This window comes from Sinocyclocheilus rhinocerous, unplaced genomic scaffold (assembly GCF_001515625.1).
Source record: "Sinocyclocheilus rhinocerous isolate Xijiao unplaced genomic scaffold, SAMN03320098_v1.1 scaffold1537, whole genome shotgun sequence".
Lineage (NCBI taxonomy): Eukaryota > Metazoa > Chordata > Actinopteri > Cypriniformes > Cyprinidae > Sinocyclocheilus > Sinocyclocheilus rhinocerous.
Window position 1 is genome coordinate 65,703 of NW_015659384.1, and position 61,469 is coordinate 127,171.

Consider the following 61,469-nt stretch of genomic DNA (forward strand, 5'->3'; position numbering starts at 1 on the left):
GCAAAAAGGGGCATGGATGAGATGGGAAGATGCAATGGAACGGAGGCTCACATGGTCTGACATCTGGCAAGCAGAGCTGCAGTGCAAGAAATTCTTAATCCAAGCTGTCTTTGATGATTTACCAATCCCAGCGAACCTCCAGGTCTGGGGCAAGGCTGATACTCCTTCCTGCTCCCTCTCTAATGTCACTAGAACACATCCTGAGCTGCAGCCCAAAGGCCCTTGACCAGGTTCTAACGGCAGTAGCGGAGAGTGTCACCTTGACCATTGCAAACAGCAAGTACCATCACTGAGCTAGGAAGGAGATACGGTTTGTGAAAGCAGGAGAGCAGCCAACACTGCAGCAACAAGCTCCAGCAGGCCTTCTTCATTCAGCATGGGACTGGCAGCTTTTAGTTGACCTGGAGAAGCAGCTGAAATTTCCAGCACACATTGCAGTGTTGAGAGAGTGGTTGGAGAGCTCGTGGTTACCCTGTGGAGGTTGGATGCAGGGGCTTTGCTGGCCGCTCCTTCTTCAGAGCATTCACTGTGCTGGGGTTGAGTGGGCCCAAGAGGAGAGCAGCCATTAGACTTGCAACAGAGGCTGCAGAAAAAGCTTCAAGTTGGCTGTGGATAAAAAGGGGTGATCTGTGGCTTAAACGCTGCTGGGACGCAGGTCGGGGCTTGATCAACCCCAACTGGGTCACCTGGGTGAGGGTGCATGATGTTGAAAGACCCGAAACACTGGATGAATCCAGGAAACATCACTGATGTTGCGAATCAGCGCATCTGTAGGATGTATATTTCACCACATATATATTCAATAATATATTCAAATTCACATTTTTAAATATTTTACTGTATTTTTGATCAACAAAAATGCAACCTTGATGAGCATAAGAGACATCTTTTAAATACATTTAAAAAGCTTACCAACCCCAAACTTCTGAATAATAGTGCTTTTTTTGCTTTAAATAATATACATAGTTAAATCTTCCAAAATGACACCAGGGATATTTATTAAGAAAATAAGATTTTTTGATTTCAGTTATTTGTCTTTTTTTTTTTTTTAGCTTTCTTCCATTCATATTACATGTGCACTGTTTTATAAGGTTTCCTGTTTGTGTTTTGTACCATATCTTTCAGAAGCAGTTAAAGGAGTCAGGAAAACCCTGGGTGCACTTGAGGGACTGAGAGAGAGCAGACGTACCTACTGTACAGAATATGTCTCTATCCCCCACTTTCCTTAAGTATAGAGTACTGCATGTTTCCAAGGCAACTACAGACACTGGCCGCTGTTCAACACTAGTTCCTTGATTCCTCAGTACAAGTGCACAGGGTCTCATATTTGTACAGTGCCTCAGGTGTCTTATGACATCATGAATTTTGAAATAGTACATGCATGTATATGAAGACCTATAAGGTGTTTATATATATATAATGTATCATATTTATATGTATTTACTGGCATGAACCATTCCTGTCACCGACGCCTTACTCCTAAAATTGTCCATACTGGGCCATATAAATTTAACAATGGTAAAATTCTCTGACCAAATCCTCTGCTCGCTTTTCTCTGTCATGGATGGACTTAACAAATTAATTAATAACTGATATTGAACTGACATAAATATTGAAATGCTCACTCATGCCAGTATATTGTTGCAGTTTGTTAATTGCTTTTATTATTTTCTGACCAAAAAAAAAATGTTTAAAAAAAAAAAAAAAAATGGGAACTATCCGTCCTTCTTATGTTGCTCGGGACATTCCATGTCAGGAATATAGAAAAGCTCTTAGTCTCAGCCCCTCACCTCAGTAATGAGTAACATAGTGGCCTTAATCATTGTGTACTACCTCCCCTCTGCCAGTCTGCCAACAGTGCCGAGATAGTTCACATTGGCCTTGAATTCTCCTCTTTATCGTTCTTATATCTTTCATATGCATACTTTCTCTCTCAGAACATTTAAGAAGAACATAATGCGAAAGTCATAGTAATTGAACCATATTTAAATATAGAATTTGTGTTTTGTGTACATTTTGGATCTTGGACTACATGTCACACACTAGTACTTGTAGTGCTTGTCATGACCCGTAAAGGAATTAATTAATGCAATCATTTTTCCTATTAAAGTTAATTATATTGTCTTCAATGATTCCCTAGTTGCAAAAAAAATGCAGTTTTAAGATTGCAATACATTACTTCCATTATTGTTGATTGGTTCATTTGAATAAGTGTGAAGGTTGCCATTGGAATCTTGGTGTGCACACAAAAGTGGCTCGAGAACCCATGAAAAGTGGGTCTTGGTCCGCTTATAAAAAAACTCATACGGTTCGACTGATATATGAACCCAATAAGAACCAAAGACATCTAAATGAAGCAAAAACAGGATATGATGTCACAAGGTACGCCCCTAAAAAAGACCGAATGCTTAAGCGTTCTTGCTGGTAGCTATGATGCTCTTTAACACAACTTAAATAAATGCATGGTTGCAAGTTAAAAATGGTAATTTATTGATTTAATTAAACCTTTGCAAACATTATTTTGTTGAGTTCAGTTTACATAATGTTGATCATTACATTAACTTGATATTGTGTGTAATTTAAACTCAAAGTTCTGTGTTAATTGAGTTTCTTTAATGATTATGTTGTAGTAAATTAATGAAATTGTATTGTTAAATTTGGGAATTGCATGCGTTAGGACTGGATAAGTAGAGTAAATTATGTTCTGTGTTTTTTAGTAAAGGGAAAGCCCTTATAGTGTTTAATGCTGTTATGTTTATGTTTCTGTAATGTACCATTGTGCTGGAGTAGACCACATGAAGGTAAACACTACACTGATGCTAAGCAATGATTGTGCTAATGCCAGTGACAAGTAATCTTACTTGTTCATTAAATATACACGCTAAATAAGTTACATTTAGTATGTGCTATGATAGCTGTGAATTTTAACAGAAATAGATAAGATTAATTGATTCCAGAGCTACTACTCGAGTAGGCTGGAAAATAATTTAATTCCAAGTTGTCATAACTCAAAATATTGATGCAAACTTTTATTATTATTAGAAAATTAGAGAACACACGCTTAAAACTGTGGTTTTGTGGATAAAAAGGGTCACGTTGCATGCCCGGTTAGAAACAGGATATTGGCGAAACCGTTTGTGTTTGCGCTCAGGAGAGCGTCAGCGTGTTTTTGCAGCGTTGAGCAATGTAACCAATCAGAGACATATCTGTTGATTTCTTGAACGCAATGGCCAATCAGAAGTGTTTAAGTTAGTCAGAATTCACTCACCCGATGGTGTTTTGTTCAGCGCTGAGCCCGAGTTGTGCAGGGCGCGAATCCTCTCATCATAAGTGTAGACACGATGTTAGAAGTAATAGATTCATTGATTTTTTTTTTTTTATAACTTTGTGAAATGAAACTGAAATGAGTCTTAGTGATTATAAATAAGGGAGCGCGCGTGCTTTCTTGGCTAGCAGGATATAAACTATTCAGAATTTGAATAAAATTTTGCTTTTCATGCTACTAAGAGGACCAACAGCCACGTATAGGCCGCAAAGTTTTAGGAAATTGCAATGACTGACACATGGCCATAACAATGGACAGGACAAAAATATCTAGTCAAAATAGATGTGCATTAAGGGTAGAGCGCCCTCTCTAATTTTAGAAGCACCCTCGGTGATTTGATTCTGTAATCGGGTCTGTCACATTGGCTGCCTTCACATTGTCAGTGTTTAATAACAGGTGTGACTCTCAAATTGACCTCTGCATACAGCAAGGAACCAATTGAGTAATATCTGCATGAACAGAGTAGATGCAGACATGAGGATCAGATGATTGTGATCAGGTAGATTGAACCCTTTATTTAGCTGCGTGCCAATGCCACACAGTATTTTTATTTGTATGCTATGCGTTATTTTAATAATCTGTTGTCAAAAGTGTTGTTATCTGCATTATATATTAATATAAATGAGGCTACACATAGCATAATATATCAGCAAAACAATCAGTAAAGAGTCAATCTTATATTAAAAAGCAAAATCATGAGACTGTTTTGTTCTTCAAATATATAATCTTAGTTCAGTCATACAGATATATACATTGTGTAATAAATAATATTTATAAAAACATAACATTTTCAGATTATAAAATAAAAAGGGAATTATGAACTTTTAAAGGCTTTGTACAAAACTTTGGATATAGCGGAAGGAGAAATGGAAAAGGGAGCGTAGATGTGACTGGTGAGAGGGCTCCTTGGGGATCATGTGAGTGTGAAACTAGCATTGCGTAATTAAACTTAATTAATGGGAAGCGTATGGGACTGTCAGAACATGTCCTATGGAAACCTCCGCTAGTCTGTTGCAGCTTTGTGAAGCTGGTCTTTCTTTCACACACTCGAACCCACAGCAGTCCTCCACATGCAACACACTCTCATGACAATTCGCAAATTGGTGGCAACTTCGTATAAATTTGTAAGATCTTCGTACGATTTCATACAATCTGCTTATGCCACAATGACGGTTAGGTTTAGGGATGGACCCTCATTCTTTCTTTTTTCTAAAAATCGAACGTTTTCCTACGCATCAAATCGTACGAATTAATACAAAATCGCCACCTCGCAAAATTGTTGCGTTTTAAAAAAAAATGAAATTGGGTTGCCACTTCCCTCCTTTATTACCGTCCTATTTCTTTCCTTAACTATCCTCCTCCTGCTCACTTGTTCTCCTTCCTCTACGCAAACTTCTCATCAGGGAAGTGTTGAAACGGAGCCTTCACAGTCATATACGAGGAGCTTTATCAAAAAGATTATGTTAAAAAATAATCATCGTAATCTCTAGAATTAGTATACTCATTAGTAGTTTTGTAAGTGCAAATTTTACTGGTCGGGTGCACGTGAGCCCAGTGTGTGTCGTTGCATTCTGCTGTCATGCATTTCACCAGCTGTCCTGCACTCATCCAGGAGAGTTACCCATGGCTTTGCATGTACATGTTCTGCAAAAAAAAACAAAAAAAACTTTTGAAATTCAGAAGGTAGGCTACCCATGATGCCTTTTCCTGTTTGTACCGCCCACAGCATTCTACGCTAATATATCAATTGCATCCCTCCAAACTGCTGTATAAAGCAAATTACCAGAGTTTTTACGTAGAAAACAGCAATATGTCCCATGATTTGAACATGTATGATTATAGGGAATATGGTAGGAGTGAACAATATGTCCTTGGATTGGGAAACCTCGGGAGATCATGAGGGAAAACATGGGCATTGCATTGGATTCAGTAGTATAGCAGGGCATATTTCGAGACCCAGCGTTCAGTAGTTAACCGAGAGTTTCTCGTCATCCTCTCCCCCCTCCTCTTGTTCTTTAATGCGTGCCTAGTGTCATTGGTTGTATTTGAACATATCCTGTTTCGGCCCCTGGGCAGTAGTGCGAGATGATCAGAGAGATGGTGTTACAGATAAAGGAGACTGAATGATAACAAGGAATTTTTTTCTTTTGCAGAAATAATGCGTGCCACAAAAAAAGAGTGAGAGGAATGGCAGTAGTAACCATGATGCTCACAATGGGCATCTTTTGGGACGTGTAGATCAAAAAGGGCACATTAGTAAAGGGTTCTACCACAGAAGTGCCACTATCTTGTGTGTGTTCTCAGTCTCTCCCTCTCTTTCTCTCTCTTTCCATCCTTTAATATCCACCAGTCCTTTTCTTCCCGCACTTATTTACATGTGTGCACATCGTAGACCCTCACACACTCCTGGCAGCTGACGTAGCAACACCAGTGGAAGATGCAGTGGCATTTCTCCTTGCGTTTTTCTGTCCGTGTGTTATGGCCACGGCCACAGCATAACAAGTCACAGCCCTCGATGCCGTGCGACGACACGTTGCAGATGCGGTCACGGGTGCCAAACGAGCCCGTCTCTGGGTTCGGCTCACAGAAGTTGGGCGATCCCTCGTAGTATACCAGGTCTCGTTCTGTGGGGTGCTTGAAGAAGGCGTATTTGGCCCGTAGGGTTTCCACCCAGCCTCTTGACTCCCGGTGTTTCTCCACCATCATCTCGGAAGCACTGTCGTACTTGTCTTTCAGGTAGTCCCCCAACAGCCTGAAGTCAGGCTGAGCCCACCAACAGGTCTTGACTTCGCAGCTGCCTGACAGTCCATGGCACTTACAGCGCAGGTGCATGTTTTCTAGGATGGTCTGAAAAAGAGAAAACATTGGAAATTGGTATTAGTTTGCTGTTATCTATCAAGGACCATTTAAAATGATTGTGATTTAGCCACTTAAAAGGCCAGTTGCATTTCTTATTATTTCTCTGCCAGATGCTTTTCTTTTATCCATTTATCAACAGCCAACAGTAAGCAAATTTTGCGTGAAATGTTGCTTTCTGTTTGAAGAACTATAGCATAAAAGCAGTATCCCAATTGCAGTCATGCTGCATATGATTCTAAATATCATCGCTCCAATTACCTGCTATATTCAACTTCTGGCTTACGTCCAGACAGCTATCTTTTATTGCCTAAATATTGCCCGTGTTGTCACCCTGTCCTTTCTAAAGCAGATTTTTAAATCAGGATCTACATAAGACTCCAACAACCTGGACTGCAACTTCTTCTGCATGCTCTCAGGCTCAGGCCACAGGTGTTGTTCAGGTGCTGAGCGTGCAGACAGGCCCTTGCATTTCTCGGCTAATTCTCTTCTGAAGTCCCGCTTAATGGAGTTCGCCACAGGCACTATATGTCTTTGTTTTGGTTTGTTTGCCTTAATTCACTTGCTATATTTAGCTTCAGAATTCCCCAGCTGTGGCGGAAGGCAGGTGTTTGCAGGTCCCTTGGGGTCTAGTTGGGGCCGCTGACATCATGTCCCGAACTCTTTGGGCCCTGGGCGGGTCCCTCAGGCTGTGTCGAAACAATGGAGTACGCGAGGGTCCTGCCAGGGCCGACTGTCTCAGTGCCTGCTCCTGTGGTCCCTCGCTGATCAAAGCGGCGTTCTGTTGCAGTGTGGTCTCGCCTTTTGCCCCTTAAGCACCTTTAGCGCAAAGACTCCAAGTCATGACAGCAGCAGTGACGGGCTAAACCCTGAACCCCAGTGTTATTCTTCCCTCCCTGCCTTCTGCAAACCACCAACTGAGTGTCACGGATTCAGTACAGATGCAACTTATGAGAGGCATGAAAGGATAAGAGAGGTAATTGCCCAGTAATTTCTCATGAAAATACCAGTTTTAAAGTTGAAAGTCTCTCGGAAAAGGGATCAGGAGATATTTGACAGATCTGCGGTGCATTAACACCTTTGTGAACTGTTGGGTAGGACCCACCCAGGAGCGGCACAAGTACAGCTTTGTTCTTTGTTTGGTTATCATGAACCTGCTGGCTTAAAGGTGAAGTGTGTAATTTCTGTGGTACTACTGGAATCACAATCTGTTTCAATGGTCCGACTGGGACAAAAACAACATTTTGCTCAGCCAATCATGTGAATTTGGGACGGAACTAACTGTTTGTCCGAGCAATGACAAATGGAGTATGTGAAAGCAGCAATTATTTTGCATTTCTGTTTGGTATGGTGTGCAAATTACACACTTTACCTAAAGTGATTTCACAGATATGGTGTGTTTTCTCAGCTTTTCTCTTTTCACGTTACATATGTCTCCCTTCGTCATGTAAAAAGTGGACACAGTATTAAGTTTAAAAACTGTGATGATCATATCCATTGGTGCTAAGTATAAGGATATTATATATACAGTATATATATAGAAGGATACTTAAATAAAGAAATACACAATAAGGCTTTAAGTATGTAGACACCAAAATGTCATACCTTGGAATTGATTGGGGTCAAAAGTTAAATCTAAGAGCGTGTCCACTACAAGGTAGTCAAAAAATTTGGGGTCAGAAGATTTTTTAAAATTATTATTTTGAAAGAAGTCTCTTATGTTCACCCAGGCTGTATTTTGTTTCTAAAACACAATTGAATTTGTTCAAAAACACAATAAAACAGTAATATTGTGAAATATGATATTTTCAAATAGGTTTTCAATTTTAATATATTTAATTAGTTTATTCCCGTGATTGCAAAGCTGAATTTTCAGCATCATTACTCCAGTGTCACATGATCTTTCAGAAATCATTCTAATATGTTGATTTGCTAGTCAAGAAACGTTTCTTATTATTATCAATGTTGAAAACAATTTTTGAAGTAAGACAAATTTTTTCAGGATTTTTTTATTTTTGTTATTAATTAAAAAGAATAGAATTTATCTGAAATAGAAATCTTCTGTAATTTTATAAATTTCTTTACTGTATTTTTTTGATGAAGTTAATACGCCAATACCCCAAACCTTTGAATGTAGCGTACATACAGAATTGTTCATAAAAAATAGCATAGAATATTTTCCATCAACATTATATTTGAAATCAGTTAAAAAGATCATGAGTCTCTTACCATCCGTCCTGCCTCATTGTTGTGTCTGTTCATGGCACTCCGAGCATCTGGTCGGTTCTCACGAGCGTCTGCAAACTCTCGGGACACCAAAACCCCAAACTCTGCATCTTCACTGCAGCCACCCCACTTCCATCCTTCTCCCGGCGGACCTTTATGATGGGAGTCACAGCCGCACATTGTGGAGGTCCCCTCTGCACATGAACGGGTCACTGCAAACGCCACTCCAGCTGACGCAATCGCATGAACAAATGCAGACTCTCTTGTGGCTAAAGAGAAGAAAGAGATTTTAAAAAAATGACATTTGAGTAAACATTTCTTCATGTTATGGCTATAAGTTTTCCTTGCTCTGACAGACACATGTCCTTCTCCAAAACCTAGAGAGTTGCTTAGTTATGTTGCCTTTTAAAGGGATAGTTCACTTTTATTCTGTGGAACATAGAGATGATATTTTGAGAAAAAAGTTTTCACAAGTGTTTTACCTGTATTTTAAGTGACACCTTGAATTGTGTTGTGTTTTATAGTTAAAAGAAATGTCTGTAAATTTAACAGATAATGTCCTGGCTGAGATTTAACAGTACGTATTCTAATTTAAAAAAAAAAAAAAATTTCTTACAGTGTAAGTCATACAAGTTTGGAACAACATGAGAGTGAGTAAATGATGATGGAATTTTAATTTGTGGGTGAAAAACAGCATTGTGTGTATTATTATCGGAGAAGGCAGTCCCAGAATGCACTGCAATGACCTCGGACAAGGTGTGAGAAATATTTATTGCAAATAAAGTCATATTTCTTTTACTACCAAAAAGTATCAATAAAAGTAGTTAATTATTAATAGATTATTTTACCCAATGATTTTGAATGCACTATATATTTATGCTTGTTGCAATACAGCTGACTCTTTAAAACTTTTCAAGAGTCTCCAGTGCTGTACTCATGGCACATGGTGTTGCTGCATATCTAGAGAATTCCAAATCAGTCATTTCTGGTACCATAACAGTTAGGATGCTGCCTAGTTATGAAGTCCCTGTATTTAGACAGCGAGACAGCTCACTCTGTTTTGGAACTGAGTCTATCATGTGGCTCTTGTAAAAGGTTTGAAGGAGATCCCTGCCTCTTTAACTGTGGCCCTCCCAAAAGTCTCTCATCTATCTGTGCTGTGACTTCAGGGCATGGATCATTTTCTGTGATGAGCTCTGGAATATACTGACGAGGTGTTTGAGTGCTGCGCTGTAAACGTCTCTGACAGCACCGGGACGATTGTTGATCATGTCACTTGTGGCTAATGCAGCCTGAGGTTTCACTGACGCTGTGTCATCTCAAAGGTGTGCTGGTTTCTCTCTGGATAATGTTTCGGGAGCCCCCCTCCCGTCCCCATTCTCCCACCCGTCCAAGCCCCGCGGCCACGTGTGTGAAAGCCAGCAATAAGTCTGCGTGTTTGGTTTCTGAAGGCATGTTCTGAGAGATGGAGTTACGCCCCCTTTGAATGCAACAGCTTATTATGTAACCAGACACCATCGTTTCACAATCGCAGCACACTTACTGTGGCTCACCAGTTCTCTTGGTCCCTACAGGAAAAACTGCTACCCAACCACCCCATATGACAACATCACCCCAAACATTTAAGTGCCTCTAATGACAGTGGTTCTCAGACTGAGTTTGTCAGGGATCAGTAAGGCCTATAATGGTGTAAGATTATCTAAAGGAGTGCCCACACACATGGAATATGCTGGTGTATTGTGGGTAATGTGTGACCAAAACAAAGCGCCTTTTCACAATGTTGTGTTTAGATGATGAATGTCATGGTAACGTGTTATCATTCTAGTACAACAATTTTGTAATTCTGTCCAGCACTCTCCAGCATTCTTTTTTTCCTTTTTGTCCTCCTGAGCAAAATCTTGGATGTATTTTGATGTTTCATCTGTTTTTGCTCATGCAGTAAAAGTCATTGGGGTTCAAAATATCATTGGACACCACTGACTAATTGTGGGAGGTGAACTATCCCTTTAAATCCCATAATACACTGAAACAAGCTCAGTGAAAAAGAAATCCATAATGGTGGATGAGGCAAGAAAAAAATATTTATAATGAATGTCATTCAATACAAATTGTTTAATTTACAATTTTTTGTGTGTGCTGTATATTTTAATACTTGGTTGTGGTGTATTTTGCCCTTAGGTTAGCAACATGCTAATGGCAAACTATTGAAATGTGAGTCAAGCTGTAGTGCACTTAATTATAGTAGTAGAAATTTCCTTTTCAGTCGATTATTACATTCCATGACAGTTAGGATGCTTTCTTAGAAGGGAGTTGCCTATGTAGACAGTAGTAAGGTAGCTTACTAGGCTTTGGAATTCTGACCTGCTAACCACAACTGTCAAAGCAACAATCAAAATTGTGATTTTTTAGTAAATGTTTACTAGTTTTGAAGTCATCTACCCTGTGTCTGAATATGCCTACTTACCTACTATAGTAGGCATTAAACAGTATGTGAATTCATTAAACAATTTATGAGTAAAGTATCTGGATGACTTACTACTTTGACAGATTCTGAAGTGCACATCCAATGTCACAAGTCACAATACAAAGCCAACATGGCATATGTAGTGTGCCTGGATTTCATTCATACTACACGTTCATACTATACATAGATTTTTTAACACTCGCAGAGCTCATTCCTTATCCTCAGTATGAGTTTTCAAACTCAACTACTGTATGTGTTAGTGTAGTCCTGAAAAACGAACAAAATTAGCATTTAGCAGATATCCACATTTAAAACTTTCAGTCTTCCTCTTCCAGGAAAATAGTGATGACTCATTCTGCACTACACAGATTTTTGTCCAGTCAGATGCTCTTTAGAATGAGAATGTCACTCCTATATCTACAACTGATTAGCAAGTAGCAAATTATGGTTCATGAGTGTGACGTAACTAAAGCCGTATGCTATTGAGGCTAATCCTTTTGAATATGTCCCTCTCAAACTTCCTGTTTCGACAGGAAATGCATAAACACTGGAGCAAAAACTGTGTTTGACAAGCGTTTCACAGGGTCTTTAAGTCATTATGGACTTTTGATGCCGTCTAGCTGTTTCTTATGAATTTGCAGACTCATCTCACCCCTCGTATTCTTGTTTTATTCTTGCAGGAAGTTCATGTCCGCACACATAGACAAGCAGTCCTTTTTAATAAAGGTTGTGTTTGGGCGCGCACCTCTCTGGGTTTGCGGCCAGAAGGAGGCCCAGTTGGTTCTGGCAGGCCCAGCTGGGTTCACCACAACAGAGAACTGTGAGCTCTGGGCCCCAGGAGCCCTGGCCAAGGGCCAAGAAGAGCGCAGCTCCCGCTACCTGCTGGGTCCATGAATCCGCCTTTGTCTCTGTGTTGTCACACCGTATTACCCACACAAAAGGGCCCAGCACCCCGCACCCCATAGCCCAGTTCAGCGCTGCCCAGAGCAGGGGCTGGCATTCCCAAAAGGAGCACCCCCCCACCTCCTGGGACACACATACACAAAACACACATACATCTCATCCCAGCCACTATGCCAAAATATTCCTAAGCGTTAAAAAAAAAATAATCCAGTGAGGACCAATCAACCCAATCCGAACGCATGCAGAGAACCTTCTTCCTTATCTTCACCTCGTACTGTCCGTCTCCTTCATCGTCTCCTCATCCCCCTCTTGAGTTCCCCCTGCCTTCCACCTCTCTTCCTTCATGATGGGGAAGGATGGGAGATTCCCTTTCAGCCTGCTTTCATGACACAGTCAAAAGGGCGTGTGAATGGGGCGTCCGTGGGAGCCGGGCGGTAAGAGGAACACAGGGATGGCTCATACTGGCCTTCATGCACAGTAGGGGTCGAAGTGAACCCTCTAGCCCTTTTCTATTGCTTGTAATCTCATTTGGCCTCCCTTCTCTTTTTCTCTCTCTGTCTCTCCCTCACTCACTGCCTGTTCCTGCCAAGGTCCTGCACTGCGGCTAATTGCTTTAGCATCTTAACTGTCCAGCATGTATAGGTATGTCCTAGTTTGTGTACCCAGTTCGTGTACTGCTTATACCCGGATGATGCACTTATTTAACTGAAAAAATGAAACATGGAATGTTGGGCACTTAGTGTGCTCAACTTTCATAGCTTTCCTTATGTAGCCGAGGGGCTATCAGACTCCGATGCTGTATGACAAAATAACCTTCTAAAACTCATACACTAGATGGTAGAGTACATAGTGCATAGAAAAAGTGCATTTGAAACACAGCTTATGTGAATTTTGTGAGGGAGAGACCTATTAGGGTGCTTTCTGTCATGACTGAGAACCAATGTTCTGTTACATCAATTTATTTAAGAAGTGATTTTAGTAAAGTTGTCCTTGTGCGCTTCACCTCAACCATTCACATCTAGAGTATCAGAAAATGTATGGACAACCCAACAAATGTAACTTCAATCAAATATAGCAAGATGTGCATAGAAATTGAAAATGTTACACTACTACATGGACTGTTTTCCATGAATCATTTGATTTTCAATTTTTTCAATTGAAAAAGGAAGTTTGGGTGGGACATATCAAAGGAATTGTTCATTTTTATACTGACTGAAGTGGCAAATCAATTTACTAATTTAATAATAAAAAAACAAAAAACTTTATATCTGATACTAAACATTAAAAAAAATGCATAAACATGTATTAATTTAATGTCAAAATATATAAGATTTAATTAAAAAGAAATTAAACCAGTGAAAACTGTCCTTGTGAAAACATTAGCTAAAATAGGACTTTTAGGTAATATTAATATTAGCTAAACTACAGGATTTAAATTTATTTTAATATGTATTTATTTTAATATGTTTTAATATGTATAAATCTACTCTAATTTAAATGTATGTGTTTTGGAGACTATTTTACGATGCTGACTTACATGTAGCTTGTTGTTCTGAAAACAGAATGTTACACATTCTGACTAGCGTGGCTCCTTGTGATTTTGTTTGATTGTCCGTGCTGTTATACAGTAAATTGTACTATTATATTTATGCTGCGGATATCACTAATTCATCTCATATGTGTAGGATCTGTTTGAGTAATTAATTATCGCACTGAAGTGGTTCAGTTTAAAGCATGCAGCTATTTTAGCTAAAGTGGAGTAATCCCCAATATACTATGATTACATTATTTGAAACATTTTTCTAAAAACATTATAAAGTCATTAATATCTTGCAGTGTTACTTTTCTCATCATATTTTTCGCAACAGTATTTTTAATACTAGTAATACTAGTAATAATAGCACATAGACCAGTGATCCTCAAATCTGGCTTGCGAGATCCACTTTCCTGTAGAGTTTAGCTCCAACCCTATAATCAAACAAACCTACCTGTGTTTTTCTAATGATCCTTAAGACATTGATTAGCGAACTCAGGTGTGTTGATTAGGGTAGAGCTAAACTCTGCAGGAAAGTGGATCTCACGAGCCAGATTTGAAGATCACCGACATAGACTAAAAGCAGTTTCGATATGTATAGAATTGAATTATTTTCTGTAATTGCAATTTAAATACTATACATTTTGTAGACTGGTGTGTGTTGTTAACCCATACCTTTATCAAGTACAGGTCCAAATATTGCTAGATTGTCCTTGATAGTGGTGCAGTTCCACCTGCGGCCTCGGAACTGGTGCTGACACTCCTGGATTCCCAATTTGACACCCTCTGCTACACTGGGCATGATCTCAATGTAATTGCGGCAAAAGCGCAGTTGTTTTGGCACCAAACCAGGTATGGAGCCACACAGGATGGGTTGGGAGCCTAGGGATGAGTACTGCTGCCCAAGGGCCAGGGACCTGAAACACAAGTGTGAAGATTAAAGCCAACTCTGGGCACACCTAAGATATAAGTCTTCCGATGGAGTACAGTTGTTCATAGTGATTATGTAATCGAATCATTTACTTGATGTGTATTTTTGTCACGATTATTATGGTTTGTATAGTTTACATGTTCGCTTTAGTATTAGATGTTGATTGGATGTTAGTGTTGAAAGTTGTGATCTAGTCAGTTATTATAGTTATTATATACTTCTCGTAAATGACCACTTATATCCACTGCAAGATTTTGTGTGTGTGTGTGTGTGTTAGAACATTTATATCTTTGCTGATCTGGTTTTTAACCCAAATCTCTCTGTGTGTGTGTGTGTGTGTGTGTGTGTGTCATTAGATATTTGGCTGTTTGCAAGTGGATGCATGTGTGTGGTTGTTTGCAGTAGATGAGCTGACAGAAGATTCCTCAGAAATTTACTTCTTTTCCAAACAGTGAGTAGCTCAACGGTTTCATGAACACTTTATGGAAACAGGCCCAATCTATTAGTTATTCCAGAAACGATACTTTCACACTGGTAATTAATCTTATTGGCTTCTTTCTCTGTCCAAGATAAGAATAAGGAGATCACACAGTTTTAACGTCGTCCTTGTTTTGACATGCATACTTTATTAATACTGTAGGTGTAACCCTCCTTTAGCTCTCATTGCTGTTTATTGCTTTTTTTTTTTGAATGTGTGTGTGTGTTATTGTCTCTTTGATAACATATGCAGAACACACACGCTCTGTCTTGAGCTGTAATAAGTCAAATATTCAGTGTTATAAATCCTGTGACGTTTGGAAAAGATTCAGTTGTACAGCAGAGGAATCTATTAGCAGTTCTGTCCTCATTTTCTCACAGACGATGCTATAATACATATCTGCATGAACCTCTGAACCCAGTGACAACTAATCTGTAAAATGTCGCAGTCTGTAAAAAGCATTTAAAAATGTATAAAACAAAAGTTCAGACTCTAAATTGTGATCATATGAGCCGATGTAAAAATATATTGGAAAATGCAAGTACTGTAAGTGCAAACTTCTGACTACACATTCTACATTCTATATTAATGCAGCAAGCTGTTATATTGCCTGGCAACCACTAAAAAGCCAACAGTTTGTATAATAAACTATATTATTTTGCAGAAGAATTGTTTATTCTGAGTAAATCAAACAAACTTTTATCATATTGCCATAGCTGACTTTTTTTTTTAAACTATACATTTCAGGTTAAAGTCACAATGAAAGAGAAGTAGTGACAGATCTTTTCTACCATATTGTGAAGTACATCAGAGTGAAACAGTTTACACTGAAACACTTAATTCTGTCCATCCGTTGTTGATTGGATGGAGGCAAATCTGAATGTGGGTTTGCTGTCTATAGTAAGAAATGGGCAGAATTTCTGTTTGGATTTTCCAAACAGAGTGGATTTTCTGTTTCCCGAAAGTGCTTGTTAACGTTATCACATTGTTCTAAAATGTCCCGACTTTGCTCACACAGTGTAGAACAACTTTTTCAACCATTTCCCCCCCTCCTTGTTACACTTGTTTTGCTCCCAGTCAAAATGACCGGCCTACAAAAATATGCTTATAAATTTTTTGCTGTTCCATTTTATTACCACATATTGGATTCAGTTTTTTTTTAGCAACTTGTGCTCTTTCAATTAGCACAGGTTTTGTATCAGTTTTTTTGTGTGAACATTGTTAAAATGACTCACAAATATATATATATTTTTTTTTCATGCAAGTTGACAAAAACATTGATTTGGTGATAATACAACATAATGAGAAATTTACAAACTATGTTAAATTATGTAAAGAATTTCAACACGGCACAAGGATTTAGCAGACTAAATTATTGGGAGAATTCAGAAGTTTCACCAGAAGATCGGGTTATGAAATTTTGAGTAAGAATTACAAGGTAAAAAAAATAAAAAATAAAAATGAATAAATGTAAAAAAAAGAAAAGAAACACATTTATGGAAGAATTACTGACAATAAGATCAATAAAATGCATTTAGAAAACAAATGGTAAATTTTCATTTCATACTGACTTCAGGGGGGATCAAGGCATCTCTTAAAGGGGTCATATGATGCGATTTCAAGTTTTCCTTTCTCTTTGGAGTGTTACAAGCTGTTCGTGAATAGATAAGATCCCTAAAGTTGCAAAGACTAAAGTCTCAAACCCAAAGAGATATTCTTTATAAAAGTTAAGACTCGTCCACGGCATTTTTTGGAGGACTGTTTCCTGTAGACTACAATGCCGGCTGTTCTGACTCACAGACTGTAAGTACGTTTTCATATTTAAAGAATTTGCCACTGATGATTCAAACGCGAGTTTTGGGCAGTGTAGAGTAGCACTTGTTGTTTGTCATTTCTCTGATCACAAATGCAGACATGGTTTTATGTTTACGCTGCCCGATGCAACGCAACGCGTAAAAAGACAGTATAAGTCATTATAATCAGTAATTATGTCCCCACTGGATGCAAAAAATGCCTCATTTATAATGGGTTTTAATGTTTTTGTCTCGTCGCTCGACTCGCTCCGGGACACGGCATCTCAGTATGGTAGGGGCGTAACATTTCCGTCACACGCTTGAGGTATTCGGCCAATCACAACGCACTGGATAGCTGGCCAATCAGAGCACACCTCGCTTTTCAGACCGTTGAGCTTTGTAAAAATCGACACGTTTCAGAAAAGCGGGCATAGAGGAGAAACAATAATGCACAGTATGTGGAAAATAATGTGTTTTTTAACCTTAAAACGCATAAACACATTTCATTACACCAAATACACAAAATAATGTTCTTTTTAGCAACATCATATGACCCCTTTAAGAACTTCTATGAATTCTATAAAGGGAATTCTCAATAAAAGCATCTCTACATTGCCATATATATATTTTTTTTAAACCTGTGAATTCAGAGTGTGCAAAGACAGTATTCCATGCTTTTATGATGAGATATGCTGCCTGACAGCGCTGACATAGATGCTGTCTTGTGGGCCAGAGGTTTACCTGGTTCCTCCTTCAGGCCAGTGGAGGATCACACATTTTAGAGATCAGCCGCTCACGATGACCTCAGGCCCCCCGCGGGGTGCAACCCTATCACAGCGCCAGTCTCTCTGACAGATGAGTGTACTACTGCACCCCTCACACACAAAAGCACCAGCATTGAAGTCAGAAGAGAAAAATCCCCCTCAGAGGCTTTTCGGCTTCTCTTTTGCTCTCCTCCCTCGCTCCAGTCGCACATTCTCTCTGTTTGATGTTGTGTGAAATCATGAACACAGAGCTGGGAGATGTTAACGGGCTGCCAGGTATCAGAGGAGGTGTGAGAGGTGAGTCTTTGTATCAGAGGAGCCAAGAGTCTTATGTCGAGATTACTTGTGCATCTTGCTGCCTTTGATGTATCATATGGGTGCGTCACCGCTCTGTCAACTTTGTCAGGGAGTTGATGTCATAACGCTGATGTTTGTGTCCGTTTGGAGGTGAAAGTGGAAGCGTTCAAACAGCTGAGACAGTACATGTCTCTCCATTATGTAATATTTAATTCTAAAGGCTCCCTAATGTCCACACAATATTTGAAGGCCCCACATATTTACTCTGGTATTTCTGTTGTATTATAACAGCATTATTTGAAACTCCAAAAACTGGCAGTGCAAAACATTAAATAGATTCAAGATTCTGATTCTGCATGTTTTATAATATAAACAGTAGTTATTGGGGGGGGGGGACCTGGGCCTCAAAGCGCGCGTACAATCAGATTTGTTCCTAAATTTCATATCAGTGTTAAAAGAGAGGAACAAATTGTTTTTATGCATACGCCAGCTGAAGAGCACGTGTACAAAGTTTTTGTGTGCATATAACAGTAATTAAAATAATCCAACATTGTTTATTAAAATGTAAAAATAAATAGACAATCACAATATGCAATAATATTGTTATATGTGCAAATGAGCAGCTGCTTTGTGATAATTACTTTGCTGAAATAAAGTAATTAATAATATATGACTTCCTGAAAAAAAAGTAAAATAAAAATATATACATGTACATACATGCATAAAGGGATATATATCTGTGGACATTCTGTTGATGCACTTGTTCACATTGCACTTCAATATAAGATGAACTACAATTTATAAAGTGGGATGCAAGTGTGAAATCTTTAGTGCGTATTGACGTTTTACAAAATGTTGTAGAAACATTTCAGAAATGGTTGTACTTTTACATTTAGGATCATTATAACCATGTCTTTATATGACCATGTCTTTATAAGATTTATAATTTTTTTCTTGAATCTTATTTCTGTGTGTGTGTGTGTGTGTGTTTAGGATTTTAATTAAGTGTTAATTGATTGTGAACCACTGTCTTGAAGGGATAATTCAACCAACAAAGAAATGTATGACTTCGGTTCATCTCTGGGACATTAAAGAAAATATTTTGAAACACCTTTATTGATCCCACGGTAACACTTTATAATAAGGTTCCATTTGTTACTATATTTAATGCATTAACAATGAGCTATTGATTTGTTACAGCATTTATTCATCTTTATTCACGTTAATTAATAAAAATACAACTGTTCAATGTTAGTTCATGTTAGCTCAGATCCATTAACTAACATTAATAGGTACAGCTTTTGATTTTAATAATGTATTAGTAAATGTTTGAATCAACATTAACTAAGATTAATATATGCTTAAGTATTTTTCATTGTTAGGAGTTAACTAATGTTAACACATGGAACCTTAAAGTGTTACCGTCTACACAATGAAAGTCAAGTCAACATTTGGACCCCATTGACTTCCATTGTTTAAAAAAACAGACAAACTGAGATGTTAATATATATATCTTTTGTGTCCCACATAAGAAAGTTTTGGAATGACATGAGGGTGAATAAATGATGACAGAATTTTTTGGGGGTGTACTTTCACTTAAAGGAAGAGCAGTGAACTAGTGCCTGTTCTTTTTTTGCCTGTATTTATTACCATAATTCCATCCAAGAAGCCATGGCTACAGTATGACATCTTTTATAGTGTGTCATTCATTTACTCCACCATGTATTATTCCTATCAGCTTGGATTATTATTTTCGAAGTGTCTGAGAGAAACCCCGGCCCCTTACATAGGAACTTACTGGAAGTGGAGCCTGTTTTTCTGCTGTGTTTGCTGAGTGAGTAAATGACATAATTACACATCTGCTTGCAGCATAACTATCCATTAATCTCTCACCCATGTGGATGATTAGTGTGTTGGTGTGTTGTGTTGAATTGTGGATCAGCCTGTCTCTGCCCTTGACAGTGTCTATGTACGAGGTAGAAGCTCTAATTAGATATGGATGTGTTTTTGATGAATTTAACCGATTTTGACTTTGATACAGACCCGAGCGTGCTTTCATTGCATGCTTCACGTCCTCAGTGATCTGTGGTTTGGCTGGTTGTGATCTGCACCATTGACTCTGAAGTGGACGAGAAGAGGAACGCGTCAGTGTGGGGGGATCGCAAACACATAAATACGCACCAAAACTGTTTCGAGGAAAGAAGGGTGTGGCGACACAACCGAGTGGGGAATACAAACATTGGGTTGATGTGAGTTGCTAATTTGTCTGCTGGAATCTGCTACTGCGAGGAGACACAGTGAAGCTTTAGGGTCTAGCAGGTGCTTGTCTGAGCAGGTTTAGGGCCACCTCTAGCCTTCAGCTCACTTTCCGTGCTGCTGGGTGGGTGGTGACTGCAGTGCAAGAAAATAATGACGCAAGCATTAATGAGCCATTGCAAACCATAGCTACAAGGATTATGAAGTGAGGGAATTCCTCTCTACACAAAACGGAGAAATGTTATTTTGCCATTGGCTAAAGATTAAAGGGATACCCACCCAAACATTAAGTCTCTTGAAAATCTCTTTTCAGTATAATGAAAGTGAACGAGGAGTTATTAACACATTCTAAGAAAAGGATGTAAAATAAGGCCCAATGTACTAAAGGAAGGAATTTTCTGTATTAGGCAAGTTTTAAAATTCTTTTAATTGGGCTGTTGTGTTCCCATTCATTATAGTTGCGTGTAATTTTAATTTTAATTTTTCAGAATTTCTCCTTTTCTGTTTCACACAAGAAAGACATACAGAACAGAGTCATACATGTTTGAAATGACATGGGTGAGCAAATGATAACATAATTGTATTTTTTTTGCATGAAATATCCCTTTAAGCTTTTTTGCTCACCCTCCAAATAAAACCCTAAACAAAGCATATTATAATGTCAGTTGCCAACTGTTTCAGCTCTCATGCATTCACCAGCTTCTCCAAAAAAGTGGGAGATGAGGCACCTGTCTATGACCACACTGCTGAATGTTCTGTTTTTGTCCAGAGGCAGAAGAAATAAGAAACTCTTTGAACTTGTGAGTTTTTGACATCCAACCCCTGGAGCTCTTGAGGTTGATGCCTTGTTAAAGCTGTGTTTGAGTTCATTACAAGGCCACAGCTTTGGCCTGCTACCCCAGGTCCCAGACAGGTCAGGGAACATTCACCACACATTCCTGGCCAGAGCTGCTTGGAGATACACTGAGGTGTGTTTTAAACCAGAGATCTTAACATTTAGGCCGCTCATCCAAATATAAAGCTTTATCAAGTACTCTCATGTCTCATCACACCTTAATGCTTAGTGTACTCCCATAATGCATCTGTGCCTGTCCGAGCAGCATGCGCTCCATCACGACTTTGACTTCACAGCAAAGAGATTAAAGTCATGGCTTATTCAAATCCCAAATGTTGGTCAAGATCGACAGCATGCTTAAAGATCTCTGTATTGTTAGGTATGGATCTCTGCCCTTTCCTCAACTCATACTTGACATTTTAAGACAGGAAGCAGGAGATAAGAGATTTTTGGAAAATAACACACACCTTTTTGTGCCAAATGTATGGAAAGCATGTGTGCCTTAGGCTGCATGACTGAAGAGAGGTTCAGAGAGAGAGAGAGAGAGAGAGAGAGAGAGAGAGAGAAATGGGGCGGAAAGGGATTAGAGAGAGAATCATCTTGTCATAATCAGTTCCCCTATTGAATGATGGAACATTTGTGTAATTTAACAAATGTCTCTAATTTAAATGTCAGTAAAATGGTCTACAATTGATTAATTTACAATTTCCCAATGGGCAATACAGTGGGCCATACAGTATATTGTCCATTTCAGAGTCTTGTGGTACATTACAGTATTTATGGAAAGTATCACTTGAATTTTCAGAATCATATTTGGAATTTTATCAAATATTCCAAGTTGTATCCATTTCAGTTTAATTATATGCTGCTTTAATTTTGGTCAGTTGCCTTATTATGACTTGAGCTCATTTTCCACTAACTTAAAAAAGCCTTAAAAAGGAGAGAGAGAGAGAGAGAGAGAGGCTTGTTAGCCTGAGGATGGGGCTTTTCCTCAGTCATTCTGTCAGAACAGGAACACAAGCTCCATCAACAGTTCAGGTTTTTTCCTGCCACACATCTGACTGGCATTTCAACTGCTCTGGGCTTATCAGATAAAAAAAAAAAGTAGTCAGAAACCTTGATAAATGTTCAAACCTGTTTTCTCTCTCTCAGTTCATGTTCTTTTCCTGATGACACCCCATGTACCCTTGCTAGTGAGAGAAGTTACACTAGAGTATTCATATTATAATCAGCAATAACTGCACTGCTGCAAATGTGTCATTGATTAATGCGTCTTGGGTGTCTGTTTTCTGTGAATTTTTCGTGGGAGGTGCCCACCCACTGGACCGTTGTCTGATATAATGATCAAAATAACTGTAGTTCCAAACTGTTGTTTATTTCAGTGGGAGAAATGGTTTTATTAAAATATTTTGTGGGCAGAATCAAATACAAGATTCAAATGGTAGCTAGCTAACTTAAGAAGCATACCGAGAGAGGACAACAGTAGTTGCAAGCATGTGAAGGCCATTTGAATGAAACATAGTAGCTGGTTTCTAACTGGTCCAAGCTGGCTTCCAGACTTCCTGAAGCCAGTTACCTCAGCTAGTAGTAGGTTAATGACAAGCCTAAACCAGATACCACATGCCAAAATACAACTACCAGCTTAAGCTTGATTTTCCAGCAGGGGAATGTTTTTTTTATGGTACTACTATTTGTGCAAGTCTCCAAGTGATGTAAGGGCAGTATGATAGCTTGTTGTCGTTAGCTCTATGCTAAACCTCAATCCTGAAACTGCTGGCCTGGTGCTGTAGTACGGAAATTACTGTGACATTACGGCTCTGTGGCTCTGTCTCCGGGAGCTGCTGCCTGTCACTGTTCAACTAGCAGAGCTGTCAGAGAGCTTTGACTCCACCAGCAGTCCCTGCGTAAGTGACCTGACACTTTTGATTAAAGTTGTGATGTATTACACAACTCCCTAAAGCCCTTCTAAAGAGAACTGAGATGGACTTAGAAGTTTGGTTTTCACCAGAGCCAAAATGTTTTTTTTCCCCCAATTCCATTCGGAAGCCTGATCAAACAGTAGCCAAATGTCAAAATGTGGTATTTGCAGACCGGGCAGTCTAATGTACTTTTATTGTTATTACAATGTTTAAAAATGTAATTAATATTTTGTAACTTTTCTACTAAAACTTAAAAAGATTTTCCTTTAATGAGAGAATTACGCATAGTGTACCTCCCACTTTTCTCTCTCTCACAGACACACACCAGCCATCTCTGTCTCATCCACTGTCACTATTTAATGTGTGTGTGTGATAGGATGACTTCAGAGATAACCTCAGGTTGTCTGGATGATCCAGAGAGCACAGGTGTTGTCCATACCCATTCATCATCGAACCCTGAATGAGGGTAACTGTGCGTTCTTCTTCTTAATCCAGTTTATTTAATAAGGCACCTCTGTGCATGCGTGTCAGTCAGTGAAAACAGTGGCATACTAAACCTTTTTCAGTGTCCTAACAAGCAAATAATCAAAATGAGTGCTTAGTGCTTTTAATATACAGTTATGTTGAGCAGAATTTTGGATCAATGAGATTTCACGGTAGACGGGGCCCACAAGTAGTTGTGACAAAAACTGTGATTTAAATAGAAGTTAGATGGTTTTTATTACTTTTTTCTATTTTTGCGTACACGATAAAGAACTTTTTTTTTTTTTTAGTTGACAGTAAAATAGATTATTGGAGCATATCTAAAAGAATGCTGAACTAATACTAATACTAATACTTTTTTTACTTCAGAATTTCACATTTAATTCAATGTGGGACTTGCCATTTCTTTGTAATTATTTATGAAATTTACTAGCCATTTCAAAAAGTGTAATTTGTTTTAAAGTAACCACCAATTTTTTTCCAGTTTACCTAAATCATCCCACACAATTGCTGTGCAACAATACAATTGACTGGTTTGCTACTGATATTGAACTAATACATTTGAAAACTAAAACTCTTCTGACCAGGTTTCTATCTGTTTCACCCTTCTTTTCTTAAGAGGCCCCCATTATCCCTGAACATCCTTGATCTTTTCACACTGAATTGCAGCTGGTGGATTTTCTTGCAGTATCATTAAAGCAGTGACACTGGCTGACATGCAAAGGGGGGCTTTGGTATGAAGGGTGTATAATGACATTCCTCTCTCGCAGAGATGAGTCAAGTCCCATTGAAGCCAGCAGGGGACCAGAGCAGGTCAGAATGCTGACTGGCCTCCCGATGCTGTCTCCTTCATGCCTATTCTCTCAAAAAAGAGTTTTCTGAATTTTAATTAATTCAGAATTAGAGTTTTATCTTAAGTGTTTGCGTATGTTGCCATCTGAAAGGACTCTTTCCTTTTGAGAACTAAGAATAAAAGCCTATATATTCTTAAATGTGAGCCACATTGTTGCAATTACAAAAAGAGCAGCTTAAAATCCATATTATGTGTTAAAAAATTTAAATTTAACTATCAGTTTAGCTTTTTAGCTAGTTTAGTTTTTGGCAACTTTATGAGTAAACTATAAAAAAAAACCGATAAAAAAACCTATAAAAAATTATTAAACTATAAAAAATATTTATAAAGGTGGACTTGTAAACCAATTAACCTCTCTAATATTTAAAAGTGTATATGGCTTTGAGTGGATCATTTCCACTGTTTTGACGGGTACTTCAGATAACAAGAGCTACTGAAGTGTTTCCAGGTCAAGCCGTGACTTGATCATCTGAGGTCAGGCCTCTTCTGAGCTGTTGTGTTGTAACCGAGCTGAGGTTCTGATAGATAACAGATGATCGGCGGTGGAAACAGCCAGCTGGATCCAAACGGATGCCGGCTTTGCGGTGCTGTTGTGGGAAGAAGCCACAAACACCTTGTTCCTTTCTGTCTGGTATTCGGAGTGACTGCTGATTGTGTCTCAGCTTGCTCATCATCTGTAATGCATGTGAAATTGAACAAAGCTAGACAGGCTGATCGCTTTCAATAGCTCTCCCTGCTTAAGACTGAGCTTAATTAGTTCATCTTGAGAGGATAAAGTCAGATATCAGCGGCCTGGTAAGCTGTTGAAACAGATTAGGGAAGAAATTGGCCTGATTATTGCAACACTGTTCGTCATAGATTTAAAGTCCATTCAGATGTGAAGGGATTAAAAGGAGAGGATCTACCAGGATGGATTAAAATCTCACTATAAGACACAAATACATTTGATTGACACCTTTAAAACAACTGAAAACACACCATTATCACTACTTATATGATGTTTTTTCTGTTTCTACTATAGCCTTTTTTATTTTTTAATATAAGTCAAGTTGATTCAGTCACATTATTATACTAAAAGTTATTTTATTGATTATTATTTAATTGTTATATTATATATTTTTTCCTAAAACAAATTTTTTAGGAATAAATGCCTGTGTCAAAATCATGAATTTGACATCAAAAGACAGATTCTGAATGTAGACATGAAAGCAAGATTTATTTTTATCACAAAAATTCATTGCATTTTAAAAATATCATCTATTACGTGTTGTGACATAGGACCACTAGTTTTGAAAGTTTTTGTTTATTTAAATCACTCTGTAAAGATATTTCACCTGCTACATATATTATTTTCTATTAATCTATTCCTGTTCTTTTTTAGGACCGCAGGTTCACTGATGGCGTTCAGGTAGAAGACAAGAAATGATGACGCATCTACCCATTTACCTGCAGCCATGTACGTTTTCGTATCGCTTTCTTTCTCACGCTCTCATTTTCTCTCCCCTCCACTATCAATTTATCCAAATCAAAGAGGTTAGGCATTATCAGTGGCTAAATATTACACCGTCGTCAAAGAAAACAGCTGCGGGTCAATGACTCGAGACTCCTTTGCTCTTTGTCAGTTTCTTCTGGTGGCACTAAACGCCAACATACGAGTGAAGCCATGCACATAATAATGCTTCAGCCCCATGGCCTTTGTGTGTGTGTAAGGCTATGAGTGCGACTGCATGTTTGGCAACTCTCGCTTCATAAACGAAACCAGAAGATGCTGGTGGTTTGGAACTAGAGTGCAGCGGGGACCACATGCTAACTGGGACTACTAAAGCACATTAGTTCTGACAAGTATTGTATCATGAGCCAGGGGGGCTTTTGTCGTACGCCTACACAAATATTTTTGCAAAAAGCCTCATGTTACAAGAGAACCTTGTGAGGTCAGTGGCATTTTGAGGATGGGGTAATTAGTGGAACTATGATATAATATAACATATCAGCACCATTCGGAGGTAAATATGATCTCTGCTGTCGCGAAATCTAATGAACATAAGAGCTTTAACAGGACTAGCCTAATGTCAAATCGGAATAACAGAATTCAAACAAATGGGAAAAATGACATTAAAATTTTTAAATAAATATTAAATTCTGTTATTTTTCAAACTTTAATATATTTTAGTAATATTGCAGGACTAAAGTAGTTAATTATTTAATTTGTTTATATATTTATATAGCTAAACTCAACCTATATATAAAATAATTTTATATATATTAAGTCTATGAAAGGTTTTGACTTTAGTTTCAGTTTTGAATGTCTTGATGTTATGTTTTGATTTCAAATGAATAAACTAAACAAATTACCATTATTAAAGCATGTGTGATATGTGTATGTGGACCATTTCAATATACTTTGCATAAATTATGCTGCAAAACAAGCTCTTATTTGGTTATTTGGACAATCAAAATCAAAAATTAAAATCGCAAATATGATTATAATACACGACACAGCGACTTTAGAGAAAAATAAATGTTCAAAGCAGCCTCGGGTTCATGGTGTAATGATACTCGGGGTTAAACCCCAATGAATTTATTGAGACCCAAGCCAAGGGACATCCACACTAATGCCCCAATTAACACTCCTAACACGGCTGGAGTGCTGAGGCTATTAGCGAAGACAACAATATACCCCATCCAGCAGCCTGCTGGCTGACACCTTAACCTAACCTTATCTCTGACAAACACGCTGCATTCATTTCACAACACTCCGAGTTTCAAAAACAGCCTCGTTCGAACATTCAAAATAAATGGAGCCGGGCGAAATGTGGCAGCGAGGAAAAAGACAGGCTAGCCTTTTCCGTCCCTCCAGTGGCTGAGGTTAAGATTCTTTGGACTGAGCCGAGAAGCTTTTTTCCACGCAGTCAACTGAAAGTGTTCTGTATTTACTGCCCTCTGAAAAATGATCACTGACCACCATTCTCCCCCAGTGCTACTGGAGAAAGTGATGCAGAAAGTGGGGATCGTTGCTACTCACCACCAGATGGGATAGCCTCCAAGCACCCGAGAGCTGGACAACCACATGCACATGAGATATCCAACCAGGTACAAATCCATGAGGTATGTCTTGTGTGGATGGAAATTGCTATTGATCAGTACATAGAATTCCTAGAGAGGGGCTGAAAATTAAGTTCCAGCCGGCAAGTCTTAAGGAAAAGATGGATGCTTGAGAGAATAATTAGCAATTTTGTGGTTTAAATGAAGGCAAAAAAAATCTCCAGGGTTTGCTGCTTCTTTGAGTTGGGTGAGGAAAGTGTGTGTGTCCCAGTAGTTAGGAGAGTAAGTGTCTCTTTCACACACTCGCGGTATTCGGAGTGATTGTGTCTCAGCTTGCTCGTCATCTGTAATGCATGTGAAATTGAACAGAGCTAGACAGGCTGATTGCTTCCAAGAGCTCTCGCTGATTAAGACTGAGCTTAATTAGTTCATCTTGAGAGGATAAAGTCAGATATTAGCGGCCTGGTAAGCTGTTGAAACCGATTAAGGAAGAAATCGGCCTGATTATTGCAGCTCTGTTCATCATAGATTTAAAGTCCATTCAGATGTGAAGGGATTAAAGGCAGAGGATCTACCAGGATGAATTAAATTCTCACTCTAGGACAAAAATACATTTGATTTACTCATTTAAAAAAACTGAACACACACACACACACACACACAATTATTACTGTTTATATTATATGTGACCCTGGAGCACAAAAACAGTCATAAGGGTAAAATTAGATTTTATTTTGAGATATATACATCTGAACGTGGAATAAATAAGCTTTCCATTGATGTATGGTTTGTTAGGATAGGACAATATTTGCCCGAGATACAACTATTTGAAAATCTGGAATCTGAGGGTGCGAAAAATCTAAATACTGAGAAAATTGCCTTTAAAGCTGTCTAAATGAAGTTCTTAGCAATGCATATTACTAATCAAAAATGAAGTTTCAATATATTTACGATAGGAAATTTACCAAATATCTTCATGGAACATGATCTATACTTAATATCCTAATGATTTTTGGCATAAAAGAACAATCGATAATTTTGACCCATACCATGTATTTTTGGCTATTGCTACAAATATACCAGTGCTACTTACGACTGGTTTTGTGGTCCAGGGTCGCATATTACTTCTGTTTCTAATATAGCCTATTTTTAAGGTTGATTCAGTCACATTATTATACAAATAGTTATATTATTGACTATTATTTGTATTATGTTATTATTTTTGGACTAAAACTAATTTGTTAGGAATAACTACTAACCAAATGTGTGCCTGTGTCATGTAAAATCATGAAGTTGATTTTGTATATAGACACGAAAGCACTATTTGTTTCATCACATTTTGTTACATAGCACCACTAGTTTTTGAAAGTTAATGTCTATTGAAATCCTTCAGTAGAGCTATTTCTCCTGCTACATTCAAATTATTTTCTATTAATCTATTTCTGTTTTTTTTTAGGACTGCATGTTCACCGATGCCATTCAGACTCCTTCAGATAGAAGACAAGAAATGATGACGCATCTACCTATTTACCTGCAGCCATCTACGTTTTCGTATCACTTTCTTTCTCACGCTCTCATTTTCGCTCCCCTCCACTTTATCCATTTATCCAAATCAAAGAAGTTATGCATTGTCAGTGGGTAAATATTACACCTTTGTCAGAGAAAACAGCTGCGGGTCAATGACTCGAGACTCCTTTGCTCTTTGTCAGTTTCTTCTGGTGGCACTAAACGCCAACATACGAGTGAAGCCATGCACATAATAATGCTTCAGCCCCATGGCCTTTGTGTGTGTGTAAGGCTATGAGTGCGACTGCATGTTTGGCAACTCTCGCTTCATAAACGAAACCAGAAGATGCTGGTGGTTTGGAACGAGAGTGCAGCGGGGACCACATGCTAACTGGGACTACTAAAGCACATTAGTTCTGACAAGTATTGTATCATGAGCCAGGGGGGCTTTTGTCGTACGCCTACACAAATATTTTTGCAAAAAGCCTCATGTTACAAGAGAACCTTGTGAGGTCAGTGGCATTTTGAGGATGGGGTAATTAGTGGAACTATGACATATCAGCACTATTCGGAGGTAAATATGATCTCTGCAGAATGTAGCGAAATCTACTGAACATAAGTGCTTTAACAGTATTAACCTGTCAAATCGGAATAACATAATTTGAACAAATGGAGAAAAAAAAAAAAAAAATATATATATATTAAAATAAAAATATTCTGTTATAAATATATACAATGATATGTCATTTATTTGTTTCTGTAAAATACAGTATTATATTCATTATTTTAATATATTTCATTAATATTGCAGGATTAAAGTAGCTAATTATTTCATTTGTTTCTATATTTAAATGGAGAAACAAATGAAAGAAGAATTTTAGTTATAATAGGTCATTAAAAGGAAATTACTTTAGTCTCAATTTTTAATGTCATAATGATTTGAACAGTTTTGATTTCAAATTAATAATCTGAAAAGTACAAGTATGTGTGATATCTTTATGCGGCCCAGTTCAGTATACTTTGTACGAATTATGCTGGAAAGTGAGCTCTTATTTGGAAAGTCTGTTGTTATGTTGTTAATCATTGCTTTTCAAATCACAGATACGATTGTAATACACAACACAACGACTTTAGAGAAAAATAAATGTTCAAAGCAGCTTCAGGTTTAAAGTGTAATGATACTTAGGGTTAAACCTCAATGAATTTATTGAGACCCAAGCCAAGGGACATCCACACTAATGCCCCAATTAACACTCCTAACACGGCTGGAGTGCTGAGGCTATTAGCGAAGACAACAATATACCCCATCCAGCAGCCTGCTGGCTGACACCTTAACCTAACCTTATCTCTGACAAACACACCGCATCTATTTCACAACACTCCAACCTTCAAAAACAGCCTCGTTCGAACATTCAAAATAAATGGAGCCGGGTGAAACATGGCAGCGAGGAAAAAGACAGGCTAGCCTTTTCCGTCCCTCCAGTGGCTGAGGTTAAGATTCTTTGGACTGAGTCGAGAAGCTTTTTTCCACGCAGTCAACTGAAAGTGTTCTGTATTTACTGCCCTCTGAAAAATGATCACTGACCACCATTCTCCCCCAGTGCTACTGGAGAAAGTGATGCAGAAAGTGGGGATTGTTGCTACTCACCACCAGATGGGATAGCCTCCAAGCACCCGAGAGCTGGACAACCACATGCACATGAGATATCCAACCAGGTACAAATCCATGAGGTATGTCTTGTGTGGATGGAAATTGTCTATTGATCAGTACATAGAATTCCTAGAGAGGGGCTGAAAATTAAGTTCCAGCCGGCAAGTCTTAAGGAAAAGATGGATGCTTGAGAGAATAATTAGCAATTTTGTGGTTTAAATGAAGGCAAAAAAAATCTCCAGGGTTTGCTGCTTCTTTGAGTTGGGTGAGGAAAGTGTGTGTGTGTCCCAGTAGTTAGGAGAGTAAGTGTCTCTTTCACACACTCGCACACACGCTCCTACTCGTCCTCTGATTCCCTCCCTCTCACTGAGGTTCTTCCCTAAGGTACATATCTTTTTCTCTCCCCACTTTTTTTCCCCTTAGGATCATCAGGGCCAATATTAGAGAGAGAGAGTGAGAGAGAGAGGGGAAAAAAAACAACAAGCGAGGTTTGGAGATGTCAGCTGGCAAGCCAATCACAGAGCATGGCCTTAGGTTACGCAAAAAAAAAACAAAAAAAAAATTATTATTCCTGCCCATCTGTCAATCATGCACCACCCCCTGGTAATGTAGCAAAGAAAGAAAGAAACAGAGGGAGTGAAAGAGAGAGAGAGAGAGAGGAGGCTGGGAGGGAATAAGAATGAAAGGGTGTGAGCACTGAGTTTCAGAGAGGTGGATTTGTCTTATTAAGGTCTATATTGTCTGTATTAACTTCAAGGAAAACCAGCTGTGTCAGAGTCGGGCCTGCTGACGGCATCGGGGAACGTCGTCTCCATATTTAAGTACGCCATGCCCCGAACTAATTGTTCCGGATACGTGTGCGTGCACATGCATTCACACATTGTGAAGAATTTTGTCTTGGAGAATTTTGATGGCCGCGTCCTCCCCTTGTGACGACGGGGCACAAAGGGAACACAATAAAAAGCTGTAAAAGGTGGTGTGGCAGGGCCAGGCATGCAGTGTTCTCTGCCCCAGTGGCCCAAAGGCAGCACATTTTACATAAACACTATTGTCATTCGGATAGGATGAGGGCAGACGGCGCTGAGAAAGAGACACAGCACTAAAAGATGACAATGCATTCTAATATAGCCTCTGTCTCAGACTGACCCAAAACGCCAGGACAGAGGTGAACTGACCATGGTTTCAGATATAAATACCGGAGACCTGGGAAAAATTGCATTCAAATGAGTTTTATATCAGTAAGCATGTGTGCTTTTCCACTCAGAACAACCTAGAAATGCATTAAGAGAGTAAATCATATATTTTGTCAGACGACAAAATTTGAATTGAATAATTGCAATGCAAATGTGACAAAGTAGAATTAAGCACATTCAGAGAAATTAATATGACTGTAATTGTTAACTAGAAAAGAATAGCAAAGAAAAACTATGAATGTTGCCTTGAAAATAGATTATTTGGAAGTTTTGAAAAAAGTTTTAAAAGCTTTAAAGTTTGAAGGTCTATAGGACTTACAGAGATGATAGATAGATAGATAGATAGATAGATAGATAGATAGATAGATTAAATGTCACCTAGAAATGTGGAGTTTGTTTATATATTTCATCATATTTAATAGATTAACTTTTGGTGGAAGAACACTTAATTTCCTTTGTTGAATTTCTTTGAATTGCAATTCAGTGAATTCCTTTTCCTGTCATTCCGATTCCAATTCCAATTCAGTTTCCTGTAGGTTGTGGCCAATTCACTTCAAATTCCAGTTCATATATAAAAAAAAGTTTTCACATAAGTGCCCACCTCTTTTCCAGGAATGTTTAATTTGTGTTATTGTCCAGTATTCTCTTGCTTGGCTGTGGTCGGATAAACTCTCTCCTCCAATCCAGCGATCAAGGACTGAAGCCTGTGTTTCTGTTTATCTGCTAGTGCATCTATCTGTCTCACTCACAGCAGGGACATGGTCTGTGCCCAGCCACCGCAGGAGCTGAAGAGAGACACTGACAGCTCTGACCGCGGTCTGGAGGTCATATTTCCATTGCCTTTATTCTCCCACATCAGAAGGGTCAGAGTTGTGCTGCAACTGCACTTTGAGGCATGAGAGTTCATTCTGACATCTTAAATGTTTATCATAAACTGCATTTTAGTGTTTCTAACCTGATGCTGCATCCCTGATCTGATTAGATATGAACCTGTTAGTTAGACCGGAGGTTACATCGATGTGTAGCATGTGTTGTGTTCCCGACATCGAGAATAAAGATCTGCTTTCCATCAGCTGCATTGTGCCTAGATCAGCGGTTTGATTCTGCATTCTTGAAGAGTGACAGACGCGGATCTGCTCGCCAGGATTGGCTGGGAAAACCTGATCAGAGCGTAATTTACGAGTGGAGGCGAGGAATGGTCTGCGGTCGGCATCTCAACAACAGTGAAACCACATTTCCCAGGTCAAGGCTGTAAGGCCACGACACAACGGACCGGCTGGAAATGAGCTGACAATTAGAATCTCAAGGACTCGAACCCCAGCATGCACCGCAACGGTGTGAAGCCAGGACAAAAGCCAGAGATGCTTGACATAGCTACAGCACAAACAAGACCATTCCCTCCTAGCATAGCCATTGTGCTTCGGAGGAAGTTTTGATTCTCGTATCAATCGCACTTAATGAATTTACTGAAGTGGGCCCTAGAGCATGGAAATGAAGTGCACTAGCAGATCAATGGGAATAAAGAGACCCGCCCGGAGCTTTGACCTCTGGGTCAGGAGTCTCTCATCCTCCCTCATTAAGTCATGTTTGTGGACACTCCTGCTTTTTATTAGGGCTAGGCTAATACATCACCCTACACACCCACAAAGTAGCTCCTATAATCTGGGAAAGACACCCTTTTGGCTTCCTGTGAGTGAACGGAAGATAATTCAAGCTATTGCAAACAACACAAGTCGACTGGTAAATTAAAACATAAGGTGTGGTAACTTTTAACGTTGTTCTGCAAATTTCGTTGGTGTAATCTATTAATTTCAATAGGAATACATACAATTGGGAATTTCATGTGAGAGCAAAAGACTTCCCCACACAGATTTCGCAACCGGTTCAAGTTGGCCACGCAGTTTTGCCACGTTAACAAAAATAAAGATGCTTGATTTGAAAGTGACTTCTCGGTTTGTTCTTCTTCATACATTGCTAGACTATTGACAACAGATAATGTGACTGTTTTGCCTGCAAACTTTCACTGAAACTTCGCTAATGCGATAGCACCTTTAACGTTAGCTTTGATCCGTATGTGTTTGCCAGCAGCATGCGCAGGCAATGCAGAGACATACACAGAGGCCCCCTGTGGTGCGGGTTTCTAAGGCGACCCAAAAACGGCCGCAACCAGGTCCGGCTCTTTCTCAGGCTTTCCTCAAAGAGGGACATGTGTAGACCCCCACTGTCCCTCACACACACATCCTCAATCCGGACAGTGTGGCCAGACACAGGCAAGCAATAAAACCTGGATTAGCGGAGCGTTCACACATAACACTAGAGCGAGAAAGTTTCTTAACACGCCCAAGCCCACCCTCTCCTCACACACGTCTCTCCTCTCTTTCATTCCCTCCATCTCTCCTTCTTTTGTGTCTGCATCTCTCCTCCCTCCTCTTCCATTGCCCCTTTCTCTTCAGAATTTCATTGTTTGTTATTACCATGTTAGAGATAAAGGAGGCCTGAGGAATTAGTTTGTTCTTACAGTTGCAGAGAAAATCCGCTTAAGTCCGCAAGCCCCAAATTTGCGGTACCCAGAAGCCCCTGCTCTCGGGATTTAACTAGAAAGCGTATCTTTGTGGTGGGGGGAAAAATCATTTTGTAAGGTGCCAGCAGGGCTGAGATGGAGCAGTCCGGCCCGTCTCCGGGCCCCCGTCTCTGCATCATGTCCTGGAAATGGGTGCATTTGTATAATATCACTGCTTTTGTTCCTACTTTGTAAGCTGGGGACAAAGCCCATACACTCCTCCACCCCTCCCCGCTCATCCCCACCAAACAAACCTTTTTCATTAGAGCAGCAAACACTTTCCCTTTTCAATAGCCCTGATACTACGCATCATCCCCGGCATCTCCACAGGACTTGAGCGCTTTAAAGCGCCTCTCTTCTCTCAGGACACAGAGCTCGCTTAATTAAACCGCACTTAAGCCAGACAATAAGCCTTCGCGCAGGTCTGGGCGAGCCCGCCGAGAGTATTCATGGCCGTCGTAAAGCAAAAGCCGCGCGAGAGAGAGAGCTATATGCCAGATACTTTGTTCACACAAGATGAAGAGTCAACAGCCACCCCCACGCCATTTCTCTCCTAATAACCACCTTTAGAAAGTCTCCATCCCTGCACAATGCTTCTCCACTCCCCTCCTCTCGCTCTCAATCACCCTACAGGACAAAGCCTAAAGCTCTGCAGCCCCCCAGGACCCTCGGCCCCACAACAGACACTTCTTTTATTGAAATTCTTTGGTGTTCTAATCCTCAGCTTCCTCTATAGGACAATAATGGAGTGTCAGTATTTTAGCTTTTTCCAGTGTGGCTATCATTAGACTGGCTTGGGTCACAAGCCCTCTCTTCCTCTTTTCTCAGGTTTGAAATTATTCTTAACTCGGGGTTACTGAAGCTCGAAAATGAATACATTACCAGGGCATATTGCATATTTCGGGGTGCGTCGTCTGGCATGCATTCTTAAGCGAATATCAAATCAGACGTCACGTGAGAAGCGTAGACCTTATTTATTTTCAGAGTGCGAAAGTCCAAACCCCAGGCCCCAGACGATGATATTAGAGTTTTGAGTGAATGGATTTTATTTTAAGGTTAGAGGAAATAATGTCACTTGTATGTGTTAAATATGACATTTGGGGATAGAAGGTTTGTCTGTGTCAGGCTATGTACTTCTCAAAGGGTTAGTTCACCCAAAAATGAAAACACTGAAAGGGTTTGTTCTTGCGCATCAAGCAAGAGTGGTTCAGCTTCCATGTGTACCATATTTAATGTATGCACACTGATCATTGTTTATTTATGAATAAAAGGCTAAAATAAATCTTTTCATCATACCGAATAAAACGATTGTGTCTCTACAGAAGACTTGGATTAAACCGCTCGATTGATATGGATTACTTTTATGTCTTTATGAACTTTTTGAGGCGTCAATGTTTTGGTGGAATGACCTCAATTGGAGGGACAGAAATCTCAGGTTTCGAAAATATCTTAATTTGTTTTTTAAAGATGAACAAAAGACTTATGGGTTTGGAACGACATGACGGTGAGTAATTGATCAATTTTCAGTTTTAGGTAAAATATCCTTTAAGATGCCCAGCTGCTCTCTTCTGAGTGTTTAAGGGATATTTCACCTAAAATTGAGGATTCTTTAATTTACTCACCCTCACACACCAGCACAATAAAAGCACAAAAAGTAATCCATATGATTTGTGTCATATCCAACAAAAGCATAAAAGTAATCCATATGATTTGTACACTATATTGCAAGTCTTCTGAAGCCATACAATAGATGTCAGAAAAATCAGAAATGTATATTATTATTCATACGGAAGCTCTCAAATTGATTTGATATATATTCAGATAGGGCTCATGTAATACCTGGTTTTCACCAACAATGGCAAACATCATTGCCTCTTAAATTTCAGTCGGTTTCTCACATAGAGCTATCACATAGAAGACATTTAATTTAGTGCGTGGTTTGTATGGACTGCTGTTATGTTTCATTTCTGGTGTGTTTTTGTTTTTGTCTTTGTCTTTTTTTTTTTTTGTAGATTAACAGCACCCGGTGACCATTTGCTTTTATTATATGGAAAAATGCATCTCCTCTTGTAGTCTATAGAGAAAAAGGATTTTGAGCAACAAGGGTGAATAAATTATGACAGCATTTTCATTTGTTACCCATTTAAGATGTCACCTGAGTATCAACAAACTGTGGTGAGATCATTTTTAATCTGGGGTTTATTTGATTCCTTTACTGCCAGAAAAATGCGCAAAAATTTTACTTTTAGGGCACATTTGTCAAACTCCGCTCCTGGAGGGCCACTGCCCTGCAGAGTGTAGCTCCAACCAGCTCCAAAACCCCTGCCTGCAAGTTTCTAGTAATCCTTAAGACCTTGATTAGCTGGCTCAGGTGTGTTTAATTAGGGCTAGAGCTAAACTCTGCAGGACTGTGGCCCTCCAGGAACTGAGTATGACACCCCTGCTTTAAGGGTACAACAGCTTGTTACTTGGGGCAGTTCCCTTTAAGGGGCAACTTTGTACCTTGTCTACTCCTGAAAGGTGTGTATCACTGCCTTAGAGAACTACTATTTGAGGATGAATAAGGTACGAAGATGTCCTTTTGAGGGAACTGTCCTAGTGACAAGCTGTTGTACCCTATTTTTGGGAGTACTTTAGTCCATGGTGACAGTCATTAACTACTGTATAAATTGCTGTACAGCTCTTTTTACAACTGATCCTCAAACCTGTTTTTATGCTAATTCGTCACTTAAATATACAATACAATATATACAAGGTAAATTTATACATATATACATTGTATATTTATATATGTATACATTTATTTGCTAACAACATAAAGCAAACACATAAGGCATATACTATACATAATTAGGTTTAAGTTCTTATAAAGCAGTAAACATTAAAGCTCTATAATATAGTAAGGATGGAGAATGTAGTAAAGTAATAGAAATTAAATATGACTCAATTCAGTACGTAGCCTATAAAATATTGTGAGTATAAAGTATCTTTGTAGTGAGAGAAAAACATCAACAGTGTATTTATACTGACATCTTCTGGTTACTCACAGTACTGTCATACATTTATCAGAAATTACTGTTAAAATCCTTTAACTATGTAGACACCGGAGACCATCTTATAGACTGCTGTGCTCCTTAAACCTCCATATCTTGTTACATTTATTTGGGAAAAGTGGAATCAGTATGCTAAGGTGTTTTTTAAAGCAGGAATAGGCTGGGATTGGCTTGAAATATTTGAGGCATGCAATTAGGGATGTTCCAAATTCTAGTTAAAAACCTCTGGGGCAAATATGCGTACGTGTGTAAGAACATGAACAGTCAGCGAAAATTCCATCTTGTATAATCTCGCATAAATTCCCTGAGCTGTTGTCTTCTGTAAGACGAACAGTAGTAATTATGGAAGCTCTTAAAACGAAATAACTTCATACTTCTGTAAACTTCATGATTTTCATAGACTCATCAGAGAGTTGTCATAAATCTCAAGGCAGCATCTGTTAAAAGTAAAAGTTTACTGTATAAGTAAATAAAAAAAAAAGGAAAATAGTAATTTAATGAAAATACCCACAGTTTAGCTTCTCTTGACAAAATGGCAATTTGATCTCATCAGCAGCCAGTGATTTACTCTGCATAAAGTCATCGGCTAATTAACGTCACATGCATTTGTCCCTCAGGGGACAGAAAGACACAATGCTGCTGCAATTCTATAGTCTAAACGTAATCTTGTCTTTAAAGGTAGCCTACTTCCAACAGGCTCAGGTCCAGCTGATGGAATCACATCACATTGGGAAACATAAATCTTCGGGCCTAAGGGTTGCATTGTTAAAGAATATCAGAGTAGCATATAATTTAACAGCTTTTAAAATGTAGTAGCTCCCCGCCAAGAGCATTGTAAGAGCAAGAGAGGGAAGACCACAGCGCTTTGAAGTTGTGTGCGTTTGCTTCGGTTTAATCATCAGTGAAGACGCTCCCACGTCATTCAGACACATGGCTCACGTTTCAGTTCCTACAGGGCAAAATGACAGAGTTTGTGTAGCAGAGCTGATATTTCACACATCTTTGGCCCAGAGACTAAGCAACTTCTTTTAGAAGCCTATTAGTGGCCCTATGCCTATTAATGCCCTTATAGCATTTGTTGGAGCATTAGCTTCTCATAATGCAATGTGTAGGATGGAAGGACTATACCACAATGAGCTGTGCAATATTACAGGACTACTGCAATGATGAGCTGACTTCATGAATATACCTGTTACAAATTCTTCAAATATAACAATTTTAAGTCAGTTATGTAGCTTTTAGGTTATGCATGACTGCGAAACATCCTCTGTTTTTCATTGTGAAAGTATTTCATCTTGTTTTAGGTGACTGAGGTGTGCAGCATCTATAGATAAAGCTTCAGAACAACATTATCTTCATAGTAGTCGACTGGCCTGACCATAAATGGTATTTCTGAAACTATGGACACTTTTGGCTTTAAAATAATAATTTCTAACTATGTCCAAAAGTGAACACACATACATCAGAGAATACTGTCTTTTTTTGTCATGTTTCTGAAAGTTAAAGAACATTTCCACCACAATATAATTTTCATTACATCTCAAATCATGCATTGTGTTTATATTATTATTAAAATATTATTCTGTGGTGCAAATGGCAGCGATGGAAATTACATTATAAACATTTTTGTAATAAAATGCTGCAGCTAATTTCAGAGCTAGCATTTTATCTGTCATAAATACACATAATAAAAATAATATTATTAATTTGATAAATTATTATAATATTATAATATTTTAAAGTTTATATTCATTTAACTTTTTTAGATTTCACACGTATAGATGATCAATTATTCATATTTATTTTATAGATTTCATAGTATGATATTCTCGGATAAGGAGCAAACTCTTTACTTGAAAGGCATTTGAAAAAAAATAATCTAGAAAAAAAGGGTTTCCAAGGTGACCTTCATTTAATAAATAAACAAACAATCAAACAAACAAAAAGTTAGGAAGAAAAATCTGTTTGTTTTAATAAAAATAACCCCAGAAACAGTGTCAGAAACACCCATGGTATATTTATTTTTCAGTGCACAGTAGAAATGAATAAAACGAATTACCTCTGAATGTAAAACATGACACATTATAGTTTAATCCCATACCTTTTCACTCTATTGATCAATCTCACATGTTTTAATCATAAATACTTGAGTTATGCAACATATGATGATACTTAAAGGGACAGTTCAGCAAAATGAAAATCCTGTCACCATTTACTCGTCCTCACAGTGATCCATACCAACTTGTCTTTATTTCTTTTGTGGAACACAAAGGGGAAGTCAGGAAGAATGTTAGGGACTGACATCATTTGTCATCTTTCAGCGACATTGCATTATTCCCCCCCCATACTATGAAATGTGAACTTTCATAGTATGGTGACTGAGCCTCTTAGTCCCTAACATTCTGCATAACTTCTCATTTTGTGTTCCAGAGAAGAAAATGAGTCGTGCAGTTTTGGAACAAAAGAAGGGAGAGTCAATGATGACAGAATTTTCACTTGGTGAACTAATACAATGAACACATTGCAACTTTAATAGCGGAATACAAAGTATCCAGTGTTGTGAAATTCTGTTACAGGTCAACTTATAACAGAAACATGAGACATTTGAGACTGCTACAGTGTGGGTAATAATTTGTTTAAATAAACTACCATACCCATAAATCTCAGTATTTTTGCATAATCGCCTAATCTCTTTCGCAAGCACTTTATGTGACGTTAAGCAACCTTTTTAACAAAATTAACAACGCATCGAACGTTGATTGGGCGACATCCTCCACGTGACTCACATAATCCAATCAGCGGTTACCTCGATGACTACATTTCCATCCTTCTAAAGGTGAGTTCTGAAAAAACGATGACGTGAAACGATGAAGTCTTGCTGTGTTGTCACCATCTGTTTACTTTGCACAGGAACAAAGTGCTTCAAAGCAAACATGATGAAATAAACAGACGAGTCAAGTTGCGAAAAACGGCAAAGCTACATTGCACAAGGGCTCCAGAACGGAAGATATCTCGATAACGTTTGCGAAACAAATTACAGCCAGAGGAAATAGAGCTATTATTTGTTCGTAAGTACTGTGAAGTTTCTGCGTGACCCGTGCTTCGTCCCGCTTACCATTTTAAATAACAACAAATGAACAGTTTCAGAAGTTGTGTTGATTTTCCACACTCTGCATATTGATGCTTATCTTTACATTTTGTTGTATGACTTTTTATAGTCTATGCGTCTAAATGTCAGTGAACGTAGTATAATTTTAGACCCATATGTGTATTTACACGTGTCTCATGTGTCTGACAGTAAGTACGCAATAGTTCTGAGTGTCCCTCTACTGCGCGAGGATGAACGTGGGCACGGCACACAGTGAGGTCAATCCAAACACACGAGTGATGAACAGCAGGGGTATATGGCTCTCCTATGTGCTTGGCATCGGCCTCTTACACATCATATTGCTCAGCATACCCTTCGTCAGCGTGCCTGTGGTCTGGACCCTCACCAACCTTATCCACAACTTGGTAAGAGCTGCTAAATTACACGAGTCTCTAAAGTTTATCCGTAGTGGTTGTTGTTTTGCTATATTACGTGATCAAACACAGTACCAAAATTGTTTATTGTTAAAAAAAGGTACCAAAATTATCCTTAAATCAAGCTCTGAAATGTATTAAAAATGACTATGAACTTCATTGGCCCAAAATATGCAAAATTATTAACATGGCATATTGACCGAATAGGAAAATTTCTATGGTTTCATGCAGTGATTAAGTGATAAAGGACAATTATTTTGCTCAAAGCGTGTTTGTCCTCACTGGAAGTGATCCTATTATATTTTTATATATGTTTTTATTACTATTTTACATACTTTTATATTATATTTAATATAGTATGTTGTATATTTAAAACTTTTATGTAGTTTATTTATGGTTCGCCATTCATCTAATTAGACAAGCTTCTAAGTGACAGTTGAATTTGTGCAGTTTTTGCTTTGTACATCCAGCAAAAGTTATGGGAAGCATTTGTCCTCCTACAAGTTGGTTATTGGTATATGTTTTGCTTTCAAAAAGGCCTGTTCAGGATAACTATAAAGTTTTAATAAACTTTTTAATTCTGTTAGAATAGCCAAGTCCACAGCTATAATGATAACGACACAGAGGAACAATATATTTGGAATCACTTTCATTTTTTTTCCTGCTAATGAGAAATAAAAACATTGACAGCCAGTCAGAATCCACCTGACTATAAAGAGCAGGTAACATAACTAATTAATAAATAGAACATTACCATGCATTGATGTGAATGCTAAAATCGTTATTGTTATAGAAATCTTTATAATTATGAACAGGCGTTAACCACAGTAGAAACACTCCTGTAGTTAGTAACATTGTTATTTCCTGGTCCATAACAGATCTGCGACACATTTTGGCTTACAGTCTGCCATTGCAGAAAACCATTGCATTAGTGTCATAGTGTAAATGTAGCACATATGCTTTCTTAAGAGATTTTTAAGATGCAGAGGCTTAAAATAATCATTTGTTTTGTGACAGTCCCCAGCTGCAGAAACTCTGAAACGGCAACATTTTTTCTTGCTGAATTTTGGCCCGTTCAGTTGCTGACTCCAGGTTCTGTAATTTCAGCCAATGTTGGACTAACAGAGCCATCCTGTATCGCCTTTCTTAGTCGTCCTGCTGCCAAAATGGTTCAGCTCTTGCTGTTGTCCTAAGAGTTTCACAACATCTGCTGAGAGAACTTTGAGGAATTGTACCAAAGGTCATGATGTTCTGTGACTCTCTTTCTGCTATAGTGCATGTATATCTTCCTACACACGGTAAAAGGAACACCGTTTGAGACTCCGGACCAAGGAAAGGCCCGGCTTCTGACCCACTGGGAACAGATGGACTACGGGGTCCAGTTCACCGCCTCTCGAAAGTTTCTCACCATCACCCCTATTATACTGTAAGAGTGTTCGCCTTTGCTCTGGGCTGTTAGAAGCTTCATTCTGCCTGTCACGCTAATTTGTCCCTTTTGGTTGTGTTCTGCACACGCACTGGGAAGGCTTTCACAGCTTGCTCTGCATGACCATGAGCAAGAGGCAGTGATGCTGACTTCCTGTGGTGTCTGCTGGCAAGGAGAGCCGGATTTAGAAACAGTTAGTCAGTCAGTCAGATCATTTGCTCTTTTCTTCTCTCTCTCATGTTGTCTTCTCTCATATTGTGAGGGTATATCTGTCGGTTACAGTGAGAGACGAGGAGGTTTGTCTTGATTTTACTTTCGTTCTTACTGGTAACATGAAACAGGACCTTAAAAACCTTGAATTTTTATTTTAAAATATGCTTGCCTCTATTTTCAGGAAAAAATGTGACCCTGGACCACAAAACCAGTCATAAGAATCAATTTTTTAAAATTGATATTTATACATCATCTGAAAGCTGAATAAATAAGCTTTTCATTGATGTATGGTTTGTTAAGATAGGACAATATTTGGCCGATATACAACAATTCGAAAATCTGGAATCTGAGGGTGCAAAAAAATCATAATCTTGAGAAAATCGCCTTTAAAGTTGTCCAAATGAAGTTCTTAGCAATGCATATTACTAATCAAAAATTAAGTTTTGATATATTTACAGTAGGAAATTTACAAAATATCTTCATGGAACATGATATTTACTTAATGTCCTAATGATTTTTGGCATAAAATAAAAATCAATAATTTTGACCCATACAATGTATTTTTGGCTATTGCTACAAATATACCCCAGCGACTTAAGACTGGTTTTGTGGTCCAGGGTCACAAATTGTGATGTTTTGTAAAATTTGATGTATTTCAAAGTGACAAGATATTTTACCAAAAAAAGAAAAAAATGTAGAGTGAGACTTCCCTGCTGACAAAACCTGTTTAAACCAGCCTTGTTTGCTGGTCTTAGCTTGTTAAAGTTGGTCTCAGATGGTCTAGCTGGACTGCTGGTGTTTAGGGTTAATCTCTTAGCCTGACCAGCAGAAAAGTACTTCAAGCCCCTCTAAAAACAGCCAACAGACCAGGCTGACCAGTCTGAGAGAGCAGCTGAGATCAGCAAATCATAAGATGTTGTTTTCAGCTGGGTTGATTATATCCTTTGAGAATTTGATGTTGAAAAGTGGGCATTACATAGTAGCAGTGTTGTTTTAGTATTATTTATATACTATTATTGTTACGCGTTGGTGAGGTACAAACGCACGAGGACGAAGGAGATCAACAAAAAGGTATTTTAATTAGAAAATCTAGCCTGTTCCCCTGTGACCTAGTTTCTGTCTCTGGTTGATTGTTTCATTTGGTTCAGATGTGTGTCATCATTATCGTCATTAGCTTCCCTTTATTAGTTGTGTTGCGTTCGGTGGGTAAAATACAAAAAATACATATTTTTTTGGCGGGGTTCTCCTGTTACAATTCACATTCCAGGGCCTAAATATCACGTTATTGGGGTCGCTTCAACCTGCTGACTCACGGGCGTCGGCGACTCCCTCAGATCGTGTCTTTGATAATTCACACTGCGTGATTGTCACTCGCGTGAACGAGCACCGATTTTTCTCAGATTTCGGGCATTTGTCGGCGATTTCGCAAAACCTGTCGGCGAGTGAAAAATCGGGCTAAAATCGTGCAGTGTGAACTCGGCATAACTGAAAACAACAGACATGTGACAATTATGGTGTTTATTGATGTTTCTAACTAGCTTTTGCCATATTTCCTATTCTGTTTCTCTTTAACTTTAATCAATTTAAGTAAACTCCAACTTCAATTTAAATTAGTTGCCAGTTCAAGTTTAATTGTTCCATCTAATAAAAAAGTATTTTTATACTATAAAAAAAGTAATAATAACAATAATGCACATCGATTGTTTTTGCAAAATAAACCCAGACAGGGTGATCAAGACCCTGACACGAAGCGGAGCGCTTTTGCGTCACCCTGTAGGGGTTTATTTTGCAATAACAACCGTCTGGATGTACATTATCCTGCTTATTACACGGCTACTTGGCACATATGTAAATAATGAAATATTGATTTGAGTTATATTTTATTACTTCTTTAAATGCAAAGCTTCCGCAAAGAAACAGTTCCTAACAAACAGCTTTGAGCCTAGACGAAGTTCACTAATTACACTACTTTTCACCACAAAAATAAACTCGAGGACATAAAATGTTATTTGAGAAGAAAGTGTTTTAAAATCATATCTGTTTATTATCTTAAATCCCTTACAGCGTACAAAACAATAATTCTGGCAACAAGACAAACACTTCAACAATATTACTGAAGTCCGCAGGTTTCATTTTACAGTAAATACAGTCAATAACAGGGGTTCAAGATGATAACGGTTGCGTTTGAATAAAACAAGAGAGTGCGCACTGGTGTAATATGAAAGACGTGAACGATGCGCCAGCCTTAATTATTTGGATGTTAAATACCTCAAGTTATCCATAGAGCCGTGTAATAACATTATCTAATAGCCTGTACTGATGTAAAAAGAATTTCAATAAATATATTATATTATATTATATTATATATTATGTTATATTACATATTAACAGTTTTTTCTTTAGAATAGCATGCACTATACGAAAAATGTTCATTAAGAAAGTAAATGTATCTGATTTTATATTGATTATAATCATCTTTTTATATGTATGAAAAGCATTCTGTTGCAGCATGAAGAAACCACATCCTGGGTTTCCATTAGATGCAGTCTTATGCTGTGCTTGCTTGAGCAACTTCTGTAGCCTCTGTATCTGTGCATCTCATGTTGCTATCTGACATCTGACTTGATCTTTTCCTTCCCCTCTGCAGGTATTTCCTGACCAGTTTCTATACAAAGTATGACAGGGTCCACTTCATCATCAACACCATTTCCCTGCTCACTGTGCTTATCCCCAAACTGCCTCAGTTCCACGGGGTCCGTCTCTTTGGAATTAATAAGTACTGACGAGGCTTTGATCTTCAGCACAAGAGGATGTGTGGCCCCTTACTCTGTGGGAATAAAAAAAGGGGGAAATTTAGGGCTTCATCGGATGCTCTGCTGCTTTGCGGTCAAAGTGGCTGAAAAATCTGCTATGGTATCACTTTTATTGATGTTTTTTGTATAACATTCAGTAGATACAAACACAATTGTAGAACCACCAGCAGAATGCAGCAAAAGAGGGTCTCTGGATATGTTAGGACCACCGTTATACTCTGTATTGAAACGGAGAGTGTTGGTTAACTGTGTTATGTACGTCATTTGGACCCGTGTGTTAGATTTCAGTCACTTTGGCAGAAATGCTACATTGATGCAGTGAATCAGATGGGTCAAAATAGGCCGGTTCATCTCTTCTTAACTGTTTTGGGGGCCTGAGTCAGCACTTCCCAATGTTCCCCACCCCAATGTTCAGCACTGGGGTGTTTAAAAAGAGAAAAAAGGTACTGTGTTTCTGAAGAAAGTGTACAAGGCTATTTTTAGCCAAAAGACTGGCTTCAATTCCATTGTTGGACAATGTCACCCTGTCCTGATAAAACTTTTGCCAGATCCGTATTTCATGTTTTTAGATTTAAAACAAAACTTGTTGAATTTTATATATGCACAACCTGTTAAAATGTTTTAATCATGTGTTGGTTGCAGCGCTACATATCTAGTCTTTCACTCTTTTATAACATGCACTAATATTGAAGAACAAAAAAAAGTTAGTTGCACGCATGGGAATTAAAAACCTGTAAGAGTGGCTTCAGATGGGGAGAACGGGTACAAGGGAATATTGAATTGGATCTTTTTTTCCCCCCAAGAGAGCAGTCTAACTGTGCATATGACCTTTAGACCGCAATATGTCTCGTTGGACACTTGTGTACAGCTACTGCACTTCATGTCCAGGTCTGAGTGAGGATAGATTAAATGCTTATATAGTTTGCTAAGGTGCAGAATATTTCTGTGAAGCATCATCAAAATGTAAATAAGATGTGTAAGTGCTTATCATTGTTTACGGTCAATGACAATGTTCACTTTTACCTTGTTGGTCTCACAAAGGCAGTAACTGAAACAGCCTTTTTATTTTATTTTTTTTAAATTAGCGATTTAAAGCAAACCTGTCTGTCACAGTACAGATCTACAGATTTTAGTTTTGACCAGATATGTAGCTACTGCATTTTGCCTTTGTACAGCAGTATGGACTGATGACAGGCCCTGTGATATGCATTTTGCATTTGACAGTACTATACTAAGCATAATTTATAATAATTAATAATTGTCTTAATTTTTGTACCAAAAAGTTATATTGGAATTATGTATGGTCTGTGACTAACCCTGCAGACATATTCCTAGTACTTACTCAAAAGGTTGCTTTGAAAATGACATTGCTTGCCTTTATTGTCTAATACAGCATTTCACTGTCGTAGCAGTTTGTTATATTGGTGTCTGTCATGCTCAGTGTGGAGTTTGTTTTATTGCTGCCCTCTCTTCAATGGTATGGATTACTGTCAGAGCCATTATGAAACCAGTAATCCGGCATCTGTGGAGCAATGCCTTATCTAGCAGATCAGTTGACCTTGATATGTATTTGCTCTTATCTTAGTTTGCTTTGTAAGTCATATTCTGTGTTTTATCAACTTTATGTGACAGATGCTTGTTTATTGTTGACACTTATTACAATGGTAGAAACTGTATTTTGCAAATACCTTTATTACTTCATAATTGATTTGTTGACAGGGTACCTTTCGCAATCGTGTTTAATGCAACTGCAGATCAGCATTGTGACGGGGCTAATACGATGTGAAAATCATTTTTACTGTTGATCGTTCATTTAGAGCTCATTTGTTCATCAGCTGGGCTTCAGTTCTCATCATGTGTCTCTCGTTCGACTCGGCTAGCTAATGGGGCGTTCCCTGAAATTAATTTTTGTTCCAGGCTGTATTAGTACATTTAAACTGCTATTTAATCGTGTCTAATCTTTTGTCACAGAGTTAATACTGCAAGCAGTGAATCTTTATGTTTTGGGAACTGTAAGAACAAGAACTCCTTGTGGCTTGAGAAGTTGGTCTGTTGTGGTGTGGTGTAATCTGAGGTGTTGCGTACCGTGCTGCATCTGGCCTTATCAGCTGGCAGGATGCTGACTGATATCAGAGCCTTTCTTTCTCGTATAGTCAAGTATGATGTCTTTTAGGTGCAGCAGAGGCTCTTGGAAAGATTGTCAGTTGTGGTACTGTTCTGCCATCTCTTATTCGACAGTTTCTCCTGTTTACATTCACACAGTGATTGTGATTGACAGCAGCAGTGAAGGGACTCTCATCAGCAATTCACTAGCTGCACAGCGGGATGCTGTGCAAGGTTAAACAGCAGGGATAATCTTATCCTGTGACTGATGAAGCGTATTCATCAGTTAATGTGAAACAATGCGCAGTAATGAATGAATGAACTCTACCTGACATTTTACAATGAGCCAGATGAATAAAAACAGACATTTAGAGGGATAGTTCAGCCAAAAATAGAAATACTATCACTTACTCACCCTCGTGTCATTCCAAAGCTGATTTTCTTTGTTGTTTGGAACACCAAATGATATTTTGAAGACTGTTTCAACTTTTCTGTATAATAAAGGCAACATTAGACCCCATTAACTTATTTTATGGTCAAGTGACGAAAAAAAAAGGAATTTAAATATCTTATTTTCCATATATACACTGAACAAAATTATAAACGCAACACTTTTGTTTTTGCCCCCATTTTTCATGAAGGGTTGGAACGATGTGAGGGTGAGTAAATTATCTCAGAATTTTTGTTTTTGAAACTATTCCTTGATCTATGGCTTCAACATAGATCAAACCAGGAAAATGACATTTCAAAGATGATTTCATCTAGTTTAACAAATGAGAAAATGTACCTTAAAGACAGCAACAATATTAAGAAAGCACCATGCCAGTATTCCAGTGTGCAACGTGAGTCAGGGCTGTGCTCTTTGGGCTGTTACCCAAAGCCAGCAACTTTTTAAACATTGACTGGGTGAGAGTCGGTCAGAATGGTCGAGAGTGAGGCCTCATGTGTCAGTGTCAGCTCTCCATTACTAGCTACAGCCTGTGTAAGCTGTCTATCACCCTGTCAACACGGTTCTCCCCTCAGTGAGCAGATCCATTCCAAACATGAGGTGTTTCCTTCCTTCTACACATATTTTACAGTGGTCTTTTCACTAGCATAATTTTGATAATAAATTTGAAAAGTGCACCTGTAGCATATAAGGTTATACAGTGATATTTATTTTTGCACAAAAGGCTACAGGACCAAGTCACATTGATGCAGCACACAAAGCTGACTGTTCATCAAATTCTAGCCTGGACTTGGTTGATTATTCAGCACACTTCTGGGAATTTCTTTTATATACAGAAAGAATTGATTAATTTGGTAAGAAGTATTTGTAGACATTCTCACTGCTTTTCAGAGGTTTGGCATTGGTAAGATTTTTGAAAGAAGTCTCTTACGCTCACCAAGACTGGATTAACTGTTTTCTGTTATTTATTTATTTTAAAATGTAGTTTATTCCTGTGACTTTAAAGCTGATTTTTTAAGACTCCAGTCTTAAGTGTTACATGATCCTTCTGTTACAATGTAAAAGTCTTTATTGTCACTTTTGTTCAGTTTAATGCATCCTTTCTTTATAAACATATTTATTTATTTATTTAAAACAGAAAAAAAAAAAACTTACTGACCCCAAACTTTTGAACTGTAGTGTAGATGGAGTAGGTAACAGTTGTTCGATTTTATGTTGGAACATGATAATTTGGATACTGAGAGCAGGTGTATTGGTAATTACTGTAGTGATGGTATTTACATATTAAACAGAAGATTTTATTTGTACTGCATTAAAAAACGGAAAAGGTACTAGTAAATTTCTGCCAGGACATTGTCTGTTAAGATGACAAAAACTTAATTCAACCCTAAAACATGCAGTACATAATTTAAAATATTGGTAAAAACACCTGTGAAAAATCAATGTGGAAAATGATTTCATATTAACACCTTTTACAGACTTTCCTTGGAGTGTGGTAGATTCTGTTCAACTGAAATGCTTTTAATTATCCATTTATATAATGTCATTAGAAATAAAAGTGAATTCTAAAGGAAAACATATTTTTTCATCCTTTTTAGCACGCTGACATGATGTGCAAACATCTAAAATATCTGAGTTGACCATTAGGTGTCAGCATAGCTACTGTTATAAAATGTTTTTACATTTTTACAAGTTAATTTGCTGATAACTATTCAGTGTAGTTTGTGGTTACCATAGAGACATAATTATCTGGTCATTGTTAAGATTTTTATGGTTTTCCATAAAAAAGTGTGTGTATTTTCAGGAAGAAAACCGGATATTGACCCTGTCAACAGTCCTTGACTGTAGTCCCATTAATAATACAATCACCTGATCATGTGTTGTCTTTGATAACTTTGAAGGACCCTGTGTCATATTTTAATGGTCTTCAAAAAGCAGTCTGGCATTTTTTTTATTTTTTTATTTCAATTATTTTTATTTTATTTTATTTTGTGCGTATTAAATGTGCACTAAACATTAATGTTTTTTTTTTCAACTAAAGCTAAAGTTCAGCTAAATGTTTAATGTCTGTCCCACATAAAACAACAACAACAACAAAAAAAAACGTAAAAGTATATCAATACATTAGGAATATTCTCTGAAGAATGTTGGTTACCAAACAGTTGACTGTAGCCATTGACTAAAAAAAAAAATGCTGTGGAAGTCAATGGCTGCCATCAACTGTTACCAACATTCTTCAAAATATCTTCTTTTGTGTTCAACCGAAGAAGGACACAAATACAGGGTTAAAACAAATGGATGGTGAGTGAAGACAGAATTTTAATTTTGGGCTTGAACTATTCCTTTAACAGGGGTCCCTGCTCCATCTCCACCAAGGGGTCCTGGGTCTAGAAAGGCTGAAGACTTCTGCTCTTCTCAATTCCACTTGTGTTTTGTATTATGTAGCGTCTGCTTCAGTCAGCAAGGGGCAGTACATGCCACAAGTTGACGCTAATCCATAGTGGCATTTGCCATCTAAAAATAGGATTTGCCTGTGGATAAAGGCTCTTTATTTATTTTAGCCCAGATATTTAACAGACATAATGAGTTTTGTTTTAGCGTGTTGTATTCATTGCTGACAGTGATATTTTGTCACCTCGGTTTACTATTTTACATTTTTAAACGGTATCAAGGCTAATGCAAGTCTCTGTGGTCTTTCATTTGAAAATATACAAAGGCTGCTTTATCTTTCGCCACCCACCGCTTTCATTCTGTCTTTTATTCTGTCCTTAAATCCTTTATGTCCTTGAATTTCTTTCATTCTTTCCGTTTCTCTCTCTCTCTCTGTCAGGTTCTACCCATCAGTTCAGTCAGCTGGATGGGAACATGGCTTAAATCTGTGCACTGGGAACATGGGGAACCCCATGGGTTTTAAAATATTCCTCACTTTCCTCTGCAATGCGTTGGCATTTGAAGTTGCTCCTCTTCCTACGGAAACGTGATCTCTGTGATTTAAAGGAGCTCACTTTGAAAGGAAGCACATTTTATTTAAAAAAATCAGCTTTCAAAGCTCAGGATGTGAAATATAGATGCTCTGTGGTGCCTTATAGTTGTTTGTTCTTGTATCGAAGTGCTTTTTTCCCTGAAACTGAATCTTGGGTAGGGGGATTTACACATTTAAATGACCCAACAAATGAGGACTATGTGAGGATTGTGTCCCTCAGTGTGTGAGGACACACAGGAGACTCGGACACCACGGTCATGTCCCACAACCCAAAAAATAGAACTACTAAAGTGGAGGTTGCATTGAATTATGGATATAAATAGAGTCGCCCCTGATTAGGTGCATTAAACATGAAGAATTGGTTCTTTCAGGATCTGCATGATGGAGAGGACAACCACTGCTATGGAGAGAGGCCTAAAAACTTGGTTTTAAAGTAGCGAAGTTCACACAGTCAGTGTTTGGCATTGACAAGCGTATTTAACAACAGGTATGACTCTCAAGGTGTGGTGGTCCAATATGTTATTGTATGGGTGTTAATGTTAATGTATCTACATAGAACATAGAATTTTGTATACATCGTACTAAAGTAATCTGATGGGAGCAGCTCTGTATAGTGACTAAATCTAAAACCTTCAGATATAAACCAGTTTAACACTCAGTCTCTACTGAGTTATCAAAACTCCACATGAAAACACGGAGCACGCACATGTAATGCAGTGACTCCTCACATTCTATTGTGTATTTTATACAGTTCTGTCAGGACCACTATTGTCAAAATGATTGACACTTAGGGTGTATTCAAACCAGGAAAGTCCGCTAGTTCACTTGCTTTGGTCCGGACCAAATACAATGTTGATTTTTTTGGTTTGGTGTGGTTCGCTTTCACACTGCCCTGTCATGAATGAGCAGGGAGAGCAGCAATAACCCCCCAGGGTTATCAGAAGGAATATCAGAAAGCCAAGTCCTGACTGTGGCGAAAGGAGGAGTTGGGGATGGAGGAGGGTAATTTGCTCTTGAGCAAGTGATAAAGCTGCTGAATAATTCTGAATATATACCTTATATAGGAATGTTGTGATAGGTGTCGTATTCCTATAGGTAGATGTGGATCAGCTGAGAGTCAGCCGATGCAAGCTTGACTCGTGTGACCTGCTAGAAATAACGCTATATTCTTTATTTTATCAAAAATTGTGCAGTCATGGGATCAGTTGTTACAAAATGCAGTTGTCACTCTAGAAAATAACCAAATTGGGTGTATTCAGCACTGTAAAACAGGACTGACAACTGTATTCCTCTTCCAATGTCCATGATTGATGTATAGCCTGCAAACTAATTTACACAGCTACCTTTGTACAACGTTTTATTGCTTTCATTCACATTTGTGTTTCACAGCCTGTTTTCACCAAATACGGCTGGCTTGATAACTTCTTCAAATGTAAGCACACCTGTTTTTGCACAAGCTACACTTTTATTCTGAGCTCTGAACTGACCACATTTTACCTCAGGCTAAGCACAGTGAAGCTGACAGGTAAAAAAAAAATGACAAAGATGAATTTGTTTAATATCTGAGGGATATCATTAATATCAGGCATCATCACTGGCACAAATGTTGAGGTTTACTTTTTAATAACTTTATATTATGAGACATTAATCATGTCATGTATGAACATTCAAAAACGATTTAATAGTGCATCTGTTGTGCAACCAAGATGTGCTTTTGCAGAAACTATTACAGGATTACAGCTTATGTCCCTGCAAAAATAAGTCAATTACTAGAGCTCTGATGAAGGGGAAATTAGCATCCCAAGCACAAGGGATTAGCATGTCAAACGTTTATCAAACATCTCAAATTCTTAATCAGACTGCTTAGAATCTGCCATTAGAGCAGATAACGCAGACTTCCGCTCTATATGTTCAACACACACGCACACACTCATGCACACACATTCTGTATGTTTGTCTATGTAGCAGTGGTGGTGTGCTTAATGTAGTTGGACTAAATTTAATTTTCATTTTTGTTATTTTTTTATTTATATGATTAGTAAATATAAAATATTGATATTTAATAATTATTAATATTATATTACATATTAATATTTTATACACTAATTCTATTTATTATTTTCAATAGTACAATTCATATCCATAATATTGCTTTCTCAAGTGAAAAAGTTGTCTTGTTTGAATCAGGAGAGACATATGCAAAGTTCAAGCACTGTTTACCAACAAAAACAATCCAAAACAGTTCTAAACAAATATGTATAAAAATAATGTAAATGATGTAAAATTTTCCAAATCATTTTCAATGAAGAAACAAATACATCTATATTTTGGATGGCCTGAGGGTGAGTAAATTTTCAGCAAATGTTCATTTTTGGGTGAACTATTCCTTTAATTTCTCGTTTTTTCCTTGGTGGAGTTCTGTTATGTTCAAGTAGATTATTATTATTATTTTATTGAATTTTAATTTTATGTGCATTTAATTTTTATGACCACATGCATTTTCCCCTTTCCCTTTACAATTTTCAAGCAGTAAACACAAATGGTTTTATTGTATTTTAACTTAAGGCATTCTCCAAACCATTGGTCCTACAGGGTTGCAGAGAGTCTATCCGAGTGTATTGAGTCGAAGGCAGTTAATTAAGAGTGATCGTTTTGTCATATTGATTCACAATGTAATTGCTGCTGATTTTTGTCTGTCTTCTGAAAAATTTACTCTCATGTAGACCCAGTGAACTCAGACTCCTTATTCACGCAAGTGTAGACAGGCAATTAAAACACATGTTCACTCCATGTTCTCTTGATAATCACTCTCAGGGAAGACTCTAGTACTCTCTTTAAGAGCTCACATTAGCCTTACTTGCAGTTAGATTGATTTTCAAGGCTTTTAGCGTTGGAATGAGACAAGCACCATGACAGGCACGAGTTTTCCAATACTGGGACATGTCTTGTGTTTGTCATCTTTGCCAGAAGCTCTAATTGATTCCAGTTTTGCTTTACAGAAATTCGAAGAAAATCGAAAAGTCTAAGTCTCCAGGCCTACATCATTATATTCTGTCTGAGATTTTCACCAACTCATTAGATAAATTACCTTTAGTCTATAGAACAGTCTTTCTGTGATATAAAGTATTTTACTGCTTGTGTACTGTTGAAAAAAACAGCATATGCTGGTTAGGTATGTTTTGAAGCATATGGCTGCTGGTTTAAGATGGTTCTTAGCTGGTCATGTGCTGGTCCTAAGCAACTATCTCCTGCTCAGGACCAGCTTAGGACCAGCACATGACCAGCTAAGGACCAGCTTAAACCAGCAGCCATGCTTTAAAACATACCTAATGCTGGTTTTTGTTATGAAGTACTTGCATCTAAATATTTAATCAATTGCATATAAATTTGACTCATCCTGATCAAGTTTGATTCTATTTTTTTCAAGAGTATTTGTATTGGTTTTTGAATTCTATTGGGCTTTTAAATTGTCTTTGTACCACTGAAGTAAAGGTGAATGTGGCCTGTGGGACTTTGGTGAGTCGTACATTCAAATCAAAAGGTGATTTGTGAAATAGTTAATAATAGCACTTGAAGCTCTCTCCCAAATGGAAACCTGGTGATCACAGGGCTTTTTATTGGGGTTAACATGACACTTCTAATACCCTTCATGCCTTTACATCTGCATATTAGAGAATTTCATTATTTCATCACCAGGGTGGCATATGAAAGTATGTGGGACCAAGAGACATAGAGATAGTGATGTGTTATATGGGCTGTCTCGAGGGAAGTAGCACATCATGCGCTGTGTGCGGCACAGTTACACAGTGTGTTTTTACTCCATTTCCATGCACCACTGCATGTCTGATTTCATGCTTAACCAGAATTACCCAGCAGCCTCTGATGACTCTAAGTCAACAGGGTGAGCTGTCGCTACAACTCCAATCTCACATTTACCAATCCGTCCATCTTTTCACTCTCATTTGGCGAATAACACTAATAGCTGTTACAAATATGCAGAAGACCAAATGATGCACTACATCGGTTAATTACAGTTTATAAGGTAGAATGAATTCACATCACAACTCAGTCTTTGAATTGGTATTGCTTTGGCACCCTTTGTTTATAAGTGCTAAGTGATAAGCAGTTTAGTAGTTTTCAGTTCATTCATTTATAAATGTTACTGACAGTAGCAACAGTACCTATTATCAAAATAAGCTTAGCCAGTAACAAGTATCCATTTTCCAACATCCCTATTTTTTTTGCAGAGGTAATCATTAACACGCACTCTGTCTTTCATATGAACTGTCATATAAATCAGTTTGTTTATTTTAAAAACTAATCTTAATTGTTTTTTGAACTGATTTAGAGTTCATAGCACATCAAAGTCCAATTTGAGGGAATTGATTTGTTCGAATGATTCAAAAACTAATTAATATGCAAAATTAACATATTTTTCTGTGTGATTTCACTATGATTTTGACTCCGTTACACTCATTAAATAGTTTAGTTTTAGTGTTCTAGCATAAATTTATCAATTGAAGTTTAAAGTTGTCACTGTTATTGAGATTGTCATTGTTTCCAAGTCATACACAGTTCAAATATTTGGAGTCGGTAAGATTTTTAAATGTGTCTAAAAGAAGTCTCTTATGCTTACCAAGGCTGCATTTATTTGATCATAAATGTAGTAAAATCAGTAATATTGTGAAATATTATCAAATTTTTAATAGCTTTTCTATTTTAATATATTTTAAAATGTAATTTATTCCTGTGATATCAAAGCTGAATTTTCACTTCAGTCTTCAGTGTCATATGATCCTTCAGAAATCATTCTAATATGCTGATTTGGTGTTTAAAAACATGTCTTATTGTTATCAATGTTGAAAACAGTTGCGCTGCTTAATATTTTTTATGGAAAACCTGATACATTTTTATTTATTTATTTTTGCAGGATTGTTTGATGAATTGAAATAGATTTTTTTGTAACAATGTAAAATAATTTACTTATACAACTTATACAATTTAATGCATCCTTGCTAAATAAAAGTATTTTCTTTCAATCAATCAATCAATCAAGCAACCAATAGTACTGCATCTTCTGACATTCTTATATATATATATATATATATATATACACACACACACACACACACACACACACACACATATATATATATATATATATATATATCCAGCTGTAACTTGGTAACTTATAACTAACTCCTTAGAAGGGTAGTTTTAGAAGGGCAGAAGGGTAGTATCATTAAACTACTTTATAAAGCTTCAGTTGTAACAGCTTTCCCAACTATAGTGACAGTGAAACTGTGTACTATGTGCAATTAGTGAAGCTAAGCTAATGACTTTGCATGAAGGTATTCAATACCTGCAACAAAACTCCCCAGCACCAGCCCTGAGTCATAAGAGGGGTCGTCCATCTGTTCTCCCTGCATGCATCACCCTGACAGTCGGAGCCGAGCTTGCATTTGCAGTCCCATTAGTGGTAATTTACAGGCATATTTCATAGGGCATGGAGGAGGATGGATAGCTCATATTAAGTGCTGAGGACAGGAGGTGCATATGTGTGTGTCTATGTGTCAGACTTTAGGGGGTTCTTTCCTCATTTGCTTCGGAGGGCACCTGCCTCAAGAGAGAAGTGCTTCTCAATGAGTGCTGAAAAGTAATGCTCACAAGGGCTTACATCGATTAGGTGTTCACGCAAAATTGTTCCTCATCTCCAGACTCATTAACGGCCCTCTCTTCATATAAGTGGTGCCATTTGCATAGCAGAATCCACAATGACATGGCACTGCCCCTGTATTTGAGTAGGTTGGCTGGCAGACTCAGGTATCAGATTTTAAAAGCTTGTGAGCATTTTTCAAAGGGTGCTGTCAGAGCATAATGTCGTACTCTAAAGATAAATTGAAAACTGGGTGGTGCTAAGCGAAACAGTTTGACAGAATGAGAGAGCAATTTTAATGCTGGGTTTGGCATTGGTGAAACCATTCATTTGATGTCCATTTGTTCATGAAACAAAAGCTCCACAGTCCTTTTTCATTCAGTGATGTTGTGAAGTGCACAATGAGAATCTGATCTTCACAATACCTTTCTCCTGACTCTAATGTCCTGTGGTGTAAAAAAATATTCTCATTGCTTTTATTTTGCTTTTTTTAAATATGAATTTTACATACATGTTTGTTTGTTTGTTTGTTTATATATTTATTTTCATTTATTTATTCATTATTTTGAACCTGATGATCATGTTCTTCAGTATGATTTGAGAATGATCCAAAGAGCATCTGTGCTTGAGTGGAAAAGGTGTCTAATTATATTTTTTTATTAAAATGTCCTAATGCAATCTTTCATTGAAACAACCAAGACTACTTGGAAAAACATTATATTTCTGCAAAATATTACATTGCTTCTTGCACGTTTTGTGACAAGTTCAAAGTGAAATGACCAGTGAGTGGCACATGTTTTTTTGCAAGTGTAAAAACTTGTTTTTATTTATTTATTTTCAAAATTGATGAATGTCAATCTGGCAATGTTTTATTACTTTGATTGTTGTAAATATCACGGCAGTTCGGAAATGAAATGTCCAGTGAGTGGGGCTAAAAGGTTAATGCTCTATTGTGTCCAGAAATAATATACCACTAACACTAAACCCTACCCTAAACCTAACCGATAGTGTTAATCCGACTTGTGTCTAGGTAGCTTGTATAGTCCATGGATTGCCCCTTTTGATCCACAGTCATCTTGATGCCCTCTCAGCGGCATCCATGATATTCCTGATGTCTTTATTCTTGTGCAGTCCCCTGATTCCCAAGAACTTAAGGGTCCTGCATAACAACTGGCCGGCAAAACCCCGGCAGCCAACCTTGATGGGGAGGCAGCGGGTCTTCCATCCCCTGTTACGGCATTTACCTGCCAACTCCTCATACTTGGCCCTCTTCCGTTCAAAGGCCTCTTCCATCTGGTCTTCCCAGGGCACAGTTAATTCCAGTAGAACCACCTGCCTTGATTATTCTGAGAATAGGACCATATCAGGCCTAAGTGTGGTCGTGGCGATGGTTTCTGGGAATTTGAGCTGCTTTCCCAGGTCAACCTTTAGCTGCCAGTCTCAAGCGGTTGCCAGGAGACCACTTGCTGGGGTCCTGCTCCCTGGTGGTTTCTCTCCAGCCTTAACAAATGCGATTGCCCGCTGTGCTGGCTACTGGTGCTTGCTGAGAGAGATCCCTGTGCTGATAGTTTCAGCGATTACCCATAGCACCTGATCGTGGCGCCACTTATAACGTCCCTCTCCCAGGGCCTTAGGGCAGCAGCCTAATATGTGCTCCAGGGATCCTCTTTTTTGGCATAAGAGGCATGCAGGGATGTCATTCAGGCCCCAAGAGAAGAGGTTGTTTGGACTGGGGAGGACATCGTAGACTGATTGGATAAGGAACTGGATCCGGTTTGGCTCCGCTTTCCACAACTCAGTCCACGAGATCTTTCGGTCCATCGCTTGTTCCCATCAAGTCCACGCCCCTTTTTGTCACATCCCCACCATCCTACTAATGCGCCGTTCCTCCACCCCTGCTCGGATTTCTTCTTGGACCAGTTGACGCCTGTCATTTCCCCGGGCCTTGTCATATCGAGGTTTATGTTTACAGCCAAGCCCTGCACATCCTGACGCCACTGTCCCCACCAGCACACTGTGCCGCAGCCGCGCCTCAGCCTGATTGACTGCCTTCTGGGCCCTCCCCTTCTTACCCATCCTCACCTCGATGCCAGCTGAGGAGATTTTGGTGTCAGTGGATTTGGTGTCTCTGTACAGCAGTACCTCTCTTGTTTGGGAAACCATGAACTCCTCCGACAGGCTACTGAAGGGGAGTTGTAACTTGTTCTTCCTTCCGTATAAGGCTTTGCTGGTGATATTGTGAGGGAGACCCAACCACCTACGTAGAGAGTGGCTGATCTTCCTCTCAAAGCTCTTGACAGTGGTTAAGTGGACGCCATAAACCAGCAGTGGCCAGAGGAGTCGCGGCAGAATGCCATGCTGGTAAATCCAGGCTTTGAACTTCCCTGGCAGCCCTGACTTGTCCACTATAGCAATCCAGGCATGCAACTCTTTTCCAGTTTCACAAAGTGTGGCTGTGTCCTTAAGTGTGCTATTGAAGACTTTTCCCAGGCTTCTCGATGATTGATGGAATTTGCACTCCTCCAAGGGAAAAACGGAACTTATCAGTTACATTTCCCTTCCTCACCGCAAGGAATCGGGACTTAGCTGGCTTAAAGTCCATTCGGGCCCAACTGATGAGGCATTCCAGGCCTTGGAGGATTCATCTGGAGCCTGGTACAGATGTTGTGGTTACCGTCAGATCGTCCATAAACGCTCTGATCGGGGGCTGTCGCACACCTGACCGGGTAAGTGGGCCGCTGCATTCCACCTCTGCTGACTTAACTAGCATATTCATAGCTAAGGCGAACAAGATCACTGAGATAGTGCACCCTGTGATTATTCTTTTCTCCAGCCTATGAAATGTGGATGTTGTTGATCCAGAGGTGACTCTCAAGTTAAAGCAGCTGTAATAGTTTAAAATAAGGTCACTGATCTTCTCTGGAACATGATGTTGGATCAGTGAGGTTTCCACCACCTTGTGCGGGATTGACCCATAAGCGTTGGCTAAGTCGAGCCACAGCACTGCTAGATCGCCGCCACCTTCTCGAGCCTCCCGGATTAGCTGGGTGATAACTCCTGTGTGCTCAATACAGCCTGGCACTTTTGGGATCCCACCTTTCTGTACAGCGGTTTCAATGTACTCATTCTGCAGGAGGAACTCCGTCATGCATCGGGCAACAATACTGAAAAATATCTTCCCCGCTATGCTGAGGAGTGAGATGACCCTGAACTGCTCGATGTTACTTGAGTTCTCCTCCTTAGGAATCCAGACACCGTCTGCATGACTCCACTGCTGCGCCACTTTCCCCCTCTGCCAGATGACTTTAATAATTCTCCATAGTCGCTGAAGGAGTTTGGGGCACCTCTTGTAAACCACGTAAGGCACTCCACTTGGACCTGGTGCTGAGTTCATCCTAGCTGCTTTGACAACCTCCTGAACCTCTCTCAGGGTTGGATCCTTGAGGTTAAATGCCACACTGGGTTCCGGTGGGGTTATCAACGTGCAACACGGTCCAAGGCCCTGGATGGTTCGGTATATACCTCTGTTTTGACGTCACGGTTCGGTATGGTTTCGGTATAGCAGGGTGAAAAACTAGACATAAATTTTTTTATTTTTTATTAAACAGTGGTTTACTGAACAAATTGCTCTTTCTTTCCTGAACCTCTCTCAGGGTTGGATCCTTGAGGTTAAATGCCACACTGGGTTCCGGTGGGGTTATCAACGTGCAACACGGTCCAAGGCCCTGGTCTCTAGCTATATCACTGTAACTGGTACTGAGGTACTTATCAACCTCGTCTTGAGTACAGGTGAGTCGACCGCTACGCTTCTGGCTGAGGAGCCTCCTGGTGAATCCAAAGGGGTTTGCGATAAACTCTGCCCGTTTGCGAGCCCTCACCTTGCCCCTCTTTCTATGCCACTCAGTTTGACCGGTGGTAGTGAGCTTACTCCTTACGATGTTCCGGAGCTCAGCCAGGGCAGCTTTGTCCTCCTCCTTTGCCTGCTTGAACTGCTTTCTAAGCACAGGGAGCTCCTGTCGCAACTGACGGATCTTCTCTTCCAGACTGCTCGCAGTACCACTAGATGGGCGCTGCTCCTTCAGGCCAAATCTCTCAGCGGCTATGTTGATAATTATTGAGCACATTGTTTGCAGTCTCTGGTCAGCATCCCCTCTAGCTGTTACTTGGAAAATCTGGTCCACTTCCTCATCAAACTGGTGCCACTCATTTTCCTTATTAGCGGCAGGCCACTTAACCTGACGTTGTTCAGAAAGCCTGGATTGGAAACTACCTAGTAGTGCATGGATGTTCTGGGCACTGTGCGGTGACTCCGGGCTGGGCTCCTCCTGCATCTCACCAGGTACTTGACCTGTGCGATGCAACACTTGTGTACCAGACAAACACTTCATTCTGGCCTGGTGGATCTTAAGGCCTTGCAGGTTTATATATATAGTATAGCAGGGTGAAAAACTAGACATAAATTTTTTTATTTTTTATTAAACAGTGGTTTACTGAACAAATTGCTCTTTCTTTAAATAAATTCAATTATAGTTAAAATTTTCTTGTGGATAAAAATCTACCTCAGCTTATGCTCTAAACTATAAGGAGGCCTTTTACATTACTATAAGGTTACAATGAAATGCAGAGCCCAAACTTAAATTCAATAACTATATATTTTTAAATATAATAATCAACACTCAAATAAAAAAAGTATGCAAACATGTAAATTTCACATAATAGTTTTTAAATTAACTTCTAAATCTAATTATAAAATTACACCCCTATATCTTTTTTTAAGTGGTAGTTGCATAGGCTTTTAATTGACAGAAATCTCTCAGATTTCATAAAAAATATCTTCATCTGTCTTCTAAAGATGAACGAAAGTCTTACAGGTTTGGAACGGGTTTCATTTTTGGGTAAACTATCCCTTTAAAGGTCCCATATTGTCAAAACTTAAATTTCCTGGCTTTTTTCACGATAACTGAGATCTAGGGGCTTTTTAACTACCATATACGTTTCAAAACAGTCAGTCCACAGTCAAATGCACACAACTGCATAAAGTAGCTGTGATTTTTCACGAACCATTGTGACTTCCGTAAAAAGTTGACGTCAGAACTACACAGTCACCGCCTTCAGTCACCACCCCGAGCACCGCCCACCGTCCCACTCTCCTTTTGCCAAACCCCCAGACAACATCGCGTCCATGGTATTGCTGAGCAACGACAACACGGAAACAAAGGTTAACTTTAACCACGAAACCAGATCGGCCGACCTGTAACGTTACACTCTCACTCAAAGGATGGACGATCTGACAGGATTGTTACTATGAGGTGGATCACATCTAACCTGTATAGTAAAGACAAACTCACCGTGTCTATCTAGTCATGATGAAGATGTATATACA

At 38.6% G+C, this 61,469-nt stretch overlaps 2 protein-coding genes and 1 pseudogene across 3 annotated transcripts; 1 reads left to right on the forward strand and 2 right to left on the reverse strand.

Annotated features, from left to right (window-relative positions):
- Window positions 1-4,621: 4,621 nt before the first annotated feature.
- LOC107723638 (proto-oncogene Wnt-3-like) lies at window positions 4,622-27,224 on the reverse strand. 2 transcript variants are annotated; one of them, XR_001637943.1, is made up of 5 exons: window positions 26,940-27,224; window positions 13,984-14,225; window positions 8,411-8,676; window positions 5,109-6,172; window positions 4,622-4,969 (listed from the first exon to the last, which is right to left on the reverse strand). XR_001637943.1 is itself a non-coding variant. In XM_016532349.1 (4 exons), the coding sequence occupies exons 1-4, from the start codon at window positions 27,017-27,019 to the stop codon at window positions 5,693-5,695; spliced, it is 1,068 nt and encodes a 355-aa protein (XP_016387835.1). In that variant the 5' UTR covers window positions 27,020-27,224; the 3' UTR covers window positions 4,622-5,692. The 2 variants fall into 2 exon arrangements, 1 of the variants encoding a protein (XP_016387835.1); XM_016532349.1 differs by having other exon boundaries at window positions 4,622-6,172.
- A 12,562-nt stretch (window positions 27,225-39,786) lies between these two features.
- ormdl3 (ORMDL sphingolipid biosynthesis regulator 3) lies at window positions 39,787-45,721 on the forward strand. The gene is made up of 4 exons (XM_016532347.1): window positions 39,787-39,990; window positions 40,221-40,435; window positions 41,719-41,870; window positions 44,731-45,721. The coding sequence occupies exons 2-4, from the start codon at window positions 40,262-40,264 to the stop codon at window positions 44,864-44,866; spliced, it is 462 nt and encodes a 153-aa protein (XP_016387833.1). The 5' UTR covers window positions 39,787-39,990; window positions 40,221-40,261; the 3' UTR covers window positions 44,867-45,721.
- Window positions 45,722-52,164: 6,443 nt separating this feature from the next.
- On the reverse strand, window positions 52,165-60,321 carry LOC107723629 (uncharacterized; annotated as a pseudogene).
- Window positions 60,322-61,469: the final 1,148 nt, after the last annotated feature.

What these genes read in the sequence shown, in the direction of transcription:
- LOC107723638 (XM_016532349.1), bottom strand. Translation starts at nt 27,019, where the DNA reads ATGGATTTGTACCTGGTTGGATATCTCATGTGCATGTGGTTGTCCAGC. An exon ending in GGAGGCTATCCCATCTGGTG is followed by an intron (nt 14,226 to 26,939) that starts GTGAGTAGCAAC and finishes CTTGTGTTTCAG; the next exon opens with GTCCCTGGCCCTTGGGCAGC. An exon ending in TGGACCTGTACTTGATAAAG is followed by an intron (nt 8,677 to 13,983) that starts GTATGGGTTAAC and finishes TCTTCTCTTTAG; the next exon opens with CCACAAGAGAGTCTGCATTT.
- ormdl3 (XM_016532347.1), top strand. Translation starts at nt 40,262, where the DNA reads ATGAACGTGGGCACGGCACACAGTGAGGTCAATCCAAACACACGAGTG. An exon ending in CCAACCTTATCCACAACTTG is followed by an intron (nt 40,436 to 41,718) that starts GTAAGAGCTGCT and finishes TTTCTGCTATAG; the next exon opens with TGCATGTATATCTTCCTACA. An exon ending in ACCATCACCCCTATTATACT is followed by an intron (nt 41,871 to 44,730) that starts GTAAGAGTGTTC and finishes TCCCCTCTGCAG; the next exon opens with GTATTTCCTGACCAGTTTCT.